Here is a 72,089-nt window from a genome sequence, read left to right on the forward strand (position 1 = left end):
TCCATGTATCGCTGTGTACTGTGGCTGTAGCTCTATGTAAGGCTGTGTATTATGGCTGTAGCTCCCTGTATGGCTGTGTACTGTTGCTGTCGCTTTATGTTTGGGTGCAGCTCCACGTATGGCTTTATACTGTGGCTGTTGGTCTATTTTTGGCTGTGTACTGTGGCTGTAGCTCCATGTAAGGTTGAGTATAATGGATATGGTTCCATGTATAGCTGTGTACTGAGGCTGCAGCTCCATGTATGGCTGTGTACTGTGGCTGTAGCTCCATGTCTGTATGTGTACTGCAGCTGTAGCTTCATTTATGGCTGTGTACTGTGGCTTTAGCTCCATGTATGGCTGTGTACTGTGGCGGTAGCTCCATACATAGCTGTGTACTGCGGCTGTAGCTCCATGTATGGCTGTGTACTGTGGCGGTAGCTCCATGCATAGCTGTGTACTGTGGCTGTAGCTCCATGTATAACTGTGTACTGTAGCTTTAGATCCATGTAAGGCTGTGTACTGTGGCTGTAGCTCCATGTATGGCTGTGTACTGTGGCTGTAGCTCCATGTAAGGCTGTGTACTGTGGCTGTAGCTCCATGTAAGGCTGTGTACTGTGGCTGTAGCTCCATGTATGGCTGTGTACTGCTCATGTAGCTCCATGTTTGCCTGTTTACGGTGACTGTAGCTCCATGTAAGGCTGTGTACTGTGGCTGTAGCTCCATGTACGGCTGTGTACTGTGGCTGTAGCTCCATGTATGGCTGTGTACTGTGGCCCTAGCTCCATGTATGGCTGTGTACTGAGGCGGTAGCTCCATGTATGACTGTGTACTGAGGCTTTAGATCCATGTCTGGCTGTGTACTGCTCATGTAGCTCCATGTATGGTTGTGCACTGTGGCTGTAGCTCCATGTACGGCTGTGTACTGTGGCTGTAGCTCCATATACGGCTGTGTACTGTGGCTGGAGCTCCATGTACGGCTGTGTACTGTGGCTGTAGCTCCATGTATGGCTGTGTACTGTGGCTATACCTCCATGTATGGCTGTGTACTGTGGCTGTAGCTCCATGTACGGCTGTGTACTGTTGCTGTAGCTCCATGTACGGCTGTGTACTGGCTGTAGCTCCATGTATGGCCATGTACTGCGGCTGTACCTCCATGTTTGGCTGGGTACTGTGGCTGTAGCTCTATGTATGACTGTGTACTGAGGCTGTAGCTCCATGTATGGCTGTGTACTGAGGCTGTAGCTCCATGTATGGCTGTGTACTGAGGCTGTAGCTCCATGTATGGCTGTGTACTGAGGCTATAGCTCCATGTATGGCTGTGTACTGTGGCTGTAGCTCCATGTATGGCTGTACTGTGGATGTAGCTCCATTTATAGCTGTGTACTGCGGCTGTATCTCCATGTTTGGCTGTGTACAGTGGCTGTATCTCCATGTTTGGCTGTGTTCAGTGGCTGGAGCTCCATGTATGGCTGTGTACTGTGGCTGTAGCTCCATTTATCGCTGTGTACTGAGGCCTGTAGCTCCATGTATGGCTTTGTACTGTGGCTGTAGCTCCATGTATATCTGTGTACTGTGGCTGTATCTCCATGTATTTTTGTGTACTGTGGCTCTGCCTCCATGTATGACTGTGTACTGTGGCTATAGCTCTATGTATGGCTATGTACTGTGGCTCTGCCTCCATGTATGGCTGTGTACTGCTCATGTAGCTCCATGTAAGGCTGTGTACTGTTGCTGTAGCTCCATGTACAGCTGTGTACTGTTGCTGTAGCTCCATGTACGGCTGTGTACTGTGGCTGTAGCTCCATGTATGGCTGTGTACTGTGGCTGTAGCTCCATGTATGGCTGTGTACTGAGGCGGTAGCTCCACGTATAGCTGTGTACTGTGGATGTAGCTCCACTTATGGCTGTGTACAGCGGCTGTAGCTCCACTTATGGCTGAGTACTGCGGCTGTAGCTCCATGTATGGCTGTGTACTGCGGCTGTAGCTCCATGTATGGCTGTGTACTGTGGCTATACCTCCATGTATGGCTGTGTACTGTGGCTGTAGCTCCATGTACGGCTGTGTACTGTTGCTGTAGCTCCATGTATGGCTGTGTACTGTGGCGGTAGCTCCATACATAGCTGTGTACTGCGGCTGTAGCTCCATGTATGGCTGTGTACTGTGGCGGTAGCTCCATGCATAGCTGTGTACTGTGGCTGTAGCTCCATGTATAACTGTGTACTGTAGCTTTAGATCCATGTAAGGCTGTGTACTGTGGCTGTAGCTCCATGTATGGCTGTTTACTGCTCATGTAGCTCCATGTTTGCCTGTTTACGGTGACTGTAGCTCCATGTAAGGCTGTGTACTGTGGCTGTAGCTCCATGTACGGCTGTGTACTGTGGCTGTAGCTCCATGTATGGCTGTGTACTGTGGCCCTAGCTCCATGTATGGCTGTGTACTGAGGCGGTAGCTCCATGTATGACTGTGTACTGAGGCTTTAGATCCATGTCTGGCTGTGTACTGCTCATGTAGCTCCATGTATGGTTGTGCACTGTGGCTGTAGCTCCATGTACGGCTGTGTACTGTGGCTGTAGCTCCATATACGGCTGTGTACTGTGGCTGGAGCTCCATGTACGGCTGTGTACTGTGGCTGTAGCTCCATGTATGGCTGTGTACTGTGGCTATACCTCCATGTATGGCTGTGTACTGTGGGTGTAGCTCCATGTACGGCTGTGTACTGTTGCTGTAGCTCCATGTACGGCTGTGTACTGGCTGTAGCTCCATGTATGGCCATGTACTGCGGCTGTACCTCCATGTTTGGCTGGGTACTGTGGCTGTAGCTCTATGTATGGCTGTGTACTGAGGCTGTAGCTCCATGTATGGCTGTGTACTGAGGCTGTAGCTCCATGTATGGCTGTGTACTGAGGCTGTAGCTCCATGTATGGCTGTGTACTGTGGCTGTAGCTCCATGTATGGCTGTACTGTGGATGTAGCTCCATTTATAGCTGTGTACTGCGGCTGTATCTCCATGTTTGGCTGTGTACAGTGGCTGTATCTCCATGTTTGGCTGTGTACAGTGGCTGTAGCTCCATGTATGGCTGTGTACTGTGGCTGTAGCTCCATGTATGGCTGTGAACTGTGGCTGTAGCTCCATTTATCGCTGTGTACTGAGGCCTGTAGCTCCATGTATGGCTTTGTACTGTGGCTGTAGCTCCATGTATATCTGTGTACTGTGGCTGTATCTCCATGTATGTCTGTGTACTGTGGCTCTGCCTCCATGTATGACTGTGTACTGTGGCTATAGCTCTATGTATGGCCATGTACTGTGGCTCTGCCTCCATGTATGGCTGTGTACTGCTCATGTAGCTCCATGTAAGGCTGTGTACTGTTGCTGTAGCTCCATGTACGGCTGTGTACTGTTGCTGTAGCTCCATGTACGGCTGTGTACTGTGGCTGTAGCTCCATGTATGGCTGTGTACTGTGGCTGTAGCTCCATGTATGGCTGTGTACTGAGGCGGTAGCTCCACGTACAGCTGTGTACTGTGGATGTAGCTCCACTTATGGCTGTGTACAGCGGCTGTAGCTCCATGTATGGCTGTGTACAGCGGCTGTAGCTCCATGTATGGCTGTGTACTGCGGCTGTAGCTTCATGTATGGCTGTGTACTGAGGCTGTAGCTCCATGTATGGCTGTGTACGGAGGCTGTAGCTCCATGTATGGCTGTGTACTGAGGCTGTAGCTCCATGTGTGGCTGTGTACTGAGGCTGTAGCTCCCTGTATGGCTGTGTACTGCAGCTGTAGCTCCATATATGGCTGTGTCCTGAGGCTGTACCTCCATGTATGGCTGTGTACTGCGGTTGTACCTCCATGTTTGGGTGGGTAGTGTGGCTGTAGCTCTATGTATGACTTTGTACTGTGACTGTAGCACCATGTATGGCTGTTTACTGCGGCTGTACCTCCATATTTGGCTTGGTACTGTGCCTGTACCTCTATGTATGACTGTGTACTGAGGCTGTATCTCCATGTATGGCTGTGTACTGTTGCTCTCGCTCTATGTATGGCTATGTACTTTGGCTGTAACTCGCTGTATTGCTGTGTACTGTGCCGGTAGCTCCATGTATGGCTATGTACTGTGGCTGTAGCTCTATGTATGGCTATGTACTGTGGCTGTAGCTCTATGTATGGCTGTGTACTGTCGCTGTAGCTCCATGTATGGCTGTGTACTTCTGCTTTAGCACTATGTAAGGCTGTGTACTTCTGCTGTAGCTCCATGTAAGGCTGTGTACTGAGGCTGTAGCTCCATGTATGGCTGTGTACTGTAGCTCCATGTGTGGCTGTGTACTGTGGCTGTAGCTCCATTTATGGCAGTGTACTGCGGCTGTGCCTCCATGTATGACTGTCTACTGTGGCTGTGGCTCCATGTATGGCTGTGTACTGTGGCTGTAGCTGCATGTATGACTGTATACTGGGGCTGTAGCTCCATGTATGACTGTATACTGGGGCTGTATCTCCATCTATGACGGTCTACTGTGGCTGTACATCCATGTATCGCTGTGTACTGTGGCTGTAGCTCTATGTAAGGCTGTGTATTATGGCTGTAGCTCCCTGTATGGCTGTGTACTGTTGCTGTCGCTTTATGTTTGGGTGCAGCTCCACGTATGGCTTTATACTGTGGCTGTTGGTCTATTTTTGGCTGTGTACTGTGGCTGTAGCTCCATGTAAGGTTGAGTATAATGGATATGGTTCCATGTATAGCTGTGTACTGAGGCTGCAGCTCCATGTATGGCTGTGTACTGTGGCTGTAGCTCCATGTCTGTATGTGTACTGCAGCTGTAGCTTCATTTATGGCTGTGTACTGTGGCTTTAGCTCCATGTATGGCTGTGTACTGTGGCTTTAGCTCCTTTTATGGCTGTGTTTTGCTGCTGTATCTCCATGTACGGCTGTGTACTGTTGCTCTCGCTCTATGTCTGGCTATGTACTTTGGCTGTAACTCGCTGTATTGCTGTGTACTGTGCCGGTAGCTCCATGTATGGCTATGTACTGTGGCTGTAGCTCTATGTATGGCTATGTACTGTGGCTGTAGCTCTATGTATGGCTGTGTACTGTCGCTGTAGCTCCATGTATGGCTGTGTACTTCTGCTTTAGCACTATGTAAGGCTGTGTACTTCTGCTGTAGCTCCATGTAAGGCTGTGTACTGAGGCTGTAGCTCCATGTATGGCTGTGTACTGTAGCTCCATGTGTGGCTGTGTACTGTGGCTGTAGCTCCATTTATGGCAGTGTACTGCGGCTGTGCCTCCATGTATGACTGTCTACTGTGGCTGTGGCTCCATGTATGGCTGTGTACTGTGGCTGTAGCTCCATGTATGACTGTATACTGGGGCTTTATCTCCATCTATGACGGTCTACTGTGGCTGTACATCCATGTATCGCTGTGTACGTGGCTGTAGCTCTATGTAAGGCTGTGTATTATGGCTGTAGCTCCCTGTATGGCTGTGTACTGTTGCTGTCGCTTTATGTTTGGGTGCAGCTCCACGTATGGCTTTATACTGTGGCTGTTGGTCTATTTTTGGCTGTGTACTGTGGCTGTAGCTCCATGTAAGGTTGAGTATAATGGATATGGTTCCATGTATAGCTGTGTACTGAGGCTGCAGCTCCATGTATGGCTGTGTACTGTGGCTGTAGCTCCATGTCTGTATGTGTACTGCAGCTGTAGCTTCATTTATGGCTGTGTACTGTGGCTTTAGCTCCATGTATGGTTGTGTACTGTGGCTTTAGCTCCTTTTATGGCTGTGTTTTGCTGCTGTAGCTCCATGTATGGCTGTGTACTGCGGCTGTAGCTCGATGTATGGCTGTGTACTGCGGCTGTAGCTCCATGTGTGGCTGTGTACTGTGGCTTTAGCTCCTTTTATGGCTGTGTTTTGCTGCTGTAGCTCCATGTATGGCTGTGTACTGCGGCTGTAGCTCGATGTATGGCTGTGTACTGCGGCTGTAGCTCCATGTGTGGCTGTGTACTGCGGCTGTAGCTCCATGTGTGGCTGTGCACTGCGGCTGTAGCTCCATGTGTGGCTGTGTACTGCGGCTGTAGCTCCATGTATGGCTGTTTACTCTGGCTCTAGCTCCATGTGTAGCTGTGTACTGCGGCTGTAGCTCCTTGTATGGCTGTTTACTGCGGCTGTAGCTCCATGAATGGCTGTGTACTGCTCCTTTAGCTCCGTGTATGGCTGTGTACTGTGGCTATAGCACCATTTAGGGTTGTGTCCTGAGGCTGTAGCTCCATGTATGGCTGTGTACTGGGGCTGTAGCTCCATGTATGGCTGTGTACTGGGGCTGTAGCTCCATGTATGGCTGTGTACTGGGGCTGTAGCTCCATGTATGGCTGTGTACTGCGGCTGTAGCTTCATGTATGGAGTGGACTGTGGCAGTAGCTCCATGTATCACTTTGTTCTTTGGCTGTAGCACCATGTTTGGCTGTAGCTCCATGTATTGCTGTGTACTGTGGCTGTAGCTCCATGTATGGCTGTGTGCTGTAGCTCCATGTATGGCTGTGTACTGTGGCTGTAGCTCCATGTATGGCTGTGTACTGTGGCAGTAGCTCCATGTATGGCTGTGTACTGTGGCTGTAGCTCCATGTATGGCTGTGTACTGTGGCTGTAGCTCCATGTATGGCTGTGTACTGTAGCTCCATGTATGGCTGTGTGCTGTAGCTCCATGTATGGCTGTGTGCTGTAGCTCCATGTATGGCTGTGTGCTGTGGCTGTAGCTCCATGTATCACTTTGTACTGCGGCTGTAGCTCCATGTGTGGCTGTGTACTGCGGCTGTAGCTCCATGTATGGCTGTGTACTGTGGCTCTAGCTCCATGTGTAGCTGCGTACTGCGGCTGTAGCTCCATGTATGGCTGTGTACTGCGGCTGTAGCTCCATGAATGGCTGTGTACTGCTCCTTTAGCTCCATGTATGGCTGTATACTGTGGCTGTAGCTCCATGTATGGCTGTGTACTGTGGCTGTAGCTCCATGTATGGCTGTGTGCTGTAGCTCCATGTATGGCTGTGTGCTGTGGCTGTAGCTCCATGTATGGCTGTGTACTGTGGCTGTAGCTCCATGTATGGCTGTGTACTGTGGCTGTAGCTCCATGTATGGCTGTGTGCTGTAGCTCCATGTATGGCTATGTGCTGTAGCTCCATGTATGGCTGTGTGCTGTAGCTCCATGTATGGCTGTGTACTGTGGCTGTAGCTCCATGTATGGCTGTGTGCTGTAGCTCCATGTATGGCTGTGTACTGTGGCTGTAGCTCCATGTATGGCTGTGTGCTGTAGCTCCATGTATGGCTGTGTGCTGTAGCTCCATGTATGGCTGTGTGCTGTAGCTCCATGTATGGCTGTGTGCTGTAGCTCCATGTATGGCTGTGTATTGCGGCTGTAGCTCCATGTATGGCTGTGTGCTGTGGCTGTAGCTCCATGTATCACTTTGTACTGTGGCTGTAGCACCATGTATCACTTTGTACTGTGGCTGTAGCACCATGTATGACTGTGTACTGTGGCTGTAGCTCCATGTATGGCTGTGTACTGTGGCTGCAACTCCATGTTTGGCTGTAGCTTCATGTGTTGCTGTGTACTGTTTAATGTTTTGCTATGTACTTTACCTATTTTTGGATCTGTTCTATGTCTATAGCTCCATATAAAGCTGTCTACTGTAGCTCCATGTGTACCTTTATTTATCTAGTTCACTGTGCAGGTGCTCCAGGTGCTCAGATTTATTGCACCAGTTTTTTCCGTTGCACACAGTTTAGCGGTTGTGCACCACAATTATGCAGGACTTGCCGACAATAATTTGGACCGATTGCACGGCGGCATGACCATTAATGTGTAGGGTATTGTGTTCTTGTTGGCACAGGGAAGCCCTGGCACCTTCCAAGTGCTAACACCTCATAAATTAGAGTTTCCATATGTATTTATGTGCTATACACCACAATGCGCCAGTACTGCTTAATAAATGGGGCCCAATGTCAGTTCTCTTTTAGCTGGACTTAACCTATTTGTCTTCTTCGAAATATCATTCAAAGTACCGGAACAGATTACATGTTTTTTTTCCTGTCCATGAACATGTCATCAACACATCAACAAATGGCCAACTCTTTAATTAGACAAATTGTCTTATGTTTTATTGTGGAGGTTTTCATACACCCCCCCTCCCCCCAGCTCACGGACCCTCAGCATGATTTGTGCACGAGAGAGCGATGGATGAGGTAATCATATACAGGGCTGATATTCATTCTCATTTTTGGGTTCTGAATGTTTTGACGTTAATAAGTATCACACAATCTTTATTAAAATCATGAATTTTGTTTAAAACAGGTTAAGGAATTTTTTCTTTCCACCCTTTTTGCGCTGTGCTTCGAGCTGGGCCTGGATCTCTGCTTCTTGTCTTGCACGATCTACCGCTCTGATTCTTTCCTGCTCATCCCGTATCCTCCTCAGGTTCTCCTGCTGCTCCTGTTCTTCTCTCTCTCTCTGTCTCCTCCTCGCCTCCTCCTGTTTCCTCAGTTCCTTCTCCCGCTCAGCTTTCTCTTTAGCCTTCTGCTTCTCTTCTTCCCTTTGCTTTGTCCTCATGTCAGCCTCATGAATGTAGTTAAGAACTAATTTCCTCCTCTCCGCCGTCTCCTTCACTGGATCTCGAGGGATTGTCTCCACACGAAACTGAACGTCCTTAATGACTTCACACAAGAACTTCAGGAGCTCCTCGTGTTTTCCTCGGGTTTTCATGTGATCTTCTTGGGTGTAATTCTCAAATGAAAAGATTCTGTCCACCCCGATGTCCCTGAATATTCCCTCTGTTGCAGTTAAGGATCCGGCTGTCTTATGGGTGAGGACAACAATCGGAAAAACTCCTGGAATAGAAGGTACAAGAGACAAGTCAGAGGAGCTTCAGCCTGACCCAGAGACTTCTCCTGCACTGATTTTGGCGACACAACAAGTTCTCAAACTAGATATAGATATAGATTCAAGGGCAAATGAAAGTTCTGAACATCACAGGGAAGATTTGGCACATAATACATAGGGCGTCATGGATCCTGGGTAATGTGATCATTTGGCATGGCCTTGTGTTTCCTACATCTGGGATTCCCGGCAGGAGCGGCTTCTATTATAAACAATAATAATGAAGATGAAAGAAAGATGTGAGGTCTGGTATCAGCTCATCTCTCATCCTCTATCACTATGTGCAGATAAGTAACTGCTGACTCAAACACAACAGGGTCAATCTCTCCAAATTGCCCCCAGTAAAGGTTGATAATAGAGCAGTAGGAGCCAAGAAGGATCAGAGCCCAAGTATTGTGAGGTCTGTTCACATGTAGCGTCCGCATTTCTAAATGAATGTGATTAGTAATAATTTGTATTGTTTCTACATAAGACCCCGGCTGCATAAACGATCAGACCCCCCCCCCCATTTGCATTTAGTTTCTAAAGGCAACATGTGACCACACATTAAAACATCCATCACCAGAATAGGAGACTCATCTTTATTGTCTCTGTTTGTTCAGGGAGGTGATTCTTGGGTAAAAAGCCCTAAATAGGTGTAGGCAGGGGTGACATATGATAGGGAGGCAAATGCAAATACAGACATATAGGGGCACATTTACTTACCTGCCCCGTCGCGATGCCGCGGTGCGTTGTTCGACCAGGATTCGTGCATCCGAGTTCCTGCATGTGTCGCTACTGCGCAGAGGTCCGCCAGAGTTTACCATCTTCTTCCTGGTGCATGTGAGTGCAATTTGCTTTTTAAATTCCGCGGTTTGTCCGACAGTCGGGTTGTCCGACAGCCACGCCCCCCGATTTCAGTCACGTGCAAGCTGGCGCCTGTGCGCCACAATCCAATCTAGTGCGCCAAAAACCCGGGGCAATTTGGAGCAAAATGGAAAAAAATGTGAAACCCGACGAAAATTTGGCGTTCGGACCCTTCGGAAAAGTTATAGGATCAGGATACCTTCATGGTCCCAGTATCAAAAGCCTATCTGCAGGGGAAACCAGACAATGGAAGAACCACCCAAATGTTAGGAATAGACACCCCGAGCTTGGTATGGGGTGAGAGGTAGCGAGGTGCCCTGATGATTGGGAGCAATGTTGTGCCATCTTCCAATCAAAAGTTATGGAGTTTTAATAAAACCCCAGAGACAGAAGGTCCCTCTCTGGAGGGAGGAGGAAATGCAGACCCCGCCCTCTCAGTGACATCACAGCCAGGGGGTCAAAAACCCACTGGGTTTAAAGTAGAAAATCTGCAACAAGATCTTGTTCAGTTCTGTGGACTCTGTATATTAGATGACTGGATCTCTCCGGGCCGTGTCCTCCGGCCAAGGGAACAATCGCTATCTGATAATAAGGGGGATATTGTTTCCTGTTTGTATCATATGGAAATTGTTTTGTTCTTTTCTTTTATTGTAATCTGACAAGTTTATGTTTTGAGTGTATTGTATTTTTTATGTGTATTAAAGTATTTCCTTTTATCAGCCTCTGCTTGTGGCCTTGTGAAGGGATTAGGTTCCCAGGTCCCATAACATAGTATAAGTAGTGATTGCAGGTTCTGTGTGGTGGAGGCGCCTACGGCCTTCTTACTAAAAGTAACTTGTGGGTGGTGTTATTTAGCATTAGGACGCCATTTTGTGGAAGTGGGTGGAGATTAAGGACTAAATTCTGGGACTCTAAAGAGTAGGTGCACTCCATGTTTGGACTCTGATGTGCGGGGTTTGTGACAGACATCATTAGAAAATCTATAACAGAAGACAGAGGGGTCACCACTGCCATTACACATAGCAAAGACATGAATCCCCAGCAGAGAGAAGACGTGCAGCACAGTCACCACCGGGATAAGACAGAAATATGTGCAAGGCTACATTCATACAAACGTATGGGCATGCCTCCCAACATTTGTGAAAGGGAAAGAGGGACAAAATGGCGGCACGCGTGGCTACCCCCAATCACTCCCTGGCCACGCCCCAAATTTAAGCCATATTATAATAATAAAAATCATCTCAATAAAAAAAAAATAAATATCCTCTTTGGGATTTGAACCTAGAACCTGCAGTGTCCTTGTACAATAATGACACAGTGCCCCAACCAACTGAGCTATAACCTCTGTGATTATCAGGATGAGAATTTTGGTAACTAAGAACTATGACTACTGTTACACTGTGACATAGATTTAATGCCTTGGTATATAGGGAGGGATCTTCTCAGAGATGATTGTAATTATTGCGACTATTATTATTATTATTATTATTATTATTATTGAGATGATTATTATTATTTTTACTATTATTAATAATCATCTCCATAATAATAAACATAATAAAATTTATAATAATAATAATAATAGTCTCAATAATTACAATAATAACCTCTGAGAAGATCCCTCTCTATATATCAGTGCATTAGTCTGTGTCACAGTGTAAATGGCAGATAACACTTCTTAGTTACCAAAAATCCTCAGCTCTGTATCACTGGGCTTATAGCTCAGTTAGTTAAGCTCCTGTCTATAGTGCAGAGGGTCCCAGGTTCGAATCTCAGCCTGGGCAAAACTTTATGTAATTTAATTAAATAAAGAGCTTGTGTCTGGGGAAGCCCTGGAGACCATATATGGAGAGATGCTGATCTGACCTGATGACGTGGTCCCTGCTCTCTCCGCTAAGCCGACACTTCTCTGAAAAGTATTCCCTGCCCGATGTCTGCTCTGGGGAACCCTAGGAGATGCAGTGACCATATATGGACAGATGGTGATCTGACCTGATGACGTGGTCCCTGCTCTCCAGCTAAGCCCGACACTTCTCTGAAAAGGATTCCCTCCCGATGTCTGCTCTGGGGAACCCTAGGAGATGCAGTGACCATATATGGACAGATACTGATCTGAAGCTGATGACGTGGTCCCTGCTCTCCGCTAACCCGACACTTCTCTGAAAAGGATTCCCTCCCGATGTCTGCTCTGGGGAAGCCTAGGAGATGCAGTGACCATATATGGACAGATGCTGATCTGACCTGATGACGTGGTCCCTGCTCTCTCCGCTAAGCCGACACTTCTCTGAAAAGGATTCCCTGCCCGATGTCTGCTCTGGGAACCCGAGGAGATGCAGTGACCATATATGGACAGATGCTGATCTGACCTGATGATGTGGTCCCTGCTCTCTCCGCTAAGCCGACACTTCTCTGAAAAGGATTCCCTCCCGATGTCTGCTCTGGGGAACCCTAGGAGATGCAGTGACCATATATGGACAGATGGTGATCTGAAGCTGATGACGTGGTCCCTGCTCTCCGCTAACCCGACACTTCTCTGAAAAGGATTCCCTCCCGATGTCTGTAGAAGCCATTCTGTACTATGGGTTCTGGCTTTCAAAGTATTTACTATGCGGACACAGTGCGGGACCTGGGGGGAAAATCCGTGACAATCTCATAGCTGCCCATGACGCGGGGCAGAGGTAAGAAAAACGGGACTTTCCCGGCAAAATCGGGACAGTTGGGAGCTATGGTATGGGGGACATATACATGACTGAAGTATATACGGCCCCCATACACCACAATGTCTCACGGCCGGGCCCTATGTTACTCTATGGAGTGGGGCGGGGGAGAGCGCCACTCTCCGCCCTCCTCCTCTACCCGGAGCCAATGTACTACAATACGGCGTACGGCAAACATCGTATGAATGTAGCCTAAATCTGCACTCAACAGAGAAAGAAGACCTGACATATACATTATAACAACATATATCACCTGTCAGCTTCAGTGCCGTGTGGAGCAGGAACTTCAGCTCCTCTCTGTACTCCGGTGTAATATCAGTTTTCACACTAAAAAACCAAAAAGAATATTAGCAACAATTAAAAATGTAGGTACAAGAGATGTATATATAAAAAACTACTATAATACTGCCCCCTATGTACAGGAATATAACTACTATAATACTGCCCCCTATGTACAAGAATATAACTACTATAATACTGCCCCCTATGTACAGGGATATAACTACTATAATACTGCCCCCTATGTACAAGAATATAACTACTATAATACTGCCCCCTATGTACAGGAATATAACTATTATAATACTGCCCCCTATGTACAGGAATATAACTACTATAATACTGCCCCCTATGTACAGGAATATAACTACTATAATACTGCCCCCTATGTACAGGGATATAACTACTATAATACTGCCCCTATGTTCAGGGATATAACTACTATAATACTGCTCCCTATGTACAGGAATATAACTACTATAATACTGCCCCCTATGTACAGGGATATAACTACTATAATACTGCCCCCTATGTACAAGAATATAACTACTATAATACTGCCCCCTATGTACAGGAATATAACTACTATAATACTGCCCCCTATGTACAGGAATATAACTACTATAATACTGCCTCCTATGTACAGGAGTATAACTACTATAATACTGCCCCCTATGTACAGGAATATAACTACTATAATACTGCACCTATGAACAAGAATATAACTACTATAATACTGCCCCCTATGTACAGGAATATAACTACTATAATACTGCCCCCTATGTACAGGAATATAACTACTATAATACTGCCTCCTATGTACAGGAGTATAACTACTATAATACTGCCCCCTATGTACAGGGATATAACTACTATAATACTGCCCCCTATGTACAGGAATATAACTACTATAATACTGCCCCCTATGTACAGGAATATAATTACTATAATACTGCCCCCTATGTACAGGGATATAACTACCATAATACTGCCCCCTATGTACAGGAATATAACTACTATAATACTGTCCCCTATGTACAAGAATATAACTACTATAATACTGTCCCCTATGTACAAGAATATAACTACTATAATGCTGCCCCCTATGTACAGGAATATAACTACTATAATACTGGCCCCTATGTACAGGACTATAACTACTATAATATTGCCCCCTATGTACAGGAATATAACTACTATAATACTGCCCCCTATGTACAAGAATATAACTACTATAATACTGCCCCCTATGTACAGGGATATAACTACTATAATACTGCCCCCTATGTACAAGAATATAACTACTATAATACTGCCCCCTATGTACAAGAATAAAACTACTATAATACTGCCCCCTATGTACAGGAATATAACTACTATATTACTGCCCCCTATGTACAGGGATATAACTACTATAATACTGCCCCCTATGTACAAGAATATAACTACTATAATACTGCCCCTATGTACAGGAATATAACTACTTTAATACTGCCTCCTATGTACAAGAATATAACTACTATAATACTGCCCCCTATGTACAAGAATATAACTAATTTAATACTGCCCCCTATGTTCAAGAATATAACTACTATAATACTGCCCCCTATGTACAGGAGTATAACTACTATAATACTGCTCCCTATGTACAGGAATATAACTACTATAATACTGCTCCCTATGTACAGGAATATAACTACTATAATACTGCCCCCTATGTACAGGAATATAACTACTATAATACTGCCCCCTATGTACAGGAATATAACTACTATAATACTGCCCCCTATGTACAGGAATATAACTACTATAATACTGCCCCCTATGTACAGGAATATAAATACTATAATACTGCCCCCTATGTAAAGGAATATAACTACTATAATACTGCCTCCTATGTACAGGAGTATAACTACTATAATACTGCCCCCTATGTACAGGAATATAACTACTATAATACTGCCCCCTATGTACAGGAATATATCTACTATAATTCTGCCCCCTATGTACAAGAATATAACTACTATAATACTGCCCCCTATGTACAGGAATATAACTACTATAATACTGCCCCCTATGTACAGGAATATAACTACTATAATACTGCCCACTATGTAGAGGAATATAACTACTATAATACTGCCCCCTATGTACAGGAATATAACTACTATAATACTGCCCCTATGTACAGGAATATAACTACTATAATACTGCCCCCTATGTAAAGGAATATTACTATAATACTGCCCCCTATGTACAGGAATATAACTACTATAATACTGCCCCTATGAACAAGAATATAACTACTATAATACTGCCCCCTATGTACAGGAATATAACTACTATAATACTGCCCCCTATGTACAAGAATATAACTACTATAATACTGCCCCTATGTACAGCGATATAATTACTATAATACTGCCCCCTATGTACAGGGATATAACTACTATAATACTGCCCCCTATGTACAAGAATATAACTACTATAATACTGCCCCCTATGTACAGGAATATAACTACTATAATACTGCCCCCTATGTACAGGAATATAACTACTATAATACTTTCCCCTATGTACAGGAATATAACTACTATAATACTGCCCCCTATGTACAGGAATATAACTACTATAATACTGCCCCCTATGTACAGGAATATAATTATTATAATACTGCCCCCTATGTACAGGAATATAACTACTATAATACTGCCCCCTATGTACAGGGATATAACTACTATAATACTGCCCCCTATGTACAGGAATATAACTACTATAATACTGCCCCCTATGTACAAGAATATAACTACTATAATAATGCCCCCTATGTACAGGAATATAACTACTATAATACTGCCCCCTATGTACAGGAATATAACTACTATAATACTGCCCCTATTTACAGGAATATATATACTATTATACTGCCCCTATGTACAGGAATATAACTACTATAATACTGCCCCCTATGTACAGGGATATAACTACTATAATACTGCCCCCTATGTACAGGAATATAACTACTATAATACTGCCCCCTATGTACAGGAATATAACTACTATAATACCGCTCCCTATGTACAAGAATATAACTACTATAACACTGCCCCCTATGTACAGGAATATAACTACTATAATACTGCCCCCTATGTACAGGAATATAACTACTATAATACTGCTCCCTATGTACAAGAATATAACTACAATAATACTGCCCCCTATGTACAGGAATATAACTACAATAATACTGCCCCCTATGTACAGGAATATAACTACTATAATACTGCCTCCTATGTACAGGAATATAACTACTATAATACTGCTCCCTATGTACAGGAATATAACTACTATAATACTGCCCCCTATGTACAGGAATATAACTACTATAATCCTGCCCCCTATGTACAGGAATATAACTACTATAATACTGCCCCTATGAACAAGAATATAACTACTATAATACTGCCCCCTATGTACAGGAATATAACTACTATAATACTGCCCCCTATGTACAGGAATATAACTACTATAATACTGCCCCCTATGTACAGGAATATAACTACTATAATACTGCCCCCTATGTACAGGAATATAACTACTATAATACTGCCCCCTATGTACAGGAATATAACTACTATAATACTGCCCCCTATGTACAGGAATATAACTACTATAATACTGCCCCCTATGTACAAGAATATAACTACTATAATACTGCCCCCTATGTACAGGAATATAACTACTATAATACTGCCCCCTATGTACAGGAATATAACTACTATAATACCGCTCCCTATGTACAAGAATATAACTACTATAACACTGCCCCCTATGTACAGGAATATAACTACTATAATACTGCCCCCTATGTACAGGAATATAACTACTATAATACTGCTCCCTATGTACAGGAATATAACTACTATAATACTGCTCCCTATGTACAAGAATATAACTACAATAATACTGCTCCCTATGTACAGGAATATAACTACTATAATACTGCCCCCTATGTACAGGAATATAACTACTATAATCCTGCCCCCTATGTACAGGAATATAACTACTATAATACTGCCCCTATGAACAAGAATATAACTACTATAATACTGCCCCCTATGTACAGGAATATAACTACTATAATACTGCCCCCTATGTACAAGAATATAACTACTATAATACTGCCCATATGTACAGTGATATAATTACTATAATACTGCCCCCTATGTACAGGGATATAACTACTATAATACTGCCCCCTATGTACAAGAATATAACTACTATAATACTGCCCCCTATGTACAGGAATATAACTACTATAATACTGCCCCCTATGTACAGGAATATAACTACTATAATACTTTCCCCTATGTACAGGAATATAACTACTATAATACTGCCCCCTATGTACAGGAATATAACTACTATAATACTGCCCCCTATGTACAGGAATATAATTATTATAATACTGCCCCCTATGTACAGGAATATAACTACTATAATACTGCCCCCTATGTACAGGGATATAACTACTATAATACTGCCCCCTATGTACAGGAATATAACTACTTTAATACTGCCCCCTATGTACAAGAATATAACTACTATAATAATGCCCCCTATGTACAGGAATATAACTACTATAATACTGCCCCCTATGTACAGGAATATAACTACTATAATACTGCCCCTATTTACAGGAATATATATACTATTATACTGCCCCTATGTACAGGAATATAACTACTATAATACTGCCCCCTATGTACAGGGATATAACTACTATAATACTGCCCCCTATGTACAGGAATATAACTACTATAATACTGCCCCCTATGTACAGGAAAATAACTACTATAATACTGCCCCTATGTACATGAATATAACTACTATAATACTGCCCCTATGAACAAGAATATAACTACTATAATACTGCCCCTATGTACAGCAATATAACTACTATAATACTGCCCCCTATGTACAGGGATATAACTACTATAATACTGCCCCCTATGTACAGGAATATAACTACTATAATACTGCCCCCTATGTACAGGAATATAACTACTATAATACTTTCCCCTATGTACAAGAATATAACTACTATAATACTGCCCCCTATGTACTAGAATATAACTACTATAATACTGCCCCCTATGTACAGGAATATAACTACTATAATACTGCCCCCTATGTACAGGAATATAACTACTATAATACTTTCCCCTATGTACAAGAATATAACTACTATAATACTGCCCCCTATGTACAAGAATATAACTACTATAATACTGCCCCCTATGTACAGGAATATAACTACTATAATACTGCCCCCTATGTACAGGAATATAACTACTTTAATACTTTCCCCTATGTACAGGAATATAACTACTATAATACTGCCCCCTATGTACAGGAATATAACTATTATAATACTGCCCCCTATGTACAGGAATATAACTACTATAATACTGCCCCCTATGTACAGGAATATAACTTCTATAATACTGCCCCCTATGTACAGGAATATAACTACTATAATACTGCCCCCTATGTACAGGAACATATCTACTATAATTCTGCCCCCTATGTACAAGAATATAACTACTATAATACTGCCCCCTATGTACAGGAATATAACTACTATAATACTGCCCCCTATGTACAGGAATATAACTACTATAATACTGCCCACTATGTAGAGGAATATAACTACTATAATACTGCCCCCTATGTACAGGAATATAACTACTATAATACTGCCCCTATGTACAGGAATATAACTACTATAATACTGCCCCCTATGTAAAGGAATATTACTATAATACTACCCCCTATGTACAGGAATATAACTACTATAATACTGCCCCTATGAACAAGAATATAACTACTATAATACTGCCCCCTATGTACAGGAATATAACTACTATAATACTGCCCCCTATGTACAAGAATATAACTACTATAATACTGCCCCTATGTACAGCGATATAATTACTATAATACTGCCCCCTATGTACAGGGATATAACTACTATAATACTGCCCCCTATGTACAAGAATATAACTACTATAATACTGCCCCCTATGTACAGGAATATAACTACTATAATACTTTCCCCTATGTACAGGAATATAACTACTATAATACTTTCCCCTATGTACAGGAATATAACTACTATAATACTGCCCCCTATGTACAGGAATATAACTACTATAATACTGCCCCCTATGTACAGGAATATAACTATTATAATACTGCCCCCTATGTACAGGAATATAACTACTATAATACTGCCCCCTATGTACAGGAATATAACTACTATAATACTGCCCCCTATGTACAGGAATATAACTACTATAATACTGCCCCTATGTACAAGAATATAACTACTATAATAATGCCCCCTATGTACAGGAATATAACTACTATAATACTGCCCCCTATGTACAGGAATATAACTACTATAATACTGCCCCTATTTACAGGAATATATATACTATTATACTGCCCCTATGTACAGGAATATAACTACTATAATACTGCCCCCTATGTACAGGGATATAACTACTATAATACTGCCCCCTATGTACAGGAATATAACTACTATAATACTGCCCCCTATGTACAGGAATATAACTACTATAATACTGCCCCCTATGTACAGGAATATAACTACTATAATACTGCCCCTATGAACAAGAATATAACTACTATAATACTGCCCCCTATGTACAGGAATATAACTACTATAATCCTGCCCCCTATGTACAGGAATATAACTACTATAATACTGCCCCTATGAACAAGAATATAACTACTATAATACTGCCCCCTATGTACAGGAAAATAACTACTATAATACTGCCCCCTATGTACAAGAATATAACTACTATAATACTGCCCCTATGTACAGCAATATAACTACTATAATACTGCCCCCTATGTACAGGAATATAACTACTATAATACTGCCCCCTATGTACAGGAATATAACTACTATAATACTGCCCCCTATGTACATGAATATAACTACTATAATACTGCCCCTATGAACAAGAATATAACTACTATAATACTGCCCCTATGTACAGCACTATAACTACTATAATACTGCCCCCTATGTACAGGGATATAACTACTATAATACTGCCCCCTATGTACAGGAATATAACTACTATAATACTGCCCCCTATGTACAAGAATATAACTACTATAATACTTTCCCCTATGTACAAGAATATAACTACTATAATACTGCCCCCTATGTACAAGAATATAACTACTATAATACTGCCCCCTATGTACAGGAATATAACTACTATAATACTGCCCCCTATGTACAGGAATATAACTATTATAATACTTTCCCCTATGTACAAGAATATAACTACTATAATACTGCCCCCTATGTACAAGAATATAACTACTATAATACTGCCCCCTATGTACAGGAATATAACTACTATAATACTGCCCCCTATGTACAAGAATATAACTACTATAATACTGCCCCCTATGTACAAGAATATAACTACTATAATACTGCCCCCTATGTACAAGAATATAACTACTATAATACTGCCCCCTATGTAAAAGAATATAACTACTATAATACTGCCCCCTATGTACAGGAATATAACTACTATAATACTTTCCCCTATGTACAGGAATATAACTACTATAATACTGCCCCTATGTACAGCAATATAACTACTATAATACTGCCCCCTATGTACAGGAATATAACTACTATAATACTGCCCCCTATGTACAGGAATATAACTACTATAATACTGCCCCCTATGTACAGGAATATAACTACTATAATACTGCCCCCTATGTACAGGAATATAACTACTATAATACTGCCCCCTATGTACAGGAATATAACTACTATAATCCTGCCTCCTAGAGGTGAGGTTGTGCGTGGTGTGAGCTCCTGAGACCTCTGCATGTCTGGAGATAGCCCAGGGCGGGGCCACCCTGGGTGGGGAAGCTCCCCAAGCAAGGCCCAGGCTTCTAGGCCTAATTTGGCGAACAGCAATCAGCAAGCTGAAGTAAGAGATGTTAACCCTAAAATGTCTGTTACTGGAACAAATGTCAGCAGTTGCAGTGGTGTCAGGAAAGTTGGTGTAGAAAAAGAAGCAACAGTAAGCAAGAATTTGGTGAAACCACCTACCAGTAGGAAGGTTGTTCTGCCTGTGAACAAGCCTGAAGTATCGCAGAGTCCAATGTCAGGTATCATGCAGAGTGTGCAGCAGCGTCCAGTGCAAGCCTCAGGTGGACAATCCACCTCCACCCCGGGCAGGCAGAGGAGGACATCACTGGAAAGGCAGACGATCCAGGAGAACCTGCAGCAGCAGGTGATGTTACCATCTGATCGTACCAGGTTTGGGGGAATGCAGGCTGTGAAAGAGACCAAAGGCAGCCAAGAAGCAAGATCCAAAGGTGCTACCAGCGTCGTGTCTGCAAGACATCCGGGATCCAGTCGCCCATCAGGAGATTGTGACCCCCGAGCAGTGACAGCAGCCGGGAAAATCCAGGAATCTCTGAACTCTGCACCAAAATCACGGGGTTCAGTGCCAGGAAACAGCGGTCATGGTGCACCTGCAGGGTCCAGTACTGCAAGCAGGCCGGAACAACAGCGCAGCAGCAAACTGCAGCCCCCATCACCTGAGCTCCAGCTGGCCAGACAGATCCCAGCACTGGTGAGGAAGATGGAGGCATTGAAAGAGCAGAAACTTTTCCTGCAAAAACAGATTGACTGCACGTATAAGCTAAAAGCAGCAAACCCGGGGAAGCAGGTCCTGCTGGACAAGAAGCTGGACACGTGCGCAAAACAACTTGCTGACATTGTGCAGGAGATGGAGGCCATCATTGAGCAAATGGGGCCAGTGGGAGAGACTTTCAGAAACCAGCAGAGGTTTGAGAGAGACAAGGCCTCATCATCCAGGACTGAGACTCAGCAGTCCCATGTAAGGCCCATACTACAGCCAGCTACTCTGCCCTTTGAAGAGGGACAAGTCTACAAGAAAGAGCAACAACAGCCAAGTCCTGCCACTACACCTGATGAGGTACTACAAGTCCCAGCATGCTCTGGCGAGGTACTACAAGTCCCAGCGTGCCCTGACGAGGTACTACAAGTCCCAGCATGCCATGACAAGGTACTACAAGCTCCAGCAGTAAGTAAACCTGATGTTGCCAGTGAAGTAGTGGAGGAGACACCAAAAGTCCCAGAAGGCAGCGCACTGCAGGAGGACTCTGGACTCTCACATGCAGGTAACACTGTATCTGTACCCCAAGGCATATCTGAGCAGGACTGTGAGGTTCAGGATGAATCTGAGCAGGACATTCAGGACTGTGCTGTGCAAAGGGTTAATTCTGATACTGTTGCTGACATGTCTGATATTGCAGATATTTCTGATAATGTTGATGTTTTTGTGGTTGATAATGTCCCAGCTGAGGAGTCATCTCAGGTACAATCTGTGGCAGCTGGTGACACAGAGACCCCCAATGTTGATGTTGTAGAGGGCGAGGAATTTCCCCCTTTAGTTACACCACAAGCAGCAGAGCCCCATAGTCCAGCTGCTCAGAAGCCCCATGGTCCGGGTGGTCAGCTGCCCCCTAGTACAGACAGTACACAGCCCACACATCCCCCACAGCAGGACAGGGGTCAGTCATCTGGGAATGCGTGGAGTCGGGGTTCCCCATTTTTCTCCTCCAGCACCCATTACACCGGCCAGGCCTTCAAGAGGAGGAATGTTGTCCGGTTTAGGCACAGAGGGGCTAAGGAGGATCTACCTGACAGGAGACATGTGGTCAGGGACATGTTGTGCACCCAGATGGGTTTCCAGCCAGCCGACATCCTGGCAGTGATAAATCTGCCTGACAGACAGGGGTATGACATTAGCTTCAAGCTGATGTGTAATCTGGACCGGTTCTGGGCTCAATGCCCCCGATACAGAGATACTGAGGGATGGAGTAAGTTTAGTTTCATTCCCATCTCCAAACTAGATACAGCGATTGTCACCATAATGTTCTGGAACGAGTCTGTCCCACCTCAAGACATCATCATATGGCTCAAGAGACATTGCACCCTCATGTCAGACATGACTAAGACCAGGGATGAGGATGGGATCTGGACCGGGGGGTGGAGGGTCCTGGTTAAATTACACCAACACCAGAACATCACCCATCACCTCCCCAACTCATTCTTTATCGGCAGAGAGAAGGGTGTATGCTTTTATTTTGGTCAGCCCAGGTTATGCTTTAGGTGTGGAAGATCCGGTCATGTGGCGAGTAACTGCACCACAGTGAAGTGCACCCTGTGCGGGGACCTCGGCCATGTGAGCGCCAACTGCAAGACCATCAGGTGCAACCTTTGTGGTCAGATTGGTCACCCCCATAGGGACTGTCCTGAAGCCTGGCACAACATCTGTAGGGACCTCCCCGATGAAGACCTGATGGAAGGGGCAGATATACCAGAGGAGGAGCAGGAGGAGGAGGCCCTATTGTCAGGGTCAGTTCAAACGGTACCAGAGACCCCTGACATTGGTGGTAGTGCCCCGGACCACCCAGAGATAGCTAACATTGAGGGGGACATGGAGGTAGTGGAGCAGCCTGCAGAGCAGCCAGTGCCTGTCCCTTCTCCTGACCCAGCACCAGCACCTACCACTGGGGATAATAATAGTGCTGTTAAAAAGAGGAAAAAGGACAGGAGCACCAGAAAACCTGAGACTGCATGGACCACTGTCCAAAAACCCTCTAAAATGAAAGTACAGAGTCAGGCTGATGTTACCGTAACCACTAATAGGTACAGCGTACTGTCCGAGTCAGATGGAGAGGAGGAGATAGAGAGAGAACTGAAACGCATGATGGAGGAGTATGATGATGATCCAAGGGGGGATCCTCCCACAAAAAGGAAACCGCTTCATGCCGAGTCTCAGTCTGTATGGGATATGGAGATTAGTAGTCAGCAAGACAACTCTGACTCTGATCTATGATGATGGGGATGCTCTTTCTATTTCTTCTTCTGATGGCAGACTTCCATCTTTCTGTGATCTCCAGCAATGTGAATAGCATTAGGGCTAGAAGGACCAGGCATGTTGTATATGACCACCTGAAGTATCTCGAGGCCGATGTATATTTCTTGCAGGAGACCCGTTTAAACACCTTGGGTCTCCTGCGAGAGGCGGAGAGAGATTGGCAGTCTGGTCCTTCCTTTTGGTCGCTGGCTGTGGAGCCTTATGCCGGGGTCTCTATCTTGTTTAACACCCATGATGTCACCATCCACAGACTCACCGAGATATCGATGGGACGGTGCCTGCTGCTAGAGGTCACCATCAGAGGCAGAAGACTCCGGCTCATTAACATCTATGGCCCACAGACAGTGACCGAAAGGACTCAGCTTTTTAACGATGTAAAGCCTTATCTATTCACGTCTATTCCTGTCATCATGGCTGGGGACTTTAATGCCACCACTACCACCAGGGACAGGAACGGTAGGCCCCTTACCAGAGACTGTAAGGTCCTTAATAGTATAATTCAGCAGTCTGGCCTGTCTGATGTTTTTGTACAGGGTGGTAGGAGTCCTAAGTTCACCTACACTTGTGCAGGACGCAGCAGTAGGATAGATCTCGCTCTGGTGAGTCCTACTGAAGCCATAAGGGAAAGAAGGGAAAGAACGGTCCCATACTCCGATCATTTGGCCTTATATTTTTGTTTGGGTGCCAATAAGTATCCTGATGTTGGTAGAGGGCTATGGAGACTAAATTCTAGTCTATTAGATGACAATTCTGTTGAGGAATACTTGCACTATTTTTTCCAGAACCAACTTGACAGAGTGGATTTTTATGACAACATGGCCGACTGGTGGGAGGACGTCAAGGAGGAGATCCGATCCCTCTTGCAGAGACTGTCAATTAAGAAAGGGAGAAGTAAGTACAGCCAGTATCTGAGACTGCGGAAAGAATTGGAGTCGCTCTATTCGGCGGGTGGGGATGACCAACAAAGGATTGACCGGCTGAAATCTGAGATAAGACAGTATCAGTACAGTAGGTACACCTCCCTGGTAGTCGAACGTGACTATGGCACCCGAGGGGCACCGGATCCATTTGAGAATTGCCGGGAGCGTGTGGAGAAAAAACTGATCGCAGGTCTCACTGACTCCCAGGGTGTTTTACAAGAGTCTCGGGAGGGAATCCTGGGGGTGGTGAGATCGTACTATACTGACTTGTTTCAGAAGAAAGCTTTGGATAAGGAAAAAGTGACCCAATTCTTGGAGGCAACTCCAGGCCCTGACACTAGAGAATTGGACTTTTCTCCTTTAACAGCAGAAATAACGGTGGAGGAGATAAAAGAGGCTATTGATAAGTTAAATCTGAAGAAGGCACCAGGTCCTGATGGGATAACAGCAGAATTTTATAAGAAGTTCAGAGACCTCTTAGCTCCAATCCTCGTGAATATTTACAGAAATTGTCTAGAAAATAACCTGATGCCTCCATCCATGAGGGTCTCATCGCTAATTCTGCTGTCCAAAGGTAAGGAGCCTAGCGACATCAAGAACTGGAGGCCGATCGCCCTCTTGAATGTTGACAGAAAAATTTTGGCAAAAATTCTATTCTGTAGATTAGTCTGTTTGTCCCCGGCACTGTTGGCAGGCTCTCAGTACGGCACAGTAAGAGGGCGGAACATCTCTGGAGCAGTCCTCTCGATAAGAGAGATGTTTGAGAGATGTAAAGCTCTGAGGTGTGGGAGATATGTTGTAGGTCTGGACCAGGCTAAAGCCTTTGACAGGGTTGATCACGATTATCTATGGGCCACTTTGTCAAAGTACGGTATTCCGGGACAATTTATAGATTGGCTGAGAACTTTGTACAGAGAGGCAAAGAGCTTTCCTCTGATCAATGGTTGGCAGGGGGACACTTTCAGGGTAGAGGCAGGGGTGCGACAGGGCTGCCCCCTGAGTCCACTTCTGTATGTGTTTGCCATCGATCCGTTCCTGAGATCACTGCAGCGGTGTGATTTTCAGGGGGTGCCGGTCCCCCATTGCTTGCCCCTGGATGTTGTTGCCTACGCGGATGATGTGACTGTGGTGATATCTGAGCCTCGTGAGGTGGAGATGTTATCTGCAGCCATCAGAAGCTACTCAGAGGCCTCCGGGTCTCTGGTCAACCTAGAGAAGAGTCAAGCTTTCTGGACATTGGACACTGCTCCTGGCTTTGATCTGCCACAGTTTGCAAAGGCCTCCACCCATATTAAGATCCTTGGGGTGAAATTTGGGAGGGAAGATAATTCCAAGTTAAATTGGGAAGAGAAGTTGGATACCGGAAATGTAAAGGTTCAGCGATGGAAGAACTGGAGGCTGACCTATAGAGAAAGGGTTACTCTGATGAAGACTTACCTGGTCCCTGTCTTCCTCTACGTCTCTGTCGTCTTTCCTTTGCCAGAATCTTTCTCCGCTAGGCTCTTTAGCCTGTTCTTCCAGCTTTTATGGGGGAACAGGTTGAACCCAGTAAAAAGAGGGATAACCTACCTACAGAGGAGAGAGGGTGGACTGGATATGTTAAATCCAAGGGTGTTCTTTGACTCCATGTTTCTGAAAGCTAATTTTGGTAACTTGGACTCAAACCACAGTCTCCTGTGGGTAAGTAGTGTCAGGGACTGGATATTGCCTTTTGCAGAATCTTGGGTGCGAGGCGGCAGTCTCAAGAGGGGTCGGTGGACTCCTGGCTTTCTCCCCCAGTATCTGGAGTATGGAATAAGGTGTCTGAAGAAATGGGGTATAGACAAAGGTTTTATTGAGAGTAAGACCAGGAAAGATCTGTACTCCAGAGTCTGTAGGACCTTCTATTGTTTACAGCTGGCAATTCCAGACTGTCCAACCACCACCCTAAAGGACAGTCTGAGGTTTTTGAATGGTCGGAGGCTGCCCTATAAGTTCTGTGACATCGCCTGGCTGTCATTACAGGGAAAGCTCTTTGTCAGGGGAAATCTAAAGTTTCTTAGTGTGGCAGACCGTATGTGTCCCCTCGGGTGTCAGACAGAGGAGACTATGGTCCACTTTATATCAGAGTGCTGGGGTGGACGGAACATCTGGCAGGACATATCCACCAAGCTAAGAATCCCATCACTGCAGTCCCTTCAGTACCCAGAGATCCTGTATGGTATAAGATCTAATGTACATAACATCAACCAGGAGACCATGTATATAGTTATCCAAGTCATTAAATACTATCACTGGCACATGAGAACCAGAGTGTCCATCCACAGCGAGCCATTCTACCATGATAAAGCCATAAGCCTCATCATGTCAGAACTCAGGTGGATCCGGTCACTAGAGGTCAAGAAAAAGAGCCAGAATATAAGACTCTGGAGGAACATCCATCTAGACTGATTGTAATATGCGATTGTATCTGTTATATATATATATCTTTTTTTTTTTTTTTTTTTTTTTTTTTTTTTTTAAGCCAAAATAGACTTTTAAGTTACAGTTAATCTAAATTTTATTTTTATGAACATGTATGATTTATACTGATGACCTTTAATGTTGATTTATTTGATGGAAAAGTATTTATGTATTTATGTTTGTTTTATACTAATAAAAATTGCCCCCTATGTACAAGAATATAACTACTATAATACTGCCCCCTATGTACAGGAATATAACTACTATAATACTGCCCCCTATGTACAGGAATATAACTACTATAATACTGCCCCCTATGTACAGGAATATAACTACTATAACACTGCCCCCTATGTACAGGAATATAACTATTATAATACTGCCCCCTATGTACAGGAATATATTTACTATAATACTGCCCCCTATGTACAGGAATATAAATACTATAATACTGCCCCTATGAACAAGAATATAACTACTATAATACTGCCCCCTATGTACATGAATATAACTACTATAATACTGCCCCTATGAACAAGTATATAACTACTATAATACTGCCCCTATGTACATGAATATAACTACTATAATACTGCCCCAATATACAGCAATATAACTACTATAATACTGCCCCCTATGTACAGGGATATAACTACTATAATACTGCCCCCTATGTACAAGAATATAACTACTATAATATGCCCCCTATGTACAGGAATATAACTACTATAATACTGCCCCCTATTTACAGGAATATAACTACTATAATACTGCCCCCTATGTACAAGAATATAACTACTATAATACTGCCCCTATGTACAGGAATATAACTACTATAATACTGCCCCCTATGTACAGGAATATAACTACTATAATACTGCCCACTATGTACAGGAATATAACTACTATAATACTGCCCCCTATGTACAGGAATATAACTACTATACTACTGCCCCTATGAACAAGAATATAACTACTATAATACTGCCCCTATGTACAGGAATATAACTACTATAATACTTCCCCCTATGTAAAGGAATATTACTATAATACTGCCCCCTATGTACAGGAATATAACTACTATAATACTGCCCCTATGTACAGGAATATAACTACTATAATACTGCCCCCTATGTACAGGAATATAACTACTATAATACTGCCCCCTATGTACAGGAATATAACTACTATAATACTGCCCCCTATGTACAAGAATATAACTACTATAATACTGCCCCCTATGTACAGGAATATAACTACTATAATACTGCCCCTATGTACAGGAATATAACTACTATAATACTGCCCCTATGTACAGGAATATAACTACTATAATACTGCCCCCTATGTACAAGAATATAAGTACTATAATACTGCCCCCTATGTACAGGAATATAACTACTATAATACTGCCCCCTATGTACAGGAATATAACTACTATAATACTGCCCCCTATGTACAAGAATTTAACTACTATAATACTGCCCCTATGTACAGGAGTATAACTACTATAAAACCGCCCCCTATGTACAAGAATATAACTACTATAATACCGCCCTCTATGTACAGGAATATAACTACTATAATGCTGCCCCCTATGTACAAGAATATAACTACTATAATACTGCCCCCTATGTACAAGAATATAACTATTATAATACTGCCCCCTATGTACGATAATATAACTACTATAATACTGCCCCCTATGTACAGGAATATAACTACTATAATACTGCCCCCTATGTACAGGAATATAACTACTATAATACTGCCCCCTATGTACAGGAATATAACTGCTATAATACTGCCCCCTATGTACAAGAATATAACTACTATAATACTGCCCCCTATGTACAAGAATATAACTACTATAATAATGCCCCCTATGTAAAAGAATATAACTACTATAATACTGCCCCTATGTACAAGAATATAACTACTATAATAATGCCCCCTATGTAAAAGAATATAACTACTATAATACTGCTCCTATGTACAGGAATATAAGTACTATAATAATGCCCCCTATGTAAAAGAATACAACTACTATAATACTGCCCCTATGTACAGGAATATAAGTACTATAATACTGCCCCCTATGTACAGGAATATAACTACTATAATACTGCCCCCTATGTACAGGAATATAACTGCTATAATACTGCCCCCTATGTACAAGAATATAACTACTATAATACTGCCCCCTATGTACAAGAATATAACTACTATAATAATGCCCCCTATGTAAAAGAATATAACTACTATAATACTGCCCCTATGTACAGGAATATAACTACTATAATACTGCCCCCTATGTACAGGAATATAACTACTATAATACTGCCCACTATGTACAGGAATATAACTACTATAATACTGCCCCCTATGTACAGGAATATAACTACTATACTACTGCCCCTATGAACAAGAATATAACTACTATAATACTGCCCCTATGTACAGGAATATAACTACTATAATACTGCCCCCTATGTAAAGGAATATTACTATAATACTGCCCCCTATGTACAGGAATATAACTACTATAATACTGCCCCTATGTACAGGAATATAACTACTATAATACTGCCCCCTATGTACAGGAATATAACTACTATAATACTGCCCCCTATGTACAGGAATATAACTACTATAATACTGCCCCCTATGTACAAGAATATAACTACTATAATACTGCCCCCTATGTACAGGAATATAACTACTATAATACTGCCCCTATGTACAGGAATATAACTACTATAATACTGCCCCTATGTACAGGAATATAACTACTATAATACTGCCCCCTATGTACAAGAATATAAGTACTATAATACTGCCCCCTATGTACAGGAATATAACTACTATAATACTGCCCCCTATGTACAGGAATATAACTACTATAATACTGCCCCCTATGTACAAGAATTTAACTACTATAATACTGCCCCTATGTACAGGAGTATAACTACTATAAAACCGCCCCCTATGTACAAGAATATAACTACTATAATACCGCCCTCTATGTACAGGAATATAACTACTATAATGCTGCCCCCTATGTACAAGAATATAACTACTATAATACTGCCCCCTATGTACAAGAATATAACTATTATAATACTGCCCCCTATGTACGATAATATAACTACTATAATACTGCCCCCTATGTACAGGAATATAACTACTATAATACTGCCCCCTATGTACAGGAATATAACTACTATAATACTGCCCCCTATGTACAGGAATATAACTGCTATAATACTGCCCCCTATGTACAAGAATATAACTACTATAATACTGCCCCCTATGTACAAGAATATAACTACTATAATAATGCCCCCTATGTAAAAGAATATAACTACTATAATACTGCCCCTATGTACAAGAATATAACTACTATAATAATGCCCCCTATGTAAAAGAATATAACTACTATAATACTGCTCCTATGTACAGGAATATAAGTACTATAATAATGCCCCCTATGTAAAAGAATATAACTACTATAATACTGCCCCTATGTACAGGAATATAAGTACTATAATACTGCCCCCTATGTACAGGAATATAACTACTATAATACTGCCCCCTATGTACAGGAATATAACTGCTATAATACTGCCCCCTATGTACAAGAATATAACTACTATAATACTGCCCCCTATGTACAAGAATATAACTACTATAATAATGCCCCCTATGTAAAAGAATATAACTACTATAATACTGCCCCTATGTACAGGAATATAACTACTATAATACTGCCCCTATGTACAAGAATATAACTATTATAATACTGCCTCCTATGTACAGGAATATAACTACTATAATACTGCCTCCTATGTACAGGAATATAACTACTATAATACTGCCCCCTATGTACAGGAATATAACTATTATAATACTGCCCCCTATGTACAAGAATATAACTACTATAATACTGCCCCCTATGTACAAGAATATAACTACTATAATACTGCCCCCTTGCTGGGAGGTTGTGTGAGAGCAGAGCTCCTGAAGTCTCCTGATGCCTGGAGACAGCCCAGGGCGGGGCCACCCTGGGTGGGGAGATTCCCCAAGCAAGGCCCAGGCTTCCAGGCCTACACCGGGAGTGAACTCCCAAAAGCTTTCTGCTAGGGATGCAAATCCCAATGTTACTAACAGAGAAGTTTGTGGACAGAATGTTGATTTATTAAAGAAGAAACAAGACAAGGAAGTGAGTACAACAGTGAAAGCAGCGAGTCCCATGTCCATCCAGCGTGGAGGAGCACAGGTGATGCAGAGTGTGAGATCAGCAGCAGGTGCACAGCCCCCACTCCTGCACCCAGGCAGAGGAGAACATCATTGGAAAGACAAACCCTGCAAGAAAATCTGCAGCAGAGAGATGTTGTGTCCAGCATGTCCTGTCCAGGCCGCACCAGATCTGCTGTAAAGCCACAGACCAGGCCTGCACAGTGTGCACCAGCCACAGCCACTGCCAGTACAAGCAGCAAGCCTGGGGAGCCAAGGCCAGAGACAGGAGGAGGACTACAGAGACCAGCACGGCAGGTGAAGGAGACCACCCGAGCGCCTGAGCTGCAGATGGCGGAGGAGATCCCGGCACTGGTAAGGAGGATGGGGGAGCTAAGTCACCATAAGCAGATGCTGCAAATGCAGATAGACTGTATGTACAGCCTGAGGACCGCGCACCCTGAGAGCAGCGCCCTGTACAATAGTAAGCTGCAGGCGCTAAGTAAGGAGCTGGCGGTGGTGGTGAGGGACATGGACTGTGTTCTGGAGAGGATGGGACCCCTGGCCGAGTCCTATAAGAACAGGGAGCGCTTTGCCCAGCAGAAGCAGAGCTATAACCCTGGACCCCGGGACCCTGCAGCACAAGCAGAACCCGTCCCCCCAGATGCACCCCAAAAAATGTCAGTGCAAGTACTGAAACCTGCAAGCTTTTCTTTCCAGAAGGGACAAACACAAGAGCAGCCGCAGATCCCCGCAGTAGATAAAAATGCTGTAGTACCACAGGTCCCAGCAGAGACTGTGCAGCAGCAGGACAGTGGACTTCCATCCATGTGTCATGGTGATGCGGTGACCCAGGAGAACTTTACTGTTGTGGCAGTGACTGGGGACACTGGTGGACATCTTGATGTGGCTGAGGGGTCGGGGGATGGAGGGGACTCAGAGTCTATCTGGGAGGTGCAGCCACCGGAGGATAATGTACAGGTGGATGTGGGGCAGGGGGTACAGGATAATGTGTGTGATTTTCCCCCACTAACATCGAGCCCCCCAGAAGAGTCAGGTCCCTCTAGAGCTGACCCTCCCCCCAATACCCAGAGTGAGACCCGTCAGGAACCTCCCAAAAACGCCTGGAGCCGCGGCGCTCCCTCCTTCACCTCCGGCGCACACTACACAGGGCAGGCGTTTAAGAGGAGGAACGTGGTGCGCTTTAAGAACAGAGGTGCAAAGGAAGATCTCCCAGATAGGAGGTTTGTGGTGCGGGATCTCCTGTGCCGCCAGATGGGGTTCACGCCTGATGACATCCTGGCAGTCATCAACCTTCCAGACAGACAGGGCTATGATGTCAGCTTTAAGCTCATGTCCAGTCTGGATAGGTTTTGGGATAAATTACCCCGGCTTGGGGACAAGGACGGCTGGAATAAGTTTACATTTGTCCCCATATCCAGACCAGGTACTGTGGTAGTTAATATAATATTCTGGAATGAGTCTGTTCTCCCTCAGGATATTATAGTGTGGCTCAGGCGCCATTGTGATCTGCTGTCTGACCTCACTAAGAACAGGGACACTGACGGTATCTGGACTGGAGGGTGGAAGGTGCTGGTAAAACTGCGCCAATATAACAATATCACCCTGCACCTCCCCAACTCCTTCTTCATAGGGAGAGAGAAAGGTGTCTGTTTCTACCCAGGGCAGCCACGGAAGTGCTTTAGGTGCGGTAGGATTGGTCACGTGGCCAAAATATGTACTGTGGTAAAATGTAACCTGTGTGGGGAGGTCGGCCATCTCAGTGCCACCTGTGAGAAGGTCAAGTGTAATCTATGCGGTGAGATGGGCCACCCACACAAGGATTGCCCAGAAGCCTGGCATAACATCGCCAGGGACTTCTCAGATGATGAGATGGTGCAGGAGGCAGATGCCTTAGAGGAGGAGGCCCTGGTGTCGGGGCAAATTCTGACTAGGCGGGAGGTACATCAGGGCTCAGGTGAGACAGTACCGGCACCGCAGCAGTCAGACAGCGCTCAGGGGAGTGTGGAGGTTGTAACCCAGGAGAAGCCTCAGGCAGCCACCTCTGTAACATCTACTCAATATGAGGAGGTGAAAAAGAATAAAAGGAAGAAAAAAGACAAATCATCCCGAAAGCCTGAGGAGTACAGTGCGGAGCCTAAGACCAGGAGAAAGTCCATTGGTGATACTGGGGTCATGGTCCTTTCCAACCGGTTTGATGCTCTGTCAGAGTCAGATGGGGATTATGAACGAGAGCTGGAACGTATTGATAATGAGTGTGAGGTGGACATAGGGGACCCCCCAACTAAAAAGAAGCCCCCTCCTGAAGATACCGCTGTAGAGTCAGACATGGAGATAGGTGGAAGACAGGGGGACACTGACTCTGACTCATGATGATGGGGGTCACTGCTCTGCTCTTTATCATTGTAATGGCTGGGTTCTCTCTAAAAGTTGCTTCTAGCAACGTCAACAGCATTAAAGTAAGAAGGACTAGACACGCCGTGTATGACCACCTGAGATATCTGGACGCTGATGTCATCTTCCTGCAGGAGACCCGTCTGACCACCTTAGGGCACCTCCGTGAGGCTGAGCGTGAGTGGCGGTCTGGTCCTTCTTACTGGTCACTGGCTGTGGAGCCGTACGCCGGGGTCGCCATACTGTTTAACACCACAGACGTGACGGTGCACAGGCTGACGGAGGTCGCTATGGGGAGGTGCCTGGTGCTAGAGGTGACCATCCATGGTAGGCGACTCCGGCTGATCAACATCTATGGCCCACAGACAGTGACAGAGAGAATCCAGCTGTTCAATGAGGTACGGCAGTATCTATTTACCTCAATCCCTGTGATAATGGCGGGCGACTTTAATGTTACCATGACATCGGGTGACAGGTCCTCGGGCAGAGCAGTGGTCAGAGACTCCAAAGTCCTAAAGAGCATTATATCACAGGCCAATCTGTGTGATGTGTTCACCCTGGATGGTAGGACACCTAAATGCACCTACTCCTGTGCTGACAGACGTAGCAGGATTGATATGGCTTTTGTGAGTCCCTCGGAGACTGTTAGTGGGATGAGCGAGAGAGTTGTCCCATATTCTGACCATCTGGCCTTATTGTTTTCCATGGGAGCCACTAACCGCTCGGATATTGGTCGGGGGTTATGGAGGCTTAATTCCAGCGTCCTGGATGATGTCTATGTCCAGAATTGTATCCACTCCCTTTTTCAGGACCAGCTCCAGAGAGTAGACTTCTATGACAACATATCTGACTGGTGGGAGAACGTCAAGGAGGAGATCAGGTCCCTCTTAAAGAGACTGTCAGTGAAGAAGGGTAAGAGTAAGTACAGCCAGTATCTCAAGCTGCGGAGAGAATTGGAGTCACTGTATTCGGCGGGAGGGGGGGACAAACAAAAGATTGACCGACTGAAATCTGAGATAAAGCAGTATCAGTACAGCCGCTACACGTCCCTGGTGATCGAGAGAGATTACGGAAAATTGGGCGTTCCTGATCCGTATGAAAATTGCCGGGAACGTGTGGCCAAGAAATCGATCACAGGTCTCACTGACTCCCAGGGAGTTTTACAGGAATCTCGGGAGGGTATCCTGGGGGTGGTGAGATCCTACTATGCTGAATTATTTCAGAAGAAGGTTTTGGATAAAAAGAAAATGGCTCAATTCTTGGAGGCAACTCCAGGCCCTGACACTAAAGATTTGGATTTTTCTCCTTTGACAGCAGGAATAACAGAGGAGGAGGTTAAAGAGGCCATTGATAAGTTACATCTGAAGAAGGCACCAGGTCCTGATGGTATAACAGCAGAATTCTATAAGAAGTTCAGAGACCTCTTACCTCCGATCCTTGTGGATGTATTTACAAATTGTCTAGAGAATCACCTGATGCCTCCATCCATGAGAGTGTCCTCCCTTATTCTGCTGTCCAAAGGTAAGGAGCCTAGTGACATCAAGAACTGGAGGCCGATCGCCCTCTTGAATGTCGACAGGAAGATTCTGGCAAAAATTCTATTCTCTAGATTAGTCTGTTTGTCCCCGGCACTGTTGGCAGGCTCTCAGTACGGCACAGTAAGAGGGCGGAACATCTCTGGAGCAGTCCTCTCGATAAGGGAGATGTTTGAGAGATGTAAAGCTCTGAGGTGTGGGAGATATGTTGTAGGTCTGGACCAGGCTAAAGCCTTTGACAGGGTTGATCACGATTATCTATGGGCCACTTTGTCAAAGTACGGTATTCCGGGACAATTTATAGATTGGCTGAGAACTTTGTACAGAGAGGCGAAGAGCTTTCCTCTGATCAATGGTTGGCAGGGGGACACTTTTGAAGTAGAGGCAGGGGTGCGACAGGGCTGCCCCCTGAGTCCACTGCTGTATGTGTTTGCCATAGACTTGTTTCTGCGATCACTACAGCGGTGCGATTTTCAGGGGGTGCCGGTCCCCCATTGCTTGCCTTTAAAGGTAGTCGCCTACGCGGATGATGTGACTGTGGTGATATCTGAACCTCGTGAGGTGGAGATGTTGTCTGCAGCCATCAGAAGCTACTCAGAGGCCTCCGGGTCTCTGGTCAACCTAGAGAAGAGTCAGGCTTTCTGGACATTGGATACTGCTCCTGGCTTTGATCTGCCACAATTCGCCAAGGCCTCCACCCATATTAAGATCCTTGGGGTTAAATTTGGGAGGGAAGATAATGCCAAACTAAATTGGGAGGAGAAGTTGGAAACCGGAAATGCAAAGGTTCAGCGATGGAAGAACTGGAGGCTGACCTATAGAGAAAGGGTTACTCTGCTGAAGACTTACCTGGTCCCTGTCTTCCTCTACGTCTCTGTCGTCTTTCCTTTGCCAGAATCTTTCTCCGCTAGGCTCTTTAGCCTGTTCTTCCAGCTTTTATGGGGGAACAGGTTGAACCCAGTAAAAAGAGGGATCACCTACCTGCAGAGGAGAGAGGGTGGGCTGGATATGTTAAATCCAAGGGTATTTTTTGACTCCATGTTTCTGAAAGTTAATTTTGGTTGCCTGGACTCAAACAATGGTCTCCTGTGGGTAAGTAGTGTCAGGGACTGGATATTGCCTTTTGCAGAGTCTTGGGTGTGAGGCGGCAGTCTCAAGAGGAGCCGATGGACTCCTGGCTTCCTCCCCCAGTATCTGGAGTATGGTCTCAGGTGTTTGAAAAAGTGGAGAATAGATAAGACATATCTGGAGAATAAGACCAGGAAGGAGCTGTACACTAATATCTGTAGGACCTTCTATACATTACAGCCAGCTCTGAGGGACTGCACAACGGCCACCCTGCAGGAGAGTCTGAGGTTCCTTAATGGACCGAGGCTTCCAGCCAAATTCTTTGACATCGCCTGGTTGTCTCTGCATGGGAGGCTTTTCGTCAAAGGAAATTTAAAATTCCTGAGTCTTTCTGACCGTTTGTGCCCCTTAGGATGTCACCAAGAGGAGACTATGGAGCATTTTACCACCGAGTGCCCGGGAGGGAGGCAGATATTGCAGGAGGTGTCCCGCAGGCTCAGAATACCACGTCTACAGTCTCTCAGATACCCAGATATCATCTATGGGGTAACATCACACATAACGGACATTGACCGGGGGACCATGTACCTCATTATCACCATCATTAAGTATTACCACTGGCACAACAGGACCCGAGTCTCCATCCACAGCGAGACCTTCCAGCACATGACCGCAGTCACACTCATCATGTCTGAGCTCAGGTGGATCCGATCCATAGAGATTGGGAAAAGTGATGGGAATAGAAAGTTATGGAGGAATTTATGTCTATACTGATGCATCATGTAATTCTGTTTATTTCTGACTTTTTTCCCTTAAACCAGTGATGGACATTTAAGTTATTACAAATGTAATTTTGATATATGATTTATTGTAAATTCTGATAAGAATGTATAATGTATTTTGTTTGTTTTTACTAATAAAAATTGCCCCCTATGTACAAGAATATAACTACTATAATAATGCCCCCTATGTACAAGAATATAACTACTACAATACTGCCCCCTATGTACAGGAATATAACTACTATAATACTGCCCCTATGTACAAGTATATAACTACTATAATACTGCCCCCTATGTACAGGAATATAACTACTATAATAATGCCCCCTATGTAAAAGAATATAACTACTATAATACTGCCCCCTATGTACAGGAATATAACTACTATAATACTGCCCCCTATGTACAAGAATATAACTACTATAATAATGCCCCCTATGTACAAGAATATAACTACTACAATACTGCCCCCTATGTACAGGAATATAACTACTATAATACTGCCCCTATGTACAAGAATATAACTACTATAATACTGCCCCCTATGTACAGGAATATAACTACTATAATACTGCCCCCTATGTACAGGAATATAACTACTATAATACTGCCCCCTATGTACAGGAATATAACTACTATAATACTGCCCCCTATGTACAGGAATATAACTACTATAATACTGCCCCTATGTACAGGAATATAACTACTATAATACTGCCACCTATGTACAGGAATATAACTACTATAATACTGCCCCCTATGTACAAGAATATAACTACTATAATACTGCCCCCTATGTACAAGAATATAACTACTATAATACTGCCCCCTATGTACAAGAATATAACTACTATAATACTGCCCCTATGTACAGCAATATAACTACTATAATACTGCCCCCTATGTACAGGAATATAACTACTATAATACTGCCCCCTATGTACAAGAATATAACTACTATAATACTGCCCCTATGTACAGGAATATAACTACTATAATACTGCCTCCTATGTACAGGAATATAACTACTATAATACTGCCCCCTATGTACAGGAATATAACTACTATAATACTGCCCCCTATGTACAGGAATATAACTACTATAATACTGCCCCCTATGTACAGGAATATAACTACTATAATACTGCCCCCTATGTACAGGAATATAACTACTATAATACTGCCCCTATGTACAGGAATATAACTACTATAATACTGCCACCTATGTACAGGAATATAACTACTATAATACTGCCCCCTATGTACAAGAATATAACTACTATAATACTGCCCCCTATGTACAAGAATATAACTACTATAATACTGCCCCCTATGTACAAGAATATAACTACTATAATACTGCCCCTATGTACAGCAATATAACTACTATAATACTGCCCCCTATGTACAGGAATATAACTACTATAATACTGCCCCCTATGTACAAGAATATAACTACTATAATACTGCCCCTATGTACAGGAATATAACTACTATAATACTGCCTCCTATGTACAGGAATATAACTACTATAATACTGCCCCCTATGTACAGGAATATAACTACTATAATACTGCCCCCTATGTACAGGAATATAACTACTATAATACTGCCCCCTATGTACAGGAATATAACTACTATAATACTGCCCCCTATGTACAAGAATATAACTACTATAATACTGCCCCCTATGTACAGGAATATAACTACTATAATACTGCCCCTATGTACAGGAATATAACTACTATAATACTGCCACCTATGTACAGGAATATAACTACTATAATACTGCCCCCTATGTACAAGAATATAACTACTATAATACTGCCCCCTATGTACAAGAATATAACTACTATAATACTGCCCCCTATGTACAAGAATATAACTACTATAATACTGCCCCTATGTACAGCAATATAACTACTATAATACTGCCCCCTATGTACAGGAATATAACTACTATAATACTGCCCCCTATGTACAAGAATATAACTACTATAATACTGCCCCTATGTACAGGAATATAACTACTATAATACTGCCTCCTATGTACAGGAATATAACTACTATAATACTGCCCCCTATGTACAGGAATATAACTACTATAATACTGCCCCCTATGTACAGGAATATAACTACTATAATACTGCCCCCTATGTACAGGAATATAACTACTATAATACTGCCCCCTATGTACAAGAATATAACTACTATAATACTGCCCCCTATGTACAGGAATATAACTACTATAATACTGCCCCCTATGTGCAGGATTATAACTACTATAATACTGCCCCCTATGTACAAGAATATAACTACTATAATACTGCCCCCTATGTACAAGAATATAACTGCTATAATACTGCCCCCTATGTACAGGAATATAACTGCTATAATACTGCCCCCTATGTACAGGGATATAACTACTATAATACTGCCCCCTATGTACAGGAATATAACTACTATAATACTGCCCCCTATGTACAGGAATATAACTACTATAATACTGCCCCCTATGTACAGGAATATAACTGCTATAATACTGCCCCCTATGTACAGGGATATAACTACTATAATACTGCCCCTATGTACAGGAATATAACTACTATAATACGGCCCCCTATGTACAAGAATATAACTACTATAATACTGCCCCCTATGTACAGGAATATAACTACTATAATACTGCCCCCTTGGTGTCAGTTGTTCTCACCTGTGTACAAATACAGGGAAGACGAAATCTGAGTCTTTGATTTGTTTCTCTGCTTTTGTTATTCTTTCTCCCAGCGCGAATCCTTGAGCCCATTCCACCGTCTTCCCGAGGGGCAGCAGGTTACCTGGAGGAGTATTAGAGGGCGGTTAAAGATTTCTAGTTAAGTCCTAAAAAATGTCCTTGGAATCCATAACACTTCATTGGGTTTTACCCTGCTGTATTCATCCATCAAGAGACATCTAAACATGTTTCAGTGGGCGCCAGATTCATGAAGAAAATGGACCAGAAATGCTGAATCTGGCGCCCCCTGCCCACTACACAGGACACTGCACATAGTACACCCTGCACATAGTACACCCCCTGCACATAGTATACACTGCACATAGTACACACTGCACATAGTACAAACCCTGCACATAGTACACACCCTGCACATAGTACACACTGCACACAGTACACCCTGCACATAGTACACACACCCTGCACATAGTACACACCCCCTGCACATAGTACACACCCCCTGCACATAGTACACAAGACCCTGCACATAATACACACTGCACATAGTACACACCCTGCACACAGTACACCCTGCACATAGTACACACTACACAGGACACTGCACATAGTACACACTACACAGGACACTGCACATAGTACACACCCTGCACATAGTACACACTGCACATAGTACACACTACGCAGGACACTGCACATAGTACACACTGCACATAGTACATAGTACACACTGCACATAGTACATAGTACACACCCTGCACATAGCACACCCTGCACAAAGCACACCCTGCACATAGTACACCCCCTGCACATAGTACACCCCCTGCACATAGTACACCCCCTGCACATAGTACACCCCCTGCACATAGTACACCCCCTGCACATAGTACACCCCCTGCACATAGTACACCCCCTGCACATAGTACACCCCCTGCACATAGTACACCCCCTGCACATAGTACACCCTTCACATAGTACACCCTGCACATAGTACACACTGCACACAGTACTCACTGCACATAGTACACAATGCACATAGTACACCCTGCACATAGCACACACTGCTTATAGCACACCCTGCACATAGTACACACCCTGCACATAGTACACACCCTGCACATAGTACACACCCTGCACATAGTACACACCCTGCACATAGTACACACCCCCTGCACATATTACACACCCGCTGCACATAGTACACACCCCCTGAACATATTACACACTGCCTGCACATATTACACACCCCCTGCACATAGTACACACCCCCTGCACATAGTACACACCCCCTGCACATAGTACACACTGCACATAGTACACCCCCCCCTGCACATAGTACACCCCCCCTGCACATAGTACACCTCCCCCTGCACATAGTACACATTCCCCTGCACATAGTACACCCCCCCTGCACATAGTACACCCCCCCCTGCACATAGTACACACTGCACATAGTACACCCTGCACATAGTACACACCCTGCACATAGTACACACCCCCTGCACATATTACACACCACCTGCACATAGTACACACCCCCTGCACATATTACACACCCCCTGCACATAGTACACACCCCCTGCACATAGTACACACCCCCTGCACATAGTACACACCCCCTGCACATAGTACACACCCCCTGCACATAAGACACACTACACAGGACACTTCACATAGTACACACTACACAGGACACTGCACATAGTACACACCCTGCACATAGTACACACTGCACATAGTACACACTAAGCAGGACACTGCACATAGTACACACTGCACATATTACATAGTACACACCCTGCACATAGTACATAGTACACACCCTGCACATAGCACACCCTGCACATAGCACACCCTGCACATAGTACACACCCTGCACATAGTACACACCCTGCACATAGTACACACGCTGCACATAGTACACACGCTGCACATAGTACACACGCTGCACATAGTACACACTGCACATAGTACACACTACACAGGACACTGCATATAGTAAACACTGCACATAGTACACCCTGCACATAGTACACACGGCACATAGTACACCCTGCACATAGTACACACCCTGCACATAGTACACCCTGCACATAGTACACACCCTGCACATAGTACACACTGCACATAGTACACACTAAGCAGGACACTGCACATAGTACACACTGCACATATTACATAGTACACACCCTGCACATAGTACATAGTACACACCCTGCACATAGCACACCCTGCACATAGCACACCCTGCACATAGCACACCCTGCACATAGTACACACCCTGCACATAGTACACACCCTGCACATAGTACACACGCTGCACATAGTACACACGCTGCACATAGTACACACGCTGCACATAGTACACACCCTGCACATAGTACACACTGCACATAGTACACACTACACAGGACACTGCATATAGTAAACACTGCACATAGTACACACGGCACATAGTACACCCTGCACATAGTACACACCCTGCACATAGTACACACCCTGCACATAGTACACACACTGCACATAGTACACCCTGCACATAGTACACCCTGCACATAGTACACACCCTGCACATAGTACACACCCTGCACACAGTAGACCCTGCACAATATACACTCCCTGCACATAGTAAACACCCTGCACATAGTACCCCCTGCACATAGTACACCCTGCACATAGTACACCCTGCACATAGTACACCCTGCACATAGTACACCCTGCACTTAGTACACCCCCTGCACATAGTAAACATTCTGCACACAGTACACCCTTCACATAGTACACCCTGCACATAGTACACCCTTCACATAGTACACCCTTCACTTAGTACAACCCCTGCACATAGAACACACTGCACATAGTACATATTAAACATAGCACTCACCCTGCACATAGTACACCCCCTGCCCATAGTACATCCTGCACATAGTACACACCCCCTGCACATAGTACACACCCTTTGCACATAGTACACACCCCCTGCACATAGTACACACCCCCTGTACATAGTACACTCTGCACATAGTACACACCCTCACATAGTACACACCCTGCACATAGTACACCCACTGCACATAGTACACCCTGCACATAGTACACACTGCACATCGTACACACACTGCACATCGTACACACACTGCACATCGTACACACACTGCACATAGTACACACACAGCACATAGTACACACACTGCACATAGTGTACACCCTGCACACAGTACACACTGCACATAGTACACCCCTTGCCCATAGTACAACTCCTGCCCATAGTACACACCCCCTGCCCATAGTACACACCCCCTGCACATAGTACACACCCCCTGCACATAGTACACAGCCTGCCCATAGTACACCCCCTGCACATAGTACACACCCCCTGCACATAGTACACACCCCCTGCACATAGTACACACCCTGCACATAGTAAACACACCCTGCACATGGTACACACACCCTGCACATAGTACACACACCCTGCACATAGTACACACACCCTGCACATAGTACACACACCCTGCACATAGTACACAGCCTGCCCATAGTACACCCCCTGCACATAGTACACACCCCCTGCACATAGTACACACCCCCTGCACATAGTACACACCCTGCACATAGTACACACACCCTGCACATGGTACACACACCCTGCACATGGTACACACACCCTGCACATAGTACACACACCCTGCACATAGTACACACCCCCTGCACTTAGTACACACCCCCTGCACATGGTACACACACCCTGCACATAGTACACATTCACTGCACAGAGGTCAAAATTATCATCTTGGATGGTAGAATGGAAGGAAAGCACAAGAGATGAGACACCATCCTCCTGAGCCTCCTTTTTCACCTGCTGCAGGTAGACTGGGCGGAGCTTTTCAGTAGTGGATCACCTGCTGCAGCTCTCCTGCATCTATGTAGTGACTCTTTTCATGTAACCTGTGACACCAGTTGTACATTTTTCTGCTTCTTTTATTTCCTTTATTCTTTGATAACTGACTGGGGGCCTATTTATTTCCACTAACCGGCATTACCATTACCGGCAGGAGACTCTTTGGCAGAGCAGATGGTAATTACTCTGTGTGGTTGAGGCGCCTACGACCTTCTTACTGCAAGTAATTTGTGGGTAGTGGCAGTGAGTTGGTCTGGATGCTGAGTAAATTTAATGTAGGGACGCCATCTTGTTTATGTAGGCGGAGCATAAGGTCTTATTTCTGGGACTCCATAGAGTAGGTGCACCCCTTGGCTGGACTCGAGAGAGGGAGTTCATCACATAATCTGATAAAGCATTGAAGATTTTATTTGCCCATTTATTTGTTCCATTGGTGTCGAGACAACCTGTTCCATGGCACAGACCTGCAATGTGATCCATAGCTACAAGAATCTCCAGGGCTGAGCTGCATTGGATTTTTTTTCAATATATTTGCTTCTCTTGGTTATTGGTGACCGCCTGGGGTCCATATCCACCCAACACAACCACCAACCACCACATTGTAATCTCCCTGGAGGAGGTCCAGCACATCAGGAAGCTGGAGACCCAAAGACACTGGCCAGGGGGTAACATTATCTGCACTGATGCTGACAAGATGGCGGGAGGTGATGGAGGACGGAGAGGTGGCCCTGGTTTCCTCCATCTCTCTCTGACACTATAGTAGAGAGTGACATTGCTGGGTCCTGCCATGCGCTTGTGGAGAGATGCAATAAGTTTCCTCAGCTCATCTCAGATGGAGGGAGCAGGATGAAAGATGCAGCTTCCTACGTATTTCTTTCCTGTATTTTTGGATGTTTATTGGCCAGAGGGAGGCAACAACTATGAAACCTTCTTCACTATTGGTCAATGTACACGCTGCATCTATACGCCGGGTGCTCTTCTGACGTATATGTTCAGCTTATAGAAAAACATGATGTGTACCCAACCTAAGGCGATGTTCACATCACAACACTACAGACCTCTCCAACAGCACAGACCCCTCCTACACCACAGACCCCTCCAACACCACAGACCCCTCCACACTACAGACCCCTCCAACACCACAGACCCCTCCACACTACAGACCCCTCCAACACCACAGACCCCTCCACACTACAGACCCCTCCAACACTTTAGACCCCTCCACTCTACAGACCCCTCCAACACTACAGACCCCTCCAACACTTTAGACCCCTCCACTCTACAGACCCCTCCAACACTACAGATCCCTCCAACACTACAGATCCCTCCCACACCACAGACCCCCTCCACACTACAGACCCCTTCAACACTACAGACCCCTCCCACATTACAGACCCCTCCAACATTACAGGTCCCTCCAACACTACAGACCCCTCCAAAACTACAGACCCCTCCACACTACAGACCCCTCCAACACTACAGACCTCTCCAACACCACAGACCCCTCCAACACCACAAACCCCTCCACACTACAGACCCCTCCAACACTTTAGACCCCTCCACTCTACAGACCCCTCCAACACTACAGACTCCTCCAACACTACAGATCCCTCCAACACTACAGACCCCTCCAACACTACAGACCCCTCCAACACTACAGACCCCTCCCACATTACAGACCCCTCCAACATTACAGACCCCTCCAACACTACAGACCCCTCCAACATTACAGATCCCTCCAACACTACAGACCCTTCCAAAACTACAGACCCCTCCAACACCACAGACTCCTCCAACACTACAGACCCTTCCAACACTACAGACCCCTCCAACACTACAGACCCCTCCAACACCACAGACTCTTCCAACACTACAGACCCCTCCAAAACTACAGACCCCTCCAACACTACAAACCCCTCCAACACTACAGACCCCTCCAACACTACAGACCCCTCCAACACTACAGACCCCTCCACACTACAGACCCCTCCACACTGGAGACCTCTCCACACCACAGACCCCTCCCACATTACAGATCCCTCCAACACTACAGACCCCTCCAACACCACAGACCCCTCCACACCACAGACCCCTCCAACACTACAGACCCCTCCAAAACTACAGACCCCTCCAATACTACAAACCCCTCCAACACTACAGACCCCTCCAACACTACAGACCCCTCCAACACTACAGACCCCTCCAACACTACAGACCCCTCCACACTACAGACCCCTCCACACTGGAGACCTCTCCACACCGCAGACCCCTCCCACATTACAGATCCCTCCAACACTACAGACCCCTCCAACACCACAGACTCCTCCAACACCACAGACCCCCCCAACACCACATACCCCTCCACACCACAGACCCCTCCCACACCACAGACCCCTCCACACTACAGACCCCTCCACACTGCAGACCTCTCCACACCGCAGACCCCTCCCACACTACAGATCCCTCAAGCACTACAGATCCCTCCAACATTACAGATCCCTCCAACACTACAGACCCCTCCAAAACTACAGACCCTTCCAACACTACAGACTCATCCAACACTACAGATCCCTCCAACACCACAGATCCCTCCAACACCACAGATCCCTCCACCACTACAGATCCCTCCACCACTACAGACCCCTCCAACACCACAGATCCCTCCAACACCACAGACCCCTCCAACACCACAGACCCCAACACCACAGACCCCTCCACACTACAGACCCCACCAACACCACAGACCCCTCCAACACCACAGACCCCTCCAACTCCACAGATCCCTCCAACTCCACATATCCCTCCACATTACAGACCTCTCCCCACCACAGACCCCTCCAACACCACAGATCCCTCCACCACTACAGATCCCTCCACACCACAGACCACTCCAACACTTCCGACCCCTCCAACACCACAGACCCCTCCAACACTACAGACCCCTCCAACACCACAGACCCCTCCACACTACAGACCCCTCCAACACCACAGACCCCTCCATCACCACAGACCCCTCCAACACTACAGATCCCTCCAACACTACAGACCCCTCCAACACTACAGACCCCTCCAACACCGCAGATCCCTCCAACACTACAGCTCCCTCAATACTGACCAAGCTGAGCGTAGATTTCTCCCGATTCCCGATCATCCATCTTTGCACATCCTCGGTTGTCCACCACCGTGATATTGCCTGTCAGTGTGTACGGGATTCTCTCTGTTGTTTTTCCTCCATCTGATCCCCATGCCTTCGCCCAGTTCTTGAATTCCTGATCTTCCCAGACGTAGATACAAGTGTTAATGAACGAGGACTTTCCATGTCCTAGAAGTCCAAAGAGTTGGATGAGAATCCGGTTAAAGCCTTGGCTTCCTCTCTTACATCGATCCAAGCTGAAGTTCTGGATGAAGTGTCTCATCTCATCGCTGTCCATGTTGTCGTTTTGGATTTCTGTCTTCTCACTGACTGACGGGACTGAAATGTGACAAAGTCCTTCTGCTGTCCCCTTAGTCATTTATGAGGTAAACTATCAGCATGGACTCTAGTCACAGCCAGAGTCTTCCCGACACTTCCTTATATCACGTAATCTTCTGTTATTTTCCAATTGATTGTCAAGGGATATCATGATTCACCCCCGTATACCCCAGACCCTCTCAGACCCTCCCAGACCCTCCCTTACCCTGCACAGGGGCTTAAAGGAAATCTACCAATAACATTAAGCTAAATTAATCTAAACATCCTTATCTATAGTCGTCTTCTCCTCAATCCCAGGATGGTCTTCTTTAAAGTTGACGTTTTGGGATCACTTTAAAAAATTATAAAAAGCTTCGCAAAGCACTGGGTCACGATGTCTGGATACCTCCCTCTTTCAAGCTGGAGACCTTACGCGAAAGGTATGAATAGTTAACAGCCTGAAGTGCCGGACATTCTATCCCGGGGCTCTGGGCAGCTTTTTGTAATTCCTTTTTTTCAGCAATCCTGTCAGGTCAACATTAAAGAAGCCCAGTGCTGGGATCAGGGCGAAGAGGACTATAGATAAGTATTTTTAGGTAATTTAGCTTAATATTGATAGTAGATTTCCTTTAACTAGTAGAGTTTGGGTTTAGACTACTTCATGGGGCCCTCTTTCCTCTTAAAAAATATACATATTTGTACAATCACATACATACAGTTGTATACACTGATACACACACACACTCTCGTACACATACACACACAGACACACATATACATACACACACATATACACACATACACATGCATACACACATACACATGCATACACACATACACATACACACTCATACACACACACACATACACACACACAATCATACACAAACACACATACACACACACTCATATACACACACACACACACATACACACTTACACACTTACACATATACACACATACCCACACACATACCCACACACACACTCATACACACACACACACACACACACTCATACACATACACACACTAACACATATACACACATACACAAATACACATACACACACACTCATACACACACACTCATGCACACATACACAAATACACACATACACAATTATACACTCATGTTCATACAGTTATAATCATGCACATATAAAATATACATATCCTGTACACACATACAGTATAGACACATCTTATATACACAATCACAATATTTACACAACAATTATACAAACATATAATTACACATTCAGTATAAACACATCGGGGGTCATTTACTAAGGGCCCGAATCGCGTTTTTCCGCCGGGTTATCCAAAAATTTCTGATTTGCGCCGATTTTCCCTGAATTAACCCGGGATTTTGGCGCACGTGATCGGATTGGGGCGTGGCCGTACGAAAACGTGATGAATTCGGAAGTGTTGCTTGACATGCGCTTACCTGCACCCAGCATAGGACGGTGAACTTCAGTGCACCGATGTCCACCAGGTGTCGCTGAAGTCCGGAATGCACTGAACTTCACCAAGCCAGGCCGGGTGCAGGTAAGCGCGTGTCCAGCAACACTTTTTTTTTTAAATGCGGCGGTTTTTCCGAATTCATCACGTTTTCGTACGGGCACGCCCCCCCCCCCCATTTCCAGCGCAAAACAGAAAAACGCTATTCGGGCCCTTAGTAAATGTCCCCCACAGAATATACACTGGGGATCATAATTGGAGAACAACACACAATTTCAGGTCATTGTGAACATAAAGAAAGACAAATAGTAGAGAGAACGGGATAATGCAGAGAATTGTTTCATCACTGCAACTGGAACGGCCGCCAGTTCAGCGCTGAGCAGGACTGAATGTTTAAGAAAATCTGGACTGACAGACGGCTCTACAGTCACCAAACCTCTCAGTACCAGAAGGAATCAGAAGGAGCGACTCGCCCTTACTGAGGGGCAGGTTGTGTGGAGAAGTGTCCGCAGCTCATTCTACTTGTGATTAGAAGTGTCATTTATTTGGATCTGACACATTGGGGGGCATTTATTATTGACTTTCAGACTTTGCGCCTTATTTATGAAGTGTTGGCGCCACAATATTTGTGATCTTCCGACACTCACTTTTTGGGGGGACATAATATTGGCGCCACTTGGGAATCCGACACTTTCTGGCGATTCTAGTTTATTAACGAGACTTTTTTTTAACATATAAGTTAATTTATAATAATGTTACATTGTATAACGTTCACAGAACTTACAGAGACCATAAAGTACAATATTCAGAACAATGTTTGGGATTGGAGCCCAGAATTAGAAGATCCAATGACTAAACCTTTATAATCCATTGTCACATATCAGACAATACAGTAACTGAAGCCATGACCTGTACCAGCCTATGTGCCCGGGTCAGTTGGATCTAATCCCTAATTGTAAAGAACATAATTGACACAATGGGGCACAATAACTTACCCGGTCCTGTCCCGATCCCCGATCAGAAGAAGATGAAGTCCGGCGCAATTCATGTAGCTCATGCGCGAGATCCTGCTGAGGTCTGCCGGAGTTCACCTTCTTCTTCCTGGTCCATGTGAATGCGTGTCTTGTGACACAATTTGAATTTTAAATCCTGTGCGTAGTCCGAATCTGTCGGGTTGTCTGACGGCCACGCCCCCGATTTGCGTCACATGAAAGTCGGTGCGATTGCGCCAAAATCCGATTGCATGCAACACAATCCCCTTCTAAAAACCTGTCCCAGCCGTGCGAAACCCAAAAACGTCAATATCCGCCGAAAGTGCGTCCCCAGACCCTTAGTAAATAAGCCCCTTTGTGTCCATTAGTAGATGAAAATAAGTTTTGGGATAAAATGTCACGTAACGTGGCTGCGTTTCTAGATGAGAAGCGGCCGCCAGCTTTTTATATGTCCCACAGATCAGGGTCCTGTTCTAGAACGGACGGATAATAATCATCAGTACAATCAGTGGTGAAAGTTATTTGTTTATTATTTTCATCACGTTGTCTTAGTGATGATTGTTACTGTGTAACAAGTGTTGTCTAGTTTTGGATGACATTGTGGCTTTTATGAGATTCAGATTACCGTATATACTCGAGTATAAACCGACTTGAGTATAGGCTGAGGACCCTAATTTTACCACCAAAACCTGGGAAAACCTATTGACTCAAGTATAAGCCAAGGGTGGGAAATGCATTGGTCACAGCCCCACCCAGTAAATATCCAGAAAGCCCCCTATACTATATAGCCTGCCAGGCTCCAGTAGTATATAGCCTGCCAAGCTCCAGTAGAATATAGCCAGCCAGCCCCTAGTAGTATAAAGCCACCAGCCCCCAGTAGTATATAGCCTGCCAGACCCCAGTAGTATATAGCCAGCCACCAGCCCAATGTAGTATATAGCCTGCCAGCCCCCAGTAGTATACAGCCTGCCAGCCCCCTGTGGTATATAGCCTGCCAGCCCCCTGTAGTATACAGCCAGCCAGCCCACTGTAGTATATATCCTGCCAGCCCCATGTAGTATATAGCCTTCCAGCCCCCTGTAGTATACAGCCAGCCAGCCCCCAGTAGTATATAGCCTGCCAGCCCCATGTAGTATACAGCCTGCCAGCCCCCTGTGGTATATAGCCTGCCAGCCCCCTGTAGTATACAGCCAGCCAGCCCACTGTAGTATATATCCTGCCAGCCCCATGTAGTATATAGCCTGCCAGCCCCCAGTAGTATACAGCCAGCCAGCCCCCAGTAGTATATAGCCTGCCAGCCCCATGTAGTATATAGCCTGCCAGCCCCATGTAGTATATAACCTGCGCCCCCTGTAGTATACAGCCATCCAGCCCCTGTAGTATGCAGCTAGCCCAGCCCCCTCTAGTATACAGTCAGCCCCCTGTAGTATACAGCTAGCCTAGGCCCCTGTAGTATACAGCCACCAGCCCCCTGTAGTATACAGCCACCAGCCCCCTGTAGTATACAGCCTGCCAGCCCCCAGTAGTATATAGCCTGCCAGCCCCATGTAGTATATAACTTGCGCCCCCTGTAGTATATAGGCAGCCAGCCCTCTGTAGTATACAGCCAGCCTGCCCCCTGTAGTATACAGCCAGCCTGCCCCCTGTAGTATACAGCCAGCCTGCCCCCTATAATATACAGCCAGCCCCCTGTAGTATACAGCCAGCCCCCTATAATATACAGCCAGCCCCTGTAGTATGCAGCTAGCCCAGCCCCCTCTAGTATACAGCCAGCCCCCTGTAGTATACAGCTAGCCCAGCCCCCTGTTGTATACAGCCAGACCCCTGTAGTATACAGCTAGCCCAGCCCCCTGTAGTATACAGCTAGCCCAGCCCCCTGTAGTATACAGCCAGCCCCCTGTAGTATAAAGCTAGCCCAGCCCCCTGTAGTATACAGTTCTTCTTTAACAGCTGACATAGACGTGGCCATGCGCTCTGCCGGCTGGCGCATACTATGATGCGGCAGCTGGTGACATCATAGTATGCGCCGGCCGGAAGATAACATGGCCACGTCTATGCCGGAGGGTGAGTATATATGTTTATTTTTTTATAGACTCGTGTATAAGGCGAGGTAAGGTTTTTCAGCACATTTTTTTTTTTGGGCTTATACACGAGTCTATATGCTAGGTTTATTATAGTCTCTGTGCAGTCCAATCTACGCATCAGAATCAGAATAAGCCCAGATCCATGTATGACCCGGCGCCAGATGTTCTTCTGCTCGGTGCATTTCCTTGTCCTCCATAATCGCAGTCACTACCAGAGCAGCCGCGGGTGATTCATGTGTCACACACGGAGGCTCGTGGGGAACTTCTGTAAATCAATGGATAATATTACATGTGCCCCCAGCACAATCCCAAAGTTAGAGAAAAGGTGACATAAAATTGTTATTTCACAGGTTTTTCCTAAGACACATGATAGAGCAGGTCCGTGATCCGACCTGCATAGTCCTCCGTAGTCTGCAGGTGGACAATATTCATGCGCTGGTTCTGGCACTGTGTTTATGCACTGCACTAGGTTCTGGTTACACATTTGTAATGAGTTGGGTTCTAGTGCTGTAGTTATCTACTGAGCTTGCTTCTGGTGCTGTATTTATGACCAGAGATTGTTTCTGGTGCTGTATCTATGACCAGAGATTGCTTCTGGTGCTGTATCTATGACCAGAGATTGCTTCTGGTGCTGTATCTATGACCAGAGATTGCTTCTGGTGCTGTATCTATGACCAGAGATTGCTTCTGGTGCTATATCTATGACCAGAGATTGCTTCTGGTGCTGTATCTATGACCAGAGATTGCTTCTGGTGCTGTATCTATGACCAGAGATTGCTTCTGGTGCTGTATCTATGACCAGAGATTGCTTCTGGTGCTGTATCTATGACCAGAGATTGCTTCTGGTGCTATATCTATGACCAGAGATTGCTTCTGGTGCTATATCTATGACCAGAGATTGCTTCTGGTGCTATATCTATGACCAGAGATTGCTTCTGGTGCTATATCTATGACCAGAGATTGCTTCTGGTGCTATATCTATGACCAGAGATTGCTTCTGGTGCTATATCTATGACCAGAGATTGCTTCTGGTGCTATATCTATGACCAGAGATTGCTTCTGGTGCTATATCTATGACCAGAGATTGCTTCTGGTGCTATATCTATGACCAGAGATTGCTTCTGGTGCTATATCTATGACCAGAGATTGCTTCTGGTGCTGTATCTATGACCAGAGATTGCTTCTGGTGCTGTATCTATGACCAGAGATTGCTTCTGGTGCTGTATTTATGTGGTTTCAAGGCTTTATATATGCACTGGGTTTGGTTGTGGTGCCAGGTGTAAGAATATTACTTGGTTCTGCTACTGTATGTGTTCTAGTTTCTGGATCTATGCATTTGACATACGTTTTGTAGGGGCTGTAAATGTCTGTATATGAGAGGCAGGGGTGGGTGAGACTACCCCGGGCCTGGGCTATTGGATATTATTGCCCCTACAAGTCTGGAGTCACGTCCTACTTCTGTTACTAAAAGCTTCTGGAGGAGGAGGCCCTTCTGCTGCTTTCAGTCTGCAGTTGGAGGACCTTCATAGGTCCTGAAAAGGCTCTTGTGCACATCTGTACTGAGAGCAGGAACAGACATACCAGGATTTTATGGCTGAAGGTCCTTCTCAGTATAACTATTGGTGGGTGTTTTGGGTTGTCATGGGCCCCTTAGAAGGCTTGGGCCCTGGGCTTCCACCAAAGCCGCTGTATATCATAATCCACTCTTGTGCAGATGATATCGATCTATAGCTAAAGAGTCTGTGCAGGTAGGTGATCAGTCTTATTCATACTCAATGTTTGGACTCCAGGCTGGGAGGTCATGTATGAGATCGCTATCAGATAAATATTATATTACTATAAATCGCCTACAAGAGAAGGTATTAGCCACGTGTTGTGCTACATGAAGGACCTCTCACACGCTACGTGGGGCACCTACCCCACCCCGGCTCCTCTTCTAATGGCTGAGGCTCATCCAGGGGCTTCCTGCCACCACCTGGGGCAGAACTATAATCCGGTTTTATGGACTGAAGGGAACATAAAGCAAAGTACAAGTTGTGTCAATCGTCCAGGAAACTGAAGGAACGAGGAGGAAGAAAGTGAAGAAACTCTGGACAAGTCATAAAATATGCAAATCATATCATCTCCTGCGATAAAGTGCAAGGTACCAGGGGGGTCGTGTGGTCAGAAGACAAGGTACAGCAGATACGGGATCACGTACATGACCGCAGGAGACACCATGCTGATCCCAAGCAATCATTGTGCTCCCATGAGAGGACCTTCTGATAACAGGTCCTGCACCAGCTGTAGTCCTGCACCCAGGACCTTCCACATACATCAGAGGAGGCTTCAGCACAAACCCTTCAGAGATGTGATCATTATACAGCAGTAACCAAGCACCAGACCTCAGAAGATGTTGCACTGGTCAGAAGGTCCTCCTAAGGGCCAGAAGAAGGTGGATTGTTCCTGTGGTGGGGCCTCCAGTGCCTTCCATCTGGGCCGTGGTGGAAAAGTGACCATTCAGGTCAATGGTAAGAGGGCACCACCTGCGCCAGAGCCAAGGATGAGGAAGATCCAGCTACAGGTCCTGCCAGACCAGAAGACACTAATCATCATCATCAACTTTATTTATATCATATATTACACAGAGTCATAGGGAACCATCAAAGAGAGTGCCCTGATCTCAAGAGCTTACAGTCTATGAGGATGAGGGGGGGACACAAGAGCTTACAGTCTATGAGGATGAGGGGGTGACACAAGAGCTTACAGACTATGAGGATGAGGGGGTGACACAAGAGCTTACAGTCTATGAGGATGAGGGGGGACACAAGAGCTTACAGTCTTTGAGGATGAGGGGGGGACACAAGAGCTTACAGTCTATGAGGATGAGGAGGACACAAGAGCTTACAGTCTATGAGGATGAGGGGGGACACAAGAGCTTACAGTCTATGAGGATGAGGGGGAGACACAAGAGTTTACAGTCTATGAGGATGAGGAGGGACACAAGAGCTTACAGTCTATGAGGATGAGGGGGAACACAAGAGCTTACAGTCTATGAGGATGAGGGGGAGACAAGAGCTTACAGTCTATGAGGATGAGGGGGAGACAAGAGCTTACAGTCTATGAGGATGAGGGGGGACACAAGAGCTTACAGTCTATGAGGATGAGGGGGAGGACACAAGAGCTTACAGTCTATGAGGATGAGGGGGGGACACAAGAGCTTACAGTCTATGAGGATGAGGGGAGGACACAAGAGCTTACAGTCTATGAGGATGAGGGGGGGAGACAAGAGCTTACAGTCTATGAGGATGAGGGGAGGACACAAGAGCTTACAGTCTATGAGGATGAGGGGGAGACAAGAGCTTACAGTCTATGAGGATGAGGGGGTGACACAAGAGCTTACAGTCTATGAGGATGAGGGGAGACACAAGAGCTTACAGTCTATGAGGATGAGGGGTGACACAAGAGCTTACAGTCTATGAGGATGAGGGGGTGACACAAGAGCTTACAGTCTATGAGGATGAGGGGAGACACAAGAGCTTACAGTCTATGAGGATGAGGGGTGACACAAGAACTTACAGTCTATGAGGATGAGGGGGTGACACAAGAGCTTACAGTCTATGAGGATGAGGGGGTGACACAAGAGCTTACAGTCTATGAGGATGAGGGGGTGACACAAGAGCTTACAGTCTATGAGGATGAGGGGGTGACACAAGAGCTTACAGTCTATGAGGATGAGGGGGTGACACAAGAACTTACAGTTTATGAGGATGAGGAGGTGACACAAGAGCTTACAGTCTATGAGGATGAGGAGGGACACGAGCTTACAGTCTATGAGGATGAGGGGGTGACATAAGAGCTTACAGTCTATGAGGATGAGAGGTGACACAAGAGCTTACAGTCTATGAGGATGAGAGGTGACACAAGAGCTTACAGTCTATGAGGATAAGGGGGTGACACAAGAGCTTACAGTCTATGAGGATGAGGGGTGACACAAGAGCTTACAGTCTATGAGGATGAGGGGGTGACACAAGAGCTTACAGTCTATGAGGATGAGGGGTGACACAAGAGCTTACAGTCTATGAGGATGAGGGGGTGACATAAGAGCTTACAGTCTATGAGGATGAGGGGTGACACAAGAGCTTACAGTCTATGAGGATGAGGGGGTGACATAAGAGCATACAGTCTATGAGGATGAGGGGGGGGGGCACAAGAGCTTACAGTCTATGAGGATGAGGGGAGACACAAGAGCTTACAGTCTATGAGGATGAGGGGTGACACAAGAACTTACAGTCTATGAGGATGAGGGGGTGACACAAGAGCTTACAGTCTATGAGGATGAGGGGGTGACACAAGAGCTTACAGTCTATGAGGATGAGGGGGTGACACAAGAGCTTACAGTCTATGAGGATGAGGGGGTGACACAAGAGCTTACAGTCTATGAGGATGAGGGGGTGACACAAGAACTTACAGTTTATGAGGATGAGGAGGTGACACAAGAGCTTACAGTCTATGAGGATGAGGAGGGACACAAGAGCTTACAGTCTATGAGGATGAGGGGGTGACATAAGAGCTTACAGTCTATGAGGATGAGAGGTGACACAAGAGCTTACAGTCTATGAGGATAAGGGGGTGACACAAGAGCTTACAGTCTATGAGGATGAGGGGTGACACAAGAGCTTACAGTCTATGAGGATGAGGGGGACACAAGAGCTTACAGTCTATGAGGATGAGGGGGACACAAGAGCTTACAGTCTATGAGGATGAGGGGGACACAAGAGCTTACAGTCTATGAGGATGAGGGGTGATACAAGAGCTTACAGTCTGAGGATGAGGGGGAGACACAAGAGCTTACAGTCTATGAGGATGAGGGGGTGACACAAGAGCTTACAGTCTATGAGGATGAGGGGGGGGCACAAGAGCTTACAGTCTATGAGGTTGAGGAGGACACAAGAGCTTACAGTCTATGAGGATGAGGGGGTGTCACAAGAGCTCACAGTCTATGAGGATGAGGGGGGACACAAGAGCTTACAGTCTATGAGGATGAGGGGGTGACACGAGCTTACAGTCTATGAGAATGAGGGGGTGACACAAGAGCTTACAGTCTATGAGGATGAGGGGGTGATACAAGAGCTTACAGTCTATGAGGATGAGGGGGTGACACAAGAGCTTACAGTCTATGAGGATGAGGGGGTGAAACAAGAGCTTACAGTCTTTGAGGATGAGGGGGTGACACAAGAGCTTACAGTCTATGAGGATGAGGGGAACACAAGAGCTTACAGTCTATGAGGATGAGGGGGGACACAAGAGCTTACAGTCTATGAGGATGAGGGGGTGACATAAGAGCATACAGTCTATGAGGATGAGGGGGGGGGTACAAGAGCTTACAGTCTATGAGGTTGAGGAGGACACAAGAGCTTACAGTCTATGAGGATGAGGAGGACACAAGAGCTTACAGTCTATGAGGATGAGGGGGACACAAGAGCTTACAGTCTATGAGGATGAGGGGGTGACACGAGCTTACAGTCTATGAGGATGAGGGGGTGACACAAGAGCTTACAGTCTATGAGGATGAGGGGGTGACACAAGAGCTTACAGTCTATGAGGATGAGGGGGTGACACAAGAGCTTACAGTCTATGAGGATGAGGGGGTGACACAAGAGCTTACAGTCTATGAGGATGAGGGGGTGACACAAGAGCTTACAGTCTATGAGGATGAGGGGAACACAAGAGCTTACAGTCTATGAGGATGAGGGGGGACACAAGAGCTTACAGTCTATGAGGATGAGGGGGTGACACGAGCTTACAGTCTATGAGGATGAGGGGGTGACACAAGAGCTTACAGTCTATGAGGATGAGGGGGTGACACAAGAGCTTACAGTCTATGAGGATGAGGGGGTGACACAAGAACTTACAGTTTATGAGGATGAGGAGGTGACACAAGAGCTTACAGTCTATGAGGATGAGGAGGGACACAAGAGCTTACAGTCTATGAGGATGAGGGGGTGACACAAGAGCTTACAGTCTATGAGGATGAGAGGTGACACAAGAGCTTACAGTCTATGAGGATAAGGGGGTGACACAAGAGCTTACAGTCTATGAGGATGAGGGGTGACACAAGAGCTTACAGTCTATGAGGATGAGGGGGTGACATAAGAGCATACAGTCTATGAGGATGAGGGGGGGGCACAAGAGCTTACAGTCTATGAGGTTGAGGAGGACACAAGAGCTTACAGTCTATGAGGGTGAGGAGGACACAAGAGCTTACAGTCTATGAGGATGACGGGGGACACAAGAGCTTACAGTCTATGAGGATGAGGGGGTGACACGAGCTTACAGTCTATGAGGATGAGGGGGTGACACAAGAGCTTACAGTCTATGAGGATGAGGGGGTGACACAAGAGCTTACAGTCTATGAGGATGAGGGGTGACACAAGAGCTTACAGTCTATGAGGATGAGGGGGTGACACAAGAGCTTACAGTCTATGAGGATGAGGGGGTGACACAAGAGCTTACAGTCTATGAGGATGAGGGGAACACAAGAGCTTACAGTCTATGAGGTTGAGGAGGACACAAGAGCTTACAGTCTATGAGGATGAGGAGGACACAAGAGCTTACAGTCTATGAGGATGAGGGGGGACACAAGAGCTTACAGTCTATGAGGATGAGGGGGTGACACGAGCTTACAGTCTATGAGGATGAGGGGGTGACACAAGAGCTTACAGTCTATGAGGATGAGGGGGTGACACAAGAGCTTACAGTCTATGAGGATGAGGGGGTGACACAAGAGCTTACAGTCTATGAGGATGAGGGGGTGACACAAGAGCTTACAGTCTATGAGGATGAGGGGGTGACACAAGAGCTTACAGTCTATGAGGATGAGGGGAACACAAGAGCTTACAGTCTATGAGGATGAGGGGTGACACAAGAGCTTACGGTCTATGAGGATGAGGGGGTGACACGAGCTTACAGTCTATGAGGATGAGGGGGTGACACAAGAGCTTACAGTCTATGAGGATGAGGGGGTGACACAAGAGCTTACAGTCTATGAGGATGAGGGGGTGACACAAGAGCTTACAGTCTATGAGGATGAGGGGGTGACACAAGAGCTTACAGTCTATGAGGATGAGGGGGTGACACAAGAGCTTACAGTCTATGAGGATCAGGGGAACACAAGAGCTTACAGTCTATGAGGATGAGGGGTGACACAAGAGCTTACAGTCTATGAGGATGAAGGGGTGACATAAGAGCTTACAGTCTATGAGGATGAGGGGGGGCACAAGAGCTTACAGTCTATGAGGATGAGGAGGACACAAGAGCTTACAGTCTATGAGGATGAGGAGGACACAAGAGCTTACAGTCTATGAGGATGAGGGGGGACACAAGAGCTTACAGTCTATGAGGATGAAGAGATGTAACAAGAGCTTACAGTCTATGAGGATGAGGGGGTGACACAAGAGCTTACAGTCTATGAGGATGAGGGGGTGACACAAGAGCTTACAGTCTATGAGGATGAAGAGATGTAACAAGAGCTTACAGTCTATGAGGATGAGGGGGGGCACAAGAGCTTACAGTCTATGAGGATGAGGGGGTGACACAAGAGCTTACAGTCTATGAGGATGAGGAGGACACAAGAGCTTACAGTCTATGAGGATGAGGGGGTGACACAAGAGCTTACAGTCTATGAGGATGAGGGGGGGAAACAAGAGCTTACAGTCTATGAGGATGAAGGGGTGACACAAGAGCTTACAGTCTATGAGGATGAGGGGGTGACACAAGAGCTTTCAGTCTATGAGGATGAGGGGGGACACAAGAGCTTACAGTCTATGAGGATGAAACGGTGACACAAGAACTTACAGACTATGAGGATGAGGGGGTGACACAAGAGCTTACAGTCTATGAGGATGAGGGGGTGACACAAGAGCTTACAGTCTATGAGGATGAGGGGGTGACACAAGAGCTTACAGTCTATGAGGATGAGGGGGTGACACAAGAGCTTACAGTCTATGAGGATGAGGGGTGACACAAGAGCTTACAGTCTAAAAGGATGAGGGGGTGACACAAGAGCTTACAGTCTATGAGGATGATGGAGGACACAAGAGCTTACAGTCTATGAGGATGAGGGGCTGACACAAGAGCTTACAGTCTATGAGGATGAGGGGGTGACACAAGAGCTTACAGTCTATGAGGATGAGGGGGAGACAAGAGCTTACAGTCTATGAGGATGAGGGGGTGACACAAGAGCTTACAGTCTATGAGGATGAGGGGAGACACAAGAGCTTACAGTCTATGAGGATGAGGGGGTGACACAAGAGCTTACAGTCTATGAGGATGAGGGGGTGACACAAGAGCTTACAGTCTATGAGAATGAGGGGGTGACATAAGAGCTTACAGTCTATGAGGATGAGGGGGGGGGCACAAGAGCTTACAGTCTATGAGGATGAGAAGGACACAAGAGCTTACAGTCTATGAGGATGAGGGGGTGACACAAGAGCTTACAGTCTATGAGGATGAGGGGTGACACAAGAGCTTACAGTCTATAAGGATGAGGGGGTGACACAAGAGCTTACATTCTATGAGGATGATGGAGGACACAAGAGCTTACAGTCTATGAGGATGAGGGGCTGACACAAGAGCTTACAGTCTATGAGGATGAGGGGGTGACACAAGAGCTTACAGTCTATGAGGATGAGGGGGAGACAAGAGCTTACAGTCTATGAGGATGAGGGGGTGACACAAGAGCTTACAGTCTATGAGGATGAGGGGAGACACAAGAGCTTACAGTCTATGAGGATGAGGGGTGACACAAGAGCTTACAATCTATGAGGATGAGGGGGAGACAAGAGCTTACAGTCTATGAGGATGAGGGGGTGACACAAGAGCTTACAGTCTTTGAGGATGAGGGGTGACACAAGAGCTTACAGTCTATGAGGATGAGGAGGACACAGGAGCTTACAGTCTATGAGGATGAGGGGGGGACACAAGAGCTTACAGTCTATGAGGATGAGGGGGAGACAAGAGCTTACAGTCTATGAGGATGAGGGGGTGACACAAGAGCTTACAGTCTTTGAAGATGAGGGGTGACACAAGAGCTTACAGTCTATGAGGATGAGGGGGTGACACAAGAGCTTACAGTCTATGAGGATGAAGAGGTGGCACAAGAGCTTACAGTCTATGAGGATGAGGGGGGGGCACAAGAGCTTACAGTCTATGAGGATGAGGGGGTGACACAAGAGCTTACAGTCTATGAGGATGAGGAGGACACAAGAGCTTACAGTCTATGAGGATGAGGGGGGGACACAAGAGCTTACAGTCTATGAGGATGAGGGGGGGAAACAAGAGCTTACAGTCTATGAGGATGAAGGGGTGACACAAGAGCTTACAGTCTATGAGGATGAGGGGGTGACACAAGAGCTTACAGTCTATGAGGATGAGGGGGGACACAAGAGCTTACAGTCTATGAGGATGAAGGGGTGACACAAGAGCTTACAGACTATGAGGATGAGGGGGTGACACAAGAGCTTACAGTCTATGAGGATGAGGGGGTGACACAAGAGCTTACAGTCTATGAGGATGAGGGGGTGACACAAGAGCTTACAGTCTATGAGGATGAGGGGGTGACACAAGAGCTTACAGTCTATGAGGATGAGGGGGTGACACAAGAGCTTACAGTCTATGAGGATGAGGGGGGACACAAAAGCTTACAGTCTATGAGGATGAGGGGGTGACACAAGAGCTTACAGTCTATGAGGATGAGGGGGTGACACAAGAGCTTACAGTCTATGAGGATGAAGAGGTGGCACAAGAGCTTACAGTCTATGAGGATGAGGGGGGACACAAGAGCTTACAGTCTATGAGGATGAGGGCAGACACAAGAGCTTACAGTCTATGAGGATGAGGGGGGGGGGCACAAGAGCTTACAGTCTATGAGGATGAGGGGGTGACACAAGAGCTTACAGTCTATGAGGATGAGGAGGACACAAGAGCTTACAGTCTATGAGGATGAGGGGGGGACACAAGAGCTTACAGTCTATGAGGATGAGGGGGTGACACAAGAGCTTACAGTCTATGAGGATGAGGGGGGACACAAGAGCTTACAGTCTATGAGGATGAAGAGGTGACACAAGAGCTTACAGACTATGAGGATGAGGGGGTGACACAAGAGATTACAGTCTATGAGGATGAGGGGGTGACACAAGAGCTTACAGTCTATGAGGATGAGGGGGTGACACAAGAGCTTACAGTCTATGAGGATGAGGGGGTGACACAAGAGCTTACAGTCTATGAGGATGAGGTGTGACACAAGAGCTTACAGTCTATGAGGATGAGGGGGTGACACAAGAGCTTACAGTCTATGAGGATGATGGAGGACACAAGAGCTTACAGTCTATGAGGATGAGGGGCTGACACAAGAGCTTACAGTCTATGAGGATGAGGGGGTGACACAAGAGCTTACAGTCTATGAGGATGAGGGGGAGACAAGAGCTTACAGTCTATGAGGATGAGGGGGTGACACAAGAGCTTACAGTCTATGAGGATGAGGGCAGACACAAGAGCTTACAGTCTATGAGGATGAGGGGTGACACAAGAGCTTACAGTCTATGAGGATGAGGGGGAGACAAGAGCTTACAGTCTATGAGGATGAGGGGGTGACACAAGAGCTTACAGTCTATGAGGATGAGGGGTGACACAAGAGCTTACAGTCTATGAGGATGAGGGGGTGACACAAGAGCTTACAGTCTATGAGGATGAGGGGGTGACACAAGAGCTTACAGTCTATAAGGATGAGGGGGTGACATAAGAGCTTACAGTCTATGAGGATGAGGGGGGGCACAAGAGTTTACAGTCTATGAGGATGAGGAGGGGACACAAGAGCTTACAGTCTATGAGGATGAGGAGGACACAAGAGCTTACAGTCTATGAGGATGAGGGGGTGACACAAGAGCTTACAGTCTATGAGGATGAGGAGGACACAAGAGCTTACAGTCTATGAGGATGAGGGGGTGACACAAGAGCTTACAGTCTATGAGGATGAGGGGGGGACACAAGAACTTACAGTCTATGAGGATGAAGGGGTGACACAAGAGCTTACAGTCTATGAGGATGAGGGGGGACACAAGAGCTTACAGTCTCTGAGGATGAGGGGGTGACACAAGAGCTTACAGTCTATGAGGATGAGGGGGTGACACAAGAGCTTACAGTCTATGAGGATGAAGAGGTGGCACAAGAGCTTACAGTCTATGAGGATGAGGGGGGGCACAAGAGCTTACAGTCTATGAGGATGAGGGGGTGACACAAGAGCTTACAGTCTATGAGGATGAGGGGGGACACAAGAGCTTACAGTCTATGAGGATGAGGGGGGGAAACAAGAGCTTACAGTCTATGAGGATAAAGGGGTGACACAAGAGCTTACAGTCTATGAGGATGAGGGGGTGACACAAGAGCTTACAGTCTATGAGGATGAGGGGGGACACAAGAGCTTACAGTCTATGAGGATGAAGGAGTGACACAAGAACTTACAGACTATGAGGATGAGGGGGTGACACAAGAGCTTACAGTCTATGAGGATGAGGGGGTGACACAAGAGCTTACAGTCTATGAGGATGAGGGGGTGACACAAGAGCTTACAGTCTATGAGGATGAGGGGGTGACACAAGAGCTTACAGTCTATGAGGATGAGGGGGTGACACAAGAGCTTACAGTCTATGAGGATGAGGGGGGACACAATAGCTTACAGTCTATGAGGATGAGGGGGTGACACAAGAGCTTACAGTCTATGAGGATGAGGGGGTGACACAAGAGCTTACAGTCTATGAGGATGAAGAGGTGGCACAAGAGCTTACAGTCTATGAGGATGAGGGGGGGGGGGCACAAGAGCTTACAGTCTATGAGGATGAGGGGGTGACACAAGAGCTTACAGTCTATGAGGATGAGGAGGACACAAGAGCTTACAGTCTATGAGGATGAGGGGGGGGACACAAGAGCTTACAGTCTATGAGGATGAAGGGGTGACACAAGAGCTTACAGTCTATGAGGATGAGGGGAGGACACAAGAGCTTACAGCCTATGAGGATGAGGGGGGGAAACAAGAGCTTACAGTCTATGAGGATGAAGGGGTGACACAAGAGCTTACAGTCTATGAGGATGAGGGGGTGACACAAGAGCTTACAGTCTATGAGGATGAGGGGGTGACACAAGAGCTTACAGTCTATGAGGATGAGGGGTGACACAAGAGCTTACAGTCTATAAGGATGAGGGGGTGACACAAGAGCTTACAGTCTATGAGGATGATGGAGGACACAAGAGCTTACAGTCTATGAGGATGAGGGGTGACACAAGAGCTTACAGTCTATAAGGATGAGGGGGTGACACAAGAGCTTACAGTCTATGAGGATGATGGAGGACACAAGAGCTTACAGTCTATGAGGATGAAGGGCTGACACAAGAGCTTACAGTCTATGAGGATGACGGGGTGACACAAGAGCTTACAGTCTATGAGGATGAGGGGGAGACAAGAGCTTACAGTCTATGAGGATGAGGGGGTGACACAAGAGCTTACAGTCTATGAGGATGAGGGGAGACACAAGAGCTTACAGTCTATGAGGATGAGGGGGGACACAAGAGCTTACATTCTATGAGGATGAGTGGGAGACAAGAGCTTACAGTCTATGAGGATGAGGGGGTGACACAAGAGCTTACAGTCTATGAGGATGAGGGGTGACACAAGAGCTTACAGTCTATGAGGATGAGGGGGTGACACAAGAGCTTACAGTCTATGAGGATGAGGGGGGACACAAGAGCTTACAGTCTATGAGGATGAGGGGGGACACAAGAGCTTACAGTCTATGAGAATGAGGGAGTGACATAAGAGCTTACAGTCTATGAGGATGAGGGGGGGGGGCACAAGAGCTTACAGTCTATGAGGATGAGGAGGACACAAGAGCTTACAGTCTATGAGGATGAGGGGGTGACACAAGAGCTTACAGTCTATGAGGATGAGGAGGACACAAGAGCTTACAGTCTATGAGGATGAGGGGGTGACACAAGAGCTTACAGTCTATGAGGATGAGGGGGGGACACAAGAGCTTACAGTCTATGAGGATGAAGGGGTGACACAAGAGCTTACAGTCTATGAGGATGAGGGGGTGACACAAAAGCTTACAGTCTATGAGGATGAGGGGGGACACAAGAGCTTACAGTCTATAAGGATGAGGGGGTGACACAAGAGCTTACATTCTATGAGGATGAGGGGGTGACACAAGAGCTTACAGTCTATGAGCATGAGGGGGAGACAAGAGCTTACAGTCTATGAGGATGAGGGGGTGACACAAGAGCTTACAGTCTATGAGGATGAGGGGAGACACAAGAGCTTACAGTCTATGAGGATGAGGGGGAGACAAGAGCTTACAGTCTATGAGGATGAGGGGCTGACACAAGAGCTTACAGTCTATGAGGATGAGGGGGTGACACAAGAGCTTACAGTCTATGAGGATGAGGGGGAGACAAGAGCTTACAGTCTATGAGGATGAGGGGGTGACACAAGAGCTTACAGTCTATGAGGATGAGGGGAGACACAAGAGCTTACAGTCTATGAGGATGAGGGGTGACACAAGAGCTTACAGTCAATGAGGATAAAGGGGGAGACAAGAGCTCACAGTCTATGAGGATGAGGGGGTGACACAAGAGCTTACAGTCTATGAGGATGAGGAGGACACAAGAGCTTACAGTCTATGAGGATGAGGGGGTGACACAAGAGCTTACAATCTATGAGGATGAGGGGGGGAAACAAGAGCTTACAGTCTATGAGGATGAAGGGGTGACACAAGAGCTTACAGTCTATGAGGATGAGGGGGTGCCACAAGAGCTTACAGTCTATGAGGATGAGGGGGGACACAAGAGCTTACAGTCTATGAGGATGAGGGGTGACACAAGAGCTTACAGTCTATGAGGATGAGGCGGTGACACAAGAGCTTACAGTCTATGAGGATGAGGGGGTGACACAAGAGCTTACAGTCTATGAGGATGAAGAGCTGGCACAAGAGCTTACAGTCTATGAGGATGAGGGGGACACAAGAGCTTACAGTCTATGAGGATGAGGGGGTGACACAAGAGTTGACAGACTATGAGGATGAGGGGGTGACACAAGAGCTTACAGTCTATGAGGATGAGGGGGTGACACAAGAGCTTACAGACTATTAGGATGAGACGGTGACACAAGAGCTTACAGTCTATGAGGATGATGGGGTGACACAAGAGCTTACAGTCTATGAGGATGAGGGGGTGACACAAGAGCTTACAGTCTATGAGGATGAGGCGGAGACACAAGAGCTTACAGTCTATGAGGATGAGGGGTGACACAAGAGCTTACAGTCTATAAGGATGAGGGGGTGACACAAGAGCTTACAGTCTATGAGGATGATGGAGGACACAAGAGCTTACAGTCTATGAGGATGAGGGGCTGACACAAGAGCTTACAGTCTATGAGGATGAGGGGGTTACACAAGAGTTTACAGTCTATGAGGATGAGGGGGAGACAAGAGCTTACAGCCTATGAGGATGAGGGGGTGACACAAGAGCTTACAGTCTGTGAGGATGAGGGGAGACACAAGAGCTTACAGTCTATGAGGATGAGGGGTGACACAAGGGCTTACAGTCTATGAGGATGAGGGGGAGACAAGAGCTTACAGTCTATGAGGATGAGGGGAGACACAAGAGCTTACAGTCTATGAGGATGAGGGGTGACACAAGAGCTTACAGTCTATGAGGATGAGGGGGTGACACAAGAGCTTACAGTCTATGAGGATGAGGGGGTGACACAAGAGCTTACAGTCTATGAGGATGAGGGGGTGACATAAGAGCTTACAGTCTATGAGGATGAGGGGGGGAAACAAGAGCTTACAGTCTATGAGGATGAGGGGGTGACACAAGAGCTTACAGTCTATGAGGATTAGGGGGTGACAAAAGAGCTTACAGTCTATGAGGATGAGGGGGGGAAACAAGAGCTTACAGTCTATGAGGATGAGGGGGTGACACAAGAGCTTACAGTCTATGAGGATGAGGGGGGACACAAGAGCTTACAGTCTATGAGGATGAGGGGTGACACAAGAGCTTACAGTCTATGAGGATGAGGGGGTGACACAAGAGCTTACAGTCTATGAGGATGAGGGGGTGACACAAGAGCTTACAGTCTATGAGGATGAAGAGGTGGCACAAGAGCTTACAGTCTATGAGGATGAGGGAGGACACAAGAGCTTACAGTCTATGAGGATGAGGGGGGGGAACAAGAGCTTACAGTCTATGAGGATGAGGGGGTGACACAAGAGCTTACAGTCTATGAGGATGAGGGGAGACACAAGAGCTTACAGTCTATGAGGATGAGGGGGGACACAAGAGCTTACAGTCTATGAGGATGAGGGGGGACACAAGAGCTTACAGTCTATGAGGATGACGGTGGACACAAGAGCTTACAGTCTATGAGGATGAGGGGGTGATGCAAGAGCTTACAGTCTATGAGGATGAGGGGGGAAACAAGTGCTTACAGTCTATGAGGATGAGAGGGTGACACAAGAGCTTACAGTCTATGAGGATGAGAGGGTGACACAAGAGCTTACAGTCTATGAGGATGAGGGGGGGGACACAAGAGCTTACAGTCTATGAGGATGAGGTGGACACAAGAGCTTACAGTCTATGAGGATGAGGGGGTGACACAAGAGCTTACAGTCTATGAGGATGAGGAGGACACAAGAGCTTACAGTCTATGAGGATGAGGGGGTGACACAAGAGCTTACAGTCTATGAGGATGAGGGGGTGACACAAGAGCTTACAGTCTATGAGGATGAGGAGGACTCAAGAGCTTACAGTCTATGAGGATGAAGGGGTGACACAAGAGCTTACAGTCTATGAGGATGAAGGGGGACACAAGAGCTTACAGTCTATGAGGTTGACGGGGGACACAAGAGCTTACAGTCTATGAGGATGAGGGGGACACAAGAGCTTACAGTCTATGAGGATGAGGGGGTGACACAAGAGCTTACAGACTATGAGGATGAGGGGGTGACACAAGAGCTTACAGTCTATGAGGATGAGGGGGTGACACAAGAGCTTACAGACTATGAGGATGAGAGGGTGACACAAGAGCTTACAGTCTATGAGGATGAGGGGGTGACACAAGAGCTTACAGTCTATGAGGATGAGGGGGTGACACAAGAGCTTACAGTCTATGAGGATGAGGCGGTGACACAAGAGCTTACAGTCTATGAGGATGAGGGGTGACACAAGAGCTTACAGTCTATGAGGATGAGGGGGTGACACAAGAGCTTACAGTCTATGAGGATGATGGAGGACACAAGAGCTTACAGTCTATGAGGATGAGGGGCTGACACAAGAGCTTACAGTCTATGAGGATGACGGGGAGACACAAGAGCTTACAGTCTATGAGGATGAGGGGGAGACAAGAGCTTACAGTCTATGAGGATGAGGTGGTGACACAAGAGCTTACAGTCTATGAGGATGAGGGGAGAAACAAGAGCTTACAGTCTATGAGGATGAGGGGGGACACAAGAGCTTACAGTCTATGAGGATGAGGGGGAGACAAGAGCTTACAGTCTATGAGGATGAGGGGGTGACACAAGAGCTTACAGTCTATGAGGATGAGGGGAGACACAAGAGCTTACAGTCTATGAGGATGAGGGGTGACACAGGAGCTTACAGTCTATGAGGATGAGGTGTGACACAAGAGCTTACAGTCTATGAGGATGAGGGGGTGACACAAGAGCTTACAGTCTATGAGGATGATGGAGGACACAAGAGCTTACAGTCTATGAGGATGAGGGGCTGACACAAGAGCTTACAGTCTATGAGGATGAGGGGGTGACACAAGAGCTTACAGTCTATGAGGATGAGGGGGAGACAAGAGCTTACAGTCTATGAGGATGAGGGGGTGACACAAGAGCTTACAGTCTATGAGGATGAGGGGAGACACAAGAGCTTACAGTCTATGAGGATGAGGGGTGACACAAGAGCTTACAGTCTATGAGGATGAGGGGGAGACAAGAGCTTACAGTCTATGAGGATGAGGGGGTGACACAAGAGCTTACAGTCTATGAGGATGAGGGGTGACACAAGAGCTTACAGTCTATGAGGATGAGGGGGTGACACAAGAGCTTACAGTCTATGAGGATGAGGGGGTGACACAAGAGCTTACAGTCTATAAGGATGAGGGGGTGACATAAGAGCTTACAGTCTATGAGGATGAGGGGGGGGCACAAGAGTTTACAGTCTATGAGGATAAGGAGGGGACACAAGAGCTTACAGTCTATGAGGATGAGGAGGACACAAGAGCTTACAGTCTATGAGGATGAGGGGGTGACACAAGAGCTTACAGTCTATGAGGATGAGGAGGACACAAGAGCTTACAGTCTATGAAGATGAGGGGGTGACACAAGAGCTTACAGTCTATGAGGATGAGGGGGGGACACAAGAACTTACAGTCTATGAGGATGAAGGGGTGACACAAGAGCTTACAGTCTATGAGGATGAGGGGGGACACAAGAGCTTACAGTCTCTGAGGATGAGGGGGTGACACAAGAGCTTACAGTCTATGAGGATGAGGGGGTGACACAAGAGCTTACAGTCTATGAGGATGAAGAGGTGGCACAAGAGCTTACAGTCTATGAGGATGAGGGGGGGCACAAGAGCTTACAGTCTATGAGGATGAGGGGGTGACACAAGAGCTTACAGTCTATGAGGATGAGGAGGACACAAGAGCTTACAGTCTATGAGGATGAGGGGGGACACAAGAGCTTACAGTCTATGAGGATGAGGGGGGGAAACAAGAGCTTACAGTCTATGAGGATAAAGGGGTGACACAAGAGCTTACAGTCTATGAGGATGAGGGGGTGACACAAGAGCTTACAGTCTATGAGGATGAGGGGGGACACAAGAGCTTACAGTCTATGAGGATGAAGGAGTGACACAAGAGCTTACAGACTATGAGGATGAGGGGGTGACACAAGAGCTTACAGTCTATGAGGATGAGGGGGTGACACAAGAGCTTACAGTCTATGAGGATGAGGGGGTGACACAAGAGCTTACAGTCTATGAGGTTGAGGGGGTGACACAAGAGCTTACAGTCTATGAGGATGAGGGGGTGACACAAGAGCTTACAGTCTATGAGGATGAGGGGGGACACAAGAGCTTACAGTCTATGAGGATGAGGGGGTGACACAAGAGCTTACAGTCTATGAGGATGAGGGGGTGACACAAGAGCTTACAGTCTATGAGGATGAAGAGGTGGCACAAGAGCTTACAGTCTATGAGGATGAGGGGGGGGGGGGCACAAGAGCTTACAGTCTATGAGGATGAGGGGGTGACACAAGAGCTTACAGTCTATGAGGATGAGGAGGACACAAGAGCTTACAGTCTATGAGGATGAGGGGGGGGACACAAGAGCTTACAGTCTATGAGGATGAAGGGGTGACACAAGAGCTTACAGTCTATGAGGATGAGGGGAGGACACAAGAGCTTACAGCCTATGAGGATGAGGGGGGGAAACAAGAGCTTACAGTCTATGAGGATGAAGGGGTGACACAAGAGCTTACAGTCTATGAGGATGAGGGGGTGACCCAAGAGCTTACAGTCTATGAGGATGAGGGGGTGACACAAGAGCTTACAGTCTATGAGGATGAGGGGTGACACAAGAGCTTACAGTCTATAAGGATGAGGGGGTGACACAAGAGCTTACAGTCTATGAGGATGATGGAGGACACAAGAGCTTACAGTCTATGAGGATGAGGGGTGACACAAGAGCTTACAGTCTATAAGGATGAGGGGGTGACACAAGAGCTTACAGTCTATGAGGATGATGGAGGACACAAGAGCTTACAGTCTATGAGGATGAGGGGCTGACACAAGAGCTTACAGTCTATGAGGATGACGGGGTGACACAAGAGCTTACAGTCTATGAGGATGAGGGGGAGACAAGAGCTTACAGTCTATGAGGATGAGGGGGTGACACAAGAGCTTACAGTCTATGAGGATGAGGGGAGACACAAGAGCTTACAGTCTATGAGGATGAGGGGGGACACAAGAGCTTACAGTCTATGAGGATGAGTGGGAGACAAGAGCTTACAGTCTATGAGGATGAGGGGGTGACACAAGAGCTTACAGTCTATGAGGATGAGGGGTGACACAAGAGCTTACAGTCTATGAGGATGAGGGGGTGACACAAGAGCTTACAGTCTATGAGGATGAGGGGGGACACAAGAGCTTACAGTCTATGAGGATGAGGGGGGACACAAGAGCTTACAGTCTATGAGAATGAGGGAGTGACATAAGAGCTTACAGTCTATGAGGATGAGGGGGGGGGGGGCACAAGAGCTTACAGTCTATGAGGATGAGGAGGACACAAGAGCTTACAGTCTATGAGGATGAGGGGGTGACACAAGAGCTTACAGTCTATGAGGATGAGGAGGACACAAGAGCTTACAGTCTATGAGGAAGAGGGGGTGACACAAGAGCTTACAGTCTATGAGGATGAGGGGGGGACACAAGAGCTTACAGTCTATGAGGATGAAGGGGTGACACAAGAGCTTACAGTCTATGAGGATGAGGGGGTGACACAAAAGCTTACAGTCTATGAGGATGAGGGGGGACACAAGAGCTTACAGTCTATAAGGATGAGGGGGTGACACAAGAGCTTACATTCTATGAGGATGAGGGGGTGACACAAGAGCTTACAGTCTATGAGCATGAGGGGGAGACAAGAGCTTACAGTCTATGAGGATGAGGGGGTGACACAAATGCTTACAGTCTATGAGGATGAGGGGAGACACAAGAGCTTACAGTCTATGAGGATGAGGGGGAGACAAGAGCTTACAGTCTATGAGGATGAGGGGCTGACACAAGAGCTTACAGTCTATGAGGATGAGGGGGTGACACAAGAGCTTACAGTCTATGAGGATGAGGGGGAGACAAGAGCTTACAGTCTATGAGGATGAGGGGGTGACACAAGAGCTTACAGTCTATGAGGATGAGGGGAGACACAAGAGCTTACAGTCTATGAGGATGAGGGGTGACACAAGAGCTTACAGTCAATGAGGATAAAGGGGGAGACAAGAGCTCACAGTCTATGAGGATGAGGGGGTGACACAAGAGCTTACAGTCTATGAGGATGAGGAGGACACAAGAGCTTACAGTCTATGAGGATGAGGGGGTGACACAAGAGCTTACAATCTATGAGGATGAGGGGGGGAAACAAGAGCTTACAGTCTATGAGGATGAAGGGGTGACACAAGAGCTTACAGT

The 72,089-nt window shown here is 46.1% G+C and overlaps 1 protein-coding gene across 1 annotated transcript; it reads right to left on the reverse strand.

Annotated features, from left to right (window-relative positions):
• Positions 1 to 8,266: 8,266 nt before the first annotated feature.
• LOC140076249 (uncharacterized) lies at positions 8,267 to 47,301 on the reverse strand. Its single transcript, XM_072122779.1, has 4 exons — positions 46,932 to 47,301; positions 39,898 to 40,021; positions 12,713 to 12,786; positions 8,267 to 8,847 (listed from the first exon to the last, which is right to left on the reverse strand). The coding sequence occupies exons 1-4, from the start codon at positions 47,245 to 47,247 to the stop codon at positions 8,306 to 8,308; spliced, it is 1,056 nt and encodes a 351-aa protein (XP_071978880.1). The 5' UTR covers positions 47,248 to 47,301; the 3' UTR covers positions 8,267 to 8,305.
• Positions 47,302 to 72,089: the final 24,788 nt, after the last annotated feature.

The sequence above is a fragment of the Engystomops pustulosus genome, chromosome 8 (genome assembly GCF_040894005.1).
Source record: "Engystomops pustulosus chromosome 8, aEngPut4.maternal, whole genome shotgun sequence".
Classification (NCBI taxonomy): domain Eukaryota; kingdom Metazoa; phylum Chordata; class Amphibia; order Anura; family Leptodactylidae; genus Engystomops; species Engystomops pustulosus.

Excerpts from the sequence above, each read along its gene's own strand:
- LOC140076249 (XM_072122779.1), bottom strand. The coding sequence starts at position 47,247 with ATGGACAGCGATGAGATGAGACACTTCATCCAGAACTTCAGCTTGGAT. Across the intron at positions 40,022-46,931 it reads AGAAATCTACGCTCAGCTTG|GTAACCTGCTGCCCCTCGGG; the intron begins GTCAGTATTGAG and ends ATACTCCTCCAG. Across the intron at positions 12,787-39,897 it reads TTCCCTGTATTTGTACACAG|TGTGAAAACTGATATTACAC; the intron begins GTGAGAACAACT and ends TTGGTTTTTTAG.